At 34.5% G+C, this 72,089-nt stretch overlaps 1 protein-coding gene across 1 annotated transcript; it reads right to left on the bottom strand.

Moving 5' to 3' along the window:
- Window positions 1–28,784: 28,784 nt before the first annotated feature.
- LOC126755862 (uncharacterized) lies at window positions 28,785–48,917 on the bottom strand. Its single transcript, XM_050468578.1, has 3 exons — window positions 48,855–48,917; window positions 48,695–48,802; window positions 28,785–29,192 (listed from the first exon to the last, which is right to left on the bottom strand). The coding sequence occupies exons 1-3, from the start codon at window positions 48,915–48,917 to the stop codon at window positions 28,785–28,787; spliced, it is 579 nt and encodes a 192-aa protein (XP_050324535.1).
- Between the last annotated feature and the right edge of the window lie 23,172 nt (window positions 48,918–72,089).

The raw sequence follows: 72,089 nt of genomic DNA, 5'->3' as shown, positions 1-72,089 counted from the left end.
CACTCCAACTATTCTAAAATAGCCTAGGGAAAAATTCAAATATGTACTCCGAAAATGAAAAAAGATACTATAAAGTATATTTAAAGTGGTTTTTCTATAAAATTCATCTTTTAACTCTTCTAATCCTTAGTATGAAAAACTCCGTATATTTACTCCGAAAAAAGAAAAGCAATACAATCAGAAAAGATATTTTAAGCAGCTTTTCGATAAAAACATGCTAAAATTTATCTGATATGACATGAAAATCTCCGAATATTCAGTCCGAAAAAGAAATGAAAAACAATACAACTAGAAAAGATATTTAAAAGAGTTTTTCCGAACAAATCATGTTTAAGTTTCTTCAGTATGGTATACGAAAAACTCCGAATATTTACTCCGAAAAAAAATGGAAGGCAATATATCTAGAAAAGTTATCTTAAGCAGCTTTTCGATAAAAAGCATGTTAAAATTTATCTGATATGACATATGAAAAACTCCGAAAAAAGTAAACACTACTAGAAAATATATTTTAATAAGCTTTTCCAAAAAACCCATGCAAGTATTTTAACTTGAATTATATACTCCGAAAAAGAATTATAGACTTTCCATATAAAAGAAGTTTTCATTTTAAATTTATTATTTTCCTTTTCTAAAATTTTACCTTAAAATTTCGAAAACTAATGTTCAAAATAATATTAAAAAAATTGATGAATAAAGTGAGTTTTCATAATTTGTTCCTAATCTCAAAATATCGATTGAAGAAATATAGTAAAATTATATATTTACATATAGTATGCATTAAAGTGCAATGCCCGTCTTCATGAAAGCACACATTTAAAGCATAATATTTATTTAATAGCAGTTTAATAGTAAAACAGTTCAGGTGTGCACTTCTCAAGAAACAAATGTTCCATATGAAATTATTAGAAATGAATTATATTCACATACATTTGTACATACTTGTATGTGGGCGCAAAAGATATCTGTCCACTTGTAAATTACAAACACGAAACAGCAGGTAAATGTATTTGCATTTTTCCCTGGATTTTCAATCAAATAAAATAGAAATTTGCAAAACATTTTTTCTACTTTGCAGCTGTTGTCAAACTATTCCAAGCTCTGTGCTAATATTCTGTAGTTAACATACTCACAAACAATAGCTGTATATATTAACTCTAGAGCTCCCACACGCACCCTTGAAAGTGCAGCTAACTTGAACACCATTAGTCCTCGGATGTTACGTGTGTTACGTGTTCACAGTAACTTTTTGAAAGTGAGTGAGCAGAAACCAAAAAAATTATGAAACACATAAATCATAGAAAAAGTGTGCTTACAATAATAGCAAGCTAGTGCTGCAACAATAGCAAAACATAGTGGGAAAAGTTGGGAGAGTAAAAGTAAACTATATTTGAAGTCCACAAAGTGCAGCCTGGCAATTATTATGTAGCTCGGTTTGAGAGGGTAGAGATTTGTATGCAAGGTATTAGAGTATCATTGTATATACATAACATATATACTATATGCATATTTTTATATATTTATCTAAAGGTGAGCAGATAGTAAAAACGTTTTAGGTAACCCAATTTTGAAGATGTTTGAAATTACAAAGTTTCAATACTTGAAAAATGAGGAGACGCCACTAAAGAAGGGCAGCAATTCTAACTGACAATGAAAGCCGAAAAAGTAATGATTACTTCTGTGAATTTTGAAGGAACCTGTGCTTTAAATGAGAACCGAGCATAGCTAATGCATGAATACTGGAAGGCTGCGTACTCTCTTCTGAGGTTCGTTCATTTAGATTGCTCATTAAACTTGATATCTTTACTTATCTATTGAAAAGCACAGCATTTTTATCTCTCTGCTGTTGAATTAAATAGAAAATTGAAGTTAGAACTACCAAATTGTTAAATAATAATATATATCGCCGATTATAACAAAATTTCAGTGTCCGTAATTTAAATTGAAGCTTCGTAAGTTGTGTTCCACTTGTTCAATTGGGTAATAAAGATGAATCATAAGACACTAGTGCGCTTTTTTTCTCGGGTATGGATGCCAGAACTAGGTAAGATGTGTTCCACTTGTTCATTTGGGTAATAGAGATAAATCAGAACACTTCAATGCACTTTCTTACTCAGGTATGGATGCCTGAACTAGGTATGATGTGTTCCACTTGTCCATTTAGATAATATAGATGAACCACAAGACTTTTATTGCACTTTCTTTCTCGGATATGGATGCCAGAACTAGGTAAGATGTGTTCCATTTGTTCATTTAGATAATATAGATTAATCACAAGACTTTTATTGCACTTTCTTTCTCGGATATGGATGCCTGAACCATGTAAGTTGTGTTCCACTTGTTCATTTGGATAATAAAGATGAATCACAAGACTTTATTGTACTTTCTTCCTCGGATATGGCTGCCAGAACTAAGTATTTATTATATTTAGTAGTTTGGGAGCGTGACAAAACTAACAAAACTAACAAAATCATGAACTCCGCCCCAATTGAGAATCAACAGTCGTGTGAAAGATATTTCATACAAAAAGAAGCTATAAAAATGGTTTAATTCTTACAAAAGTAGCTGTCAAAAGTACTCAGTCTCAGCTGGGGTGCCACGTTATAGAGCAAATAATCAACAAAAATACATTTATAGAAAATAGTATACAAATCTAGTGGTTTATAAATTTAATCTCAATATTATTTATAAATTTTTAGAGACTTTTTAAACTATAATGGAATTTTGAGCATAAAAATACCTTTCAATCATAAGCCAACAACATGGCAAGTTGCGGCTAAACTTGCCAACCCAATTGTGACAGCGGCATATTATATAAACAAATAAGGCTATTATATGAATACAGTAATGAAAGAATAAGGCCACACCAAATATACCCACGGGTAATCAACAATTTTACTAAATAAATTGATGAGTTGTATTGAGTTGAGCTGATTTGATCAACGCAATTGCTTATAGGCCCCAAGTGTAATACATAAAAATGTAGTGATATATTAAAACGAGGTTGGTTAGATATGATCTGACAGTCACTTTATTATTTTATGTATTGTTGACGTGACCTCATTGTGATGTCACAAGCAAGAGTGAGTACAAACGCTTGGTCATTTTAAGGATAGTGGAGTTGAAGTGTCAAAAAAGTTTATGGGATATTGAGCTAAAATTTTGTACACAGCCTTTTGTTCGCAAGAAGCTGCTTATTTGTTGGAAACACCGATATCGGAAGACTATTGCTATGTGGCTTCCATACAATCTGGACGATCAAAGTCACATTCTTGTATGGAAACCTTTTTTAATTTGACGAGATATCTTCATAAAATTTCAAACACTTCATCACCTAAAACCCTGCTATGATATATAGCCTATAGTTGCCATACAAACTGAGTTAATAAAAATTAACACCTTGAGGAATTTTAATTCTTTAAACAACTGTTTCTAATTAACTGTCGCACTTAATTCACCTTCTATATCGTAACGCATTTACTATTTGGGGAAAAAATAAAAGAATTTTAACTTCAGAACTACAAAACAGAGTGAATTTAGTAGTTAATAAAGTAATACGAACAATGCAATACTTTTAGGAATATAAATAACGGTATATTAAAATTTTTATCATTATACTCATCAGCCACCAACAAAAAAAGGGAGCGTTTCTAATTAGCTGTCAACGGCTTTATATGCAAAAAAATTGGATGTGATCTGTTTTTATTTTTCCATAACAAAAGTGGAAAAAATTATCCTTTTTGACAGTACTAAGGGTACACCCCCCTTAAAAGTGATTATTTCATAATAATTGCAATACATATAATTTAAGTTACTCATACGCCATGACTTATGAACGTTAATCGTTGAAGGTTACTCATACGCCAAGTATAGTTATATATTCTTAAGATTACTCATACGCCATGACTTATGTACGTTAATCGTTGAAGGTTACTCATACGCCAAGTATAGTTATATATTCTTAAGATTACGCATACGCCATGCAGACTTTACTGCAATACATAAAACTAGAAGTTACTCATACGCACTGTTATTTTTTTTTAAATTAATGTTTTTTAAAGTTGCTCATACGCCACGTATGTTTTCATATTTTTAAGGTTACTGATAAGCCACGTATGTTTATATAAGACATCTTATTGAGACTTTTGGCTCATCTAAAGTTCATCACCACGATAAGCTATTTGCTTAAGTGAGTGTTGCCAACATTAAGACGTCTTTTCCAAGATCTTCCTCTCCAATAAAGCGACTATAAGGAAAATAATGTATAAAGGACCTCCGAAAATTAGACCGGTATGCGAAAAACAAAATACTACAGCCTCCATACATCATATATTTCAACATAAGCAGACTATGCAAAGCAATAAGGGTTCCTTTTTTGTAAAAAAATTTCTTCTCCGAAAAAATCCACGGACTTATCAAACATTACTCGTAATATTAAAATAAATATTTGTATTTATACAAGTTTTTGCGGCCTACTGTGGCATACTTATTTATTAAATATGACATTGCGGCTGATTTTACCGGTTTGTACGACAACGCTGCCCGCGGCGTTTACATATATTTAACGGCTGTTTTTCACTTTATTGGCAATTTTTTTCAATTTCCACATTGTCGTTTTATTTTTGGAATGTTTTATATTATTTTTAAATATCTTATATACACTTTTTTGCATCATTTTGCTTTCCGCCACAGCTGGCGCACTGCATTGTTGTCATTGGTTGCGGTTGCCCACTGCAAATTGGTGTCGCAAAAATATTTTTATTAACCATCATTGTTGATAGCTGGCTTCCGGATAGCAAAATAGTAAAAATGGCAGAAAAATCCCAACAACAAAATCGTATATATTTTTATTTGGCGCATGCAAAAAAGCGCACGTTTGTGTGTGTTGTGGATAGTGTGGGGGAAAACTGCAAACTGCAAGACAAAGCTCACTTTGTTGACAGTTTTTCTGCTCGTTTGCACAACGCTGATGCTGCTGCTGCGCTTTCTTTTTGCCATTCTTTTGTGTGTGGCGTAAAGGCTGCGCGGCAAAGCGGAAGTGTGTTTTGCGTAGTTCCCACGAGTATAATATATACACAAATATATTCACTGGCAACTTTTTTCTTATTTTTTTTGGCACTTGTTTGCAAGTTTAGTTTTCTATTAGCGCTTGTTTTTCACTTTCATCCCTCCCTCCTGGTCCATGCACAGCCCTTTCAGCTGTTTGCCAAATTGAAAAATCAAATCAATTTCTCCCTCACTTAGCGCTCTGTTTGCTGTTTGCTGCCAGCAACGTTTTTTTTTTGTTTTTGTTTTTGGTTTATCTTTTCATTTTGACACGCCGATACTGTTGCTTTAGTCCCTGCACATCTTCATTTTGCCGCTTTTAGCTGGGGGTTCATCTTCGCTTCGACTGCTGTAGTTGTTGTTGTGATTTTTGATTGAGCAGTTTACAAGCTGTTGATTGGTTTTGCTATAGTTGTTGCAATTTTTTGATATATGTAATTTTTTTCGTATTTGTTGTGGTTTTTCTTTCTTTGTGTTTGTTGTAATATTTTTATTTTATTTTTTGCTTTTGTTGTTATATTTTAACCTCTTTTTGATTGTTGTATTTTTTTGTTTTTATTTGTAGTATACGGTTCATTGTTTGTGCTGTTGACCCTATCACGAACTGCTGCTAGAGTTGCTATCGTTTGCAGTGAAATGAAGCTCTCCTAAATAAGCACTTGATTTCTTGTTTGTATACTGCAACCCTTTCTGCCTTGTTTGTTTTCTTTTCACTTACTGCTTTGCGCTGTAAATTATCTGCTCTACTCATATTTTCTATTACCTTGACATATCGCATTGTCAACATTTCATGTGGGACAACAGATTCATTTTAGAATGTATTTGTCTGTTTGTGTTTATCAAAAATGTCAGAAATTGCTATGGAATAGAAATTTCAAAATAGTTTGTTAGATGAGTATATTTGTGTTTATAGCAAAGTTTTTGCCTACAAGGTTCGAGATATATGTACATAGATATACCTGCATTTACTGCGATAAATATGCGAGCGATAGGGTATAAGAAAACAATGAAATTTGTTTTTCTACCGGAAAACCGTTTGATATTTGCTTAAAATTGCGGCAAAAATATTAAAAGCAGCTTCTTCAAGGCTGTTGCCCCAAATACATATCATTCTACAAAAAATTATTTATTTACTTTACTTGCAACGTTTCTTTTTGCAATAAAAATCAACGAACATATTGTGCTCGGAAAATTATTTTTCTATATATTAAAGTAAAATGTGGAGCAGCTTATGGCATTATTTTAGAGAAAAACTTATGTTAGCTTCTCTAATATGAAGATATTTTTAAATTGGGCCATCAAAACTGCATGAACTGAAACACATGTACATTTTTGGCCCCTATTGGGTGCACCCTCAGCTCGAATGCAGCCAGTTTAGCAAAAAAATATAGTTTTTTACTCAAAGTGTGTTAAATGACTTTTAAGCTTAGCACAATAGAACTTTCAATTGAAAGTGAATTCCACATGGCGTGCATAGATTGCTGAAAATTAAAATTAAATGATGTTGTTTTGCATTCGCGTTTTAGTAACGTGTATTCCCATCGGAATTGCGCTAAAAAAATAAAAATTTAAACGTTCCTACCACAAATATTACGAATAATTAGGATATATAATTAAACTAAAAACTTTGGTTGAAAAAATTTATACATTTTTTGGTTCAAGAAATTCTAATTTCGCTCAGCTTTGCAAAAAATATTATTTATTTTTTTTATAGATTTGTGCATTTATGTATATTTATTTAAAATATTTACAAATATCAATATATTAATCTAAAATAATAATAAAAGTTTTTTTCCTATTCCTATGATATGTAGGGACTACTCATACGCCATGTCCGACGCAACGTACTTTTGAGAATTACTCATACTCCGCGTAGTGCAAAACATCAACAATTTCGCAGGTTACTCATACGCCAAGGCATTTAGCAAAGCATATAAAAATATAAAACCGTACAGAGTTACTTATACGCCATGTCCGACTCAACGGAGTATTGAGAATTACTCATACGCAGCGTAGTGCAAAACACACCGACACTTTCGCAGGTTACTCATACGCCACGACACATAGCAGAAAATTAAAAATTTACAAATAGCAGTATAGAGTTACTCATACGCCGCGTTGAGTGCAACACTCACATATCAAAAGAACACTCATACTACAATTGAATAAACATTTCGGTATAGTTCTCTTAAAAAAACAAAAAAAAAACAACAAAAAAAGCAAAAATAAACGTTAACTGCGGACACACTAACACTATTATACCCTTCTCAGGTGCTATTCGAAAATAGAAGATTGTTTTTCGACAGGGCAACCAGAGCTACACTATCTCGAGTGGAGTACCGCAAGGCGCGGTTTTAGGTCTATTACTATGAAACTTGATGTACGAAGGGGTGTTAAGAATACATCAACCAAAAAATGTGAAAACAATCGCAAATGCGGATGACCTCATAGTGGTAGCAGTGGCTAAATATTTGGAAGATCTCGGGCTTAAATGCAACGGTTTGCTACCATGAGTTTAGAGTTGGCTGATCAGAAAATTGAATACACCTGGTTTGTACCTCGGGTAGAGCCGTCTATAGGCGTAAAAAAGAGGAGAGAACCAAAAGCATCACATTTGAGTAAACATCGACCAAAGTACGCTGGTTTCGCAGACCAATCCCGGACTTCCATTAATGGATAGATAGACAACATGGGGACCTATGGACATAGGTGCTTTAGAAGCTATTATTATTTATTATTATTATTAATATTATTATTATTATTTTGTTATATATTTGACATATAAGCCAACGAAAGATTTACAATGAAAGCGTTGCCTACATTTGAGAGCAATATAGCAAAGTCACACACCTAATTGGATTTACATTTGGTTAGGTTATTAAAATTATATACTATACAAGTATTGAAATCTTTAGAAAAGATTGCAAAGTATTTCAGCTCGTATCTAAATCTCATTGAAATGAACTAAATTTTCTGTAACTTTTATAAAAATCTTCTTCTGTAGTTTTGACATATTTTCTCTTCTTTTTCAATTAAGAAGTTGAGTTTGGTTTCTGAAATAAATTTTGTTTGATTTTCGTATATTCAGCTTATTATTTATGTTTACTCATATAATTCTTATTATTATATACGATATATATTATTCTTATAATTAAAACGTTGCCTACATTCAGGCAAATTTTAGCAAAGTCGCATACCTAATTCATTTGAGCCGTGAAAATGGTTTTAACTAAATGAAACTTTAAGTTGATAGCTCTTTCCACCTTTATTAGAAGTTTTTAATATGATTTATCAACTTACATCTACTATATATAATATCTACAAAAATATAAAAGTATCGCTACCTAAGTCCAGACATATTTTATATAAGTCACACGTGGTTTAAAAAAATATTTCAGCAGTTTAAATTTATAATATTTTCAGAAAATCTTCAGTTCAAGATCACTGCATATTTTAAACTGTTTTACTTTGCTTGCGCTAATGCAAAGTGTCACAAATCCAATTTAGTAGACGAAGACAACTTTAACCGCACTCTTTTTGTCAGCATCGTTTCGGTCTGACGCTCTATCAAGATTCCGCTTGATTGCACATTTAAATGTGATTCTCTGAGCAATCAAATTCGCTGATATTTAATTTTTGGCAAAAATCTTAAATCATAGTTTGAAACGTTTGTGCGTGCGCTCTCGCTAGCAAGAATAGAAAGGATTTAGTACTTCTTTGGTATATAGATATGAGTTTAAATGTATTTGTAGCTTCCACATAAAAAAATCAAAGGCTGTGATTTTGATTAAGTGAATTTTTTATTTAAATTCCTTTCATCTACGATTTTAAGTTTATGGTGGAGACTAGGTTTTGAAAAATGAAACTTGTTTCATCCTGGTATCCTGCAACGGGTTCCTGTTCATACTACTTATATTTGTGGTAACTGGGAAGCAAATGAACTAACCAGAACAGGTACTGAGCACAGAGGGAATTTATATGCCTTTGGGTACCTGTAGATATTTAATCGACAAACACAGTCGAGTTGGTATGAACACCTGACTGGCTCAACAAGAGGGCAAACGTATCATGAATGGAATATTGACCGCATTTGGTATAAAAGCTCTTTCAAAATCGATCAGGAGTTAGAAGAAAAGAAGACTACAAACTATCTTCTATTCAAATACAAGGCTTTCTATTGAAAAGAAATCGCAATTATCGGCACAGATAAAACTTTTTGTACTAATGAACTTCATCGGAAGCGCGGGATGGTTCAGAGAGGAGCCAGTAAAGACCATCCGTCGAATTTTTTTCATTTACAATAAACCCCGGTGTCTCATTCACAGATAATACGAGTATTTAAAAGCTTTTTTACCCTTACCACTAAAGAAAAAAACAAATATCTTTACAGAAACCGGACTGAGTCCGACCGATCAGTGCCACAGACATATTAAACAGGCGATAGCAGATAATTCAGACAAGTTTTAAAAAATTGCATTGAACTAAATCTTAGTATATAGGTATGTTACTACTATCCTTTCGACTGCAGCCCTTCATACCGACTTGGGTTGTCCAAACGCGTTGTTGAGCCTCCATTTATATAGAGATAGTTAGATTTAGACATCCTCTGTTTAAATTAAATTAATGAAATGAAATTAAGTCCTTTCTCATATCAATTCCAAACTGCCAATCTAACGTCGATAATCCATGGTCTATGGTGATACGATTGGAATTGAGTCCGTTCTGCTTGAGGTCTGTCGTTTTAGCTTTGGACCTCCAACCCGTTTCCCAACTTGATCCGATTGGTATCGAGTCGGTTCTCTGAGGTCTGCTTGAGTTCTGATGTTATACCTATGCACCATCAGTGAGCTCAGCAGACGCTGGTCAGCAACCTGAGCTTGTGTAGTTGCGAGATCCATTTGGCCAAGAGTGAACCGTAAAAGATCAACAGAACTACTGGCTCTTAGTGAAGTCAATCTGGCTACAATTATAGATGCTCTGACTGAACAGAATCAAATAGGTTTATACGCGGTGCAGCTAAATATTCTATCGGACGCTCTTTGTCAAAGCTGAATGGAGGAAGGCGATAGAAATACCTCTGTAGACACACCTTTGGCGAACCTAGCGATATGCTCAAAACGCTTTGTCGTTCGATGAGGATTCATTATTAAGAGAACACTTTGTAGTCGCATCTCTCTAAGGACTTGCTGAAAATCTGCAAAAATCCTCGAAATTAAAATGCATATCGTAGCTTTTAATTCACTCTCCTCTCCTTTCAAATCCATATGCAAACAGTTAGTTTTGCTGACGACCCAACCTCATCATCATCCGCTGCAAATTGTCCATCAATGCATTGCTAAATATGCCCATTCTAGCAAATTTCCGGCTATGCCGCAAAAAATTTGGCGCTGCAACTCGCTTTGAACTACATTTTCAGGCGCTTCGGCCGCCACCACCCCGCGCTTTCCCTTTCAAGCAGCGCATTCGATTGTCTGGCACTGGTTTGGCTCGTAACTCACTTAGTTGATGTGCAAAGCGCTGAAATATTCAAATTGATGTTGGCCAATATCCGACGCGCTGCCGTGCTGCAGTTCACAGCCGCGTTTGCATAGCGCATTCGCCACAGAGTTGCCACTTCGCTAAAGTGATCAACGCGCTGTGACAAAGTTGCCACATGCCAAGCACAACAGCCTCACGCTTGACTGCGGCGCAGCCGTCCGCCATTGCTGCAGCTCTAATGCAAATACAATTGGCAATTCACAGCCGCGCGCTGTGTCGCAGCTACTGACCCCCGCACGCGCGACCGACTATCGACTGGCCATTGCATTTGCGCGCTTGTGTGTGTGTTTGTCTGCGTATAATAAATGGCAAATGAAAAATGGAAACTGGGAAAATGCGCCAATGATTGAAAATGCAATTCGATTGGAAATTGATTTTGAATTTTTCATTATGACTAAAGCGAAAATGGTTAGTCGTCGGCTATGTCACTGCAACGCACGCTGCTCCAAATGAATCCTTACACTGTACTCTGTTCGCCAATGAGTGGAAATGAATTTATTAGCTTGAAATGGCTTAAACGCGTGGCTTTAAAATGCAACTGAAAGTTAACTGTAAATTGGTGATGGTGCAACGCGGTATATGTGCTTCCATTATTAGGCGAACCATTCACGAAGACTGCTTAATCGCTTCGCCAGCGCACTCAGCATGAGCATCTCCCACATCTTTTTTGAGTTGGCTAACCTACAGCCGATTTCCAGACCTGTTTGAGATACACAAACTTTGTAATAAATACTTAACTAAAATCTGTTCTTCTAAAATATTGACAATAGTGACTCAAGTTTTCTTCAAGCATACACTAGCTTAGTTCTACATTCTCATAATAGATCTAACCGATTTTAGTTGATTATTTTTACAAACTCTGTACGTTTTTCTTCTCATATCGCGAGTTTTATCAAATTTAAATATCTCCATTACTTATCGGATTTAGGTGTGTGTCTTTGCTGAACTTCATGTCTTTGCTTAGGTTCATGCTTGTACTACTTAGGTGCATGTCTTTGCTACGTGCTCTTTATGTGCATTTCTAATTCATACGGTTTAGGCAACAGATTTTTACCAAGCTGGGTGTGTGTTGCCTTGTGTCAGGTATTCAAAATATATCTTATGGCATTGTTATGCTTCCGTCGAAGGTCATTTGAATATAACCTTACTCCGCCGAATTCGCAGCTTAGCATTATTTGAATGTTATCTTTAAAGAAGTTTCTTCAACTCCTGTTCCTGGTGCCTGCATTTTCCGCAAAATCTCTACTTTTCGGTCTGAACTTGGTAGAATAGACCACAATCTTTCTCTCTATTCAAAAAATATACACTTTTTCAGATATAACCTAAACTTAAGAGGTGAAGCTTTCAGAAACTCTCTGTGTACTTAAAGAAGTGGTTAGTATGTGTACTAACTCGACGTCATCTTCATGGCTAAATATGTCTACATAATAAGTCCTTATGGAATTACGTAGCAAATGTGAATGTAAGATGAATGGGACTGATTTGGTATGTAGAGCAATGAATCAAACTTCTAATAAATAATAATTGTTGACCGTATTGTCTACTATTTCAGTTCCGGCTAGCAGCAGAGGTCGAACTATTTGACGACAGCTGATATAGCGTCTTGTCATCAATCGCGGCCAGATCTATTCGGATTGCTGGTTTATATAATACAGAGCATGGAGAATCAGACCCGAGAGTATGAGACGTCAATGATCAAATGATTTCAAGAACTCAGTTGGAGCACGTATCTAGTGGTACACCGACGGCTTGAAAACGTCGGCAGGAATTGCTGTAGAAGTCTCAGGACTACCCACCAAACTCTCTCACCTATGGGAAGTTTTCCGATTATATTTCAAGGAGAGGTCCTTGCTAGAAGTCGGTGGGAAGAGATAAACCTCGAACGCAGCGAACGTATAACCATATTTGGCGACAGTCAAGCGGACCTTAAAGCAATTTCTGCCTAGGAGATTTAATCGTCACTGGTGCAGGAGGTGGAGAACGGAAACGGAACGGAACGTAACCAATTGTAGCTTTTTTAGGTGCTCGGTCACAAAGATATAACTGGGAATGAACTGACTGATGAGCTCACCCGCTTCGCATCATCCGTTAACAAAGTGGGACCTGAACCCTTCATCGCGGTGGGTCCTCATACCATAAAGAAGCTGCTCCGACAAGAAGAAGGAGTAGGTAAGGAGAAGTAGTAGTAGCCAAGTTGCTAATGAGTGGTTACAACCTCAGCAGGTGGTACAGCTTTAAACATGTAAACAAAAAAATTCAGGCTACTTGTCGTAATCTACAACGACCACTGTAAGCTCAGGAAGCACTTACATAACATCGGCCTAGCTTCTAGTGCAATTGCTTATTTTGCGACAAGAAGCCTGAGCCTCTATAACACTTGCTAATTAACTGCACAGCAATCTGAAGACGCAGGATCAAAGCATTTAGCTCTATGTTTCCAAATAGTGAGCACATTGTGTCATCAGCACAGAGCAGGACATTGGAACTTATGGGGCAAAGTGAGTCTTTGTGACTTAGGAGAGGGCATAATAGACCTTAGGTCGTGGTAAAATCCTTCTCTATGTATCTTATCTTATCTTAAAGAGAATCCGACTCGTGAGCAAGACGCTTCTTATGATATCAAATGACTCCGAGATCTCAAGTGGGTTTGAGACGGTTGAAAGTGCTTCGAACTAATATGATTGGGTGATCAAAACTGATTAGGAGTTTTGTGTAAGAAAAGACTTGAGAGAGCAGGGAAATGTAACTAAAAAATACAAAATCCGGCAGATGGCACTGTAGTTAAAATTACGATAATTGCCGTTTATTTCGTCACTAAACTGATTTTGCAAAATTTTAGTAAACGAAAAAGTAGCAGACTTCATTATACTTTATATTCCAGAACTTAAGGAATAGACTTGCTCAATTAAAAAAAAAATTAAATTCAAGTATTTAAAGCAAAGAAGGCAAGCAAATAAAAATATATTTACAGCAAAGAATGAATTAATTAACAACAAATATTTACGAGCTGCTCAAAGTCCCTGCCAACAGGAGCGAGTAGAAACTGATAAATAGAGATATAAAAAATAACCAAAGCTTCTGCCATGCATACGGTACACAAAAGTACTGTTAGATGTATATGTAAAAAGAGTTATGTGCAAGTAAATATAAACAAAACAGAATTTCTTGGAATATTGCACAACATATACATAAATAGCACGTGGCAACATGCCTTGCCAGAGAATAGTATTTTATATAAGCCTTTTTTGCATATTTCAGCACACACAGTTGAAGCAGATATGTGGGGGCAAACGCCAGTCCAGTGAGAATGTGTACATAAATTGTTTGGAAAAAGAGTGGCTAAAAGAAAAATCAAGCCATGGTATGCACGACAAGTTACAGGCATATTTAGCATGGAAAACGTTGAAATGTAAAATAAAAACTGTAAAGTAAATTCTAGGAAATCGGAATTTTAAGTGGAATTGTCCACCAAATGGTTGGTGACAAGGAATTCGCATGTGTGAAGCTGTGAGAGCGATACGACGGTGTAAGGTTATACTTTACTGTGGTATATGATGGGTATGGGGTATTAGCTGAACATGTGTCAGCGTTGGCGCTAAAAGGTATGCAATAAAAAGGAACCGATGTTTTACAAAAACACAAAAAAGAAAAAAAAGATGTTAAAATTGGCTGCATTGAAACTATAATACCCTTCACAGTTGCTTTTTATAATATATATTGGTACAATAAGTTCTTGATGTTGGCTTTGACAGATCAGTTTGTATCGTAACTATACATTATAGTAGTCCGATCTGCACAGTTTTTTCGGAGCTTAAAGCGTTGCTTGTGGCAATCATCTCCGCTAAAGTGCGTGAAGATCTTTTGTCATATAAAAAATTTTTCTATATAAGCACTTGTTGCCCATCGTCAGTTTGTATGACAGTTATATGTTATACTGATCCGATTAAAACGATTTCTTCGGAGATCACATCATTGCTTTAGATAATAACGCCAGCCAAAACTCGTGAAGTTAACTCCTCAAATGAAAAACTTTTCCATACAAGCATTGACCTCCGATCGGTCAGTTTGTATGGCAGCTATATGGGATACTGTTCCAATTTTAATGATTTTTGCGGAGACTAAACCATTGCTTTAGATAATAATATCAGAAAAATTTCGTAAAGTTGTCTTTTCAAATAAAAATTTTTTCCATACAAGCACTGGATTCCGATCGTTCAATTTGTATGGGAGCTATATGCTATAGTGATCCAATACCGACGGTTCAGACAAATAAGCAGCTTCTAGGCAAGTAACGGACGTGTGCAAAGTTTAAGTTGAATGTCTTAAAAACTGAGGATCTGGTTCAAGTATATAGAGACGAATAGTAATCGGTAGCAAAGCGACTGGGACTTTGAGATTCCAACCTAAAAATAATTGATCTTTTAACCGTGGTAAGACCCAAAACGCTATCCTCAAAAATTTTCAATCAAAACAGTCGTCAAAAAGACCAGGAAACCAGTGATTTCTCCTTCGGGTTCAAGCTTGATAAAGCTATTTTATCCATTTCGAGGTTCTCTACTTTTTTTTTAAGAAAAAACACAGAAACTTTAAGTTTAATAGAAAATGTTTACTATCATTCGAAAGAACATTCCTTGGCATTTATTTTTTGAAGAATTTCTCATTCAAATGTTAGCCGAGGCTACGTCTCTGATCGTCCATCCGTTAAGTCCAATTTTCGATAACTCGTTCGAGCATTTCGACTGGTAATTGGCGAATCACACGCGTGATGTTTCGGTCCAAGGCCTGAATCGAAAAAGGGTATTGTTCGTAATATCACACTTTTTGATGGACCGCCCGTAAAATAACGTAAAATTATGTGCTCACCGAAGTATTCTCTCAATAAATCTAATAATTGATGCGATGTATGGGAAATGGTTCCCTTTTATTGAAACCAAATGTCGCCGAGATCACGAGCTTCAATTTCAGGAATCAAATAGTCGGTTAGTATGGCGCGATACCGATCGCCATTGATGGTTACGTTCTCATCGGTATCATTTTTAAGTAAATATGGATTCCAGCGGCCCACAAACCACACCAAACCGTTGCTTTTTCTGGCTGAAATATCAGCTCTTGAATCTCTTTAGGTTGCTCTTCGTCCCAGATGCGCAATTTTGTAATTCACGCTCATTTGAAAAGGAAGAATTAACTTGCGCTATAATAGAGTCGACCTTTGGAGTAGAAGACTACTATTTTGGCAGCACTTTCCGTTCGAACTTCTTCCTGTTATTTACGCCCACGATATTGTGTTTCTTGTATGCCTTTTGGAATAATCTCGCTATAATTTACATTTTCCTTAATTCTTTATATGTGTATGTGTAGAGAGAGAGAGAGAGAGAAAGACTTTGGTGCTTTCCACGGAAGCGGATGCAAATTTATGCGTGAAACATGTCGCATGTCAACACGGTGTCACATTCCTTAGGCAAATAGAAAATGCCAAGACTTGCATGTAAAATAATTTATTTTTTTATATGTATGTATGTGTGTGAAATTTAACATTGAAGTTTTGCAAAAATTTGCTAATCTTTTTTGTAGGCGCTCTTAGTAAAGCAATTGTGAAGACAAGTAAAAAAGAAAGAGAATTGAATGAAGCATGGTTGCATACTAACAGAAACTCATGATTATACCCACAAACACTTGCTCAGATACACGCTCGTGTGTCTTGAGGCGTGTGTAAATATGTGACTTTCAATTCTAGCAAGGTTACCACAACTTCGCTCACTTCCAGCGCAAACAGTTAAAAGCAAATACGGTAAACTATCGTGAGTGCATATTCACGCACACTTCACGATATACATACATACATACATATATGGTATATACATAGATAGGTACAGATAGAGTCTAATTTGAATAGGGTGATAGTAGTCAGACCGCGAAAAATTCAACAATTTCAAAACTTCAATTAAAAAATAAAGAGAAAAAATAATTTTTGCAGAAAAGAAAAAAATTAATTTTTTCTAATATTTTTATGAAATTGTTATAAGCTTTCTATTTTACTTCTAAATATTTAAGTTTTTTTTTAAATAAAAATAGCCTAGTTTGCTGACTCAAATTTGAATATTGACATCAAAATTAAAAAAAAAACAAATTTTGTTTTTAAATTATCAATTAAATGACTATCAAATGTAAAAAAAAAGATTAATAAAATAATTTAATGATCACCCTGTATCAAAATATTTTTTTTTGGAATTTCTTACAATATTTGGATCAAATAACAAATGTTATTCCCTTAAATATGCTCTAAAATTTCAAAAACTGCATAATATATATAAGTATCACCCTGTATTTGAAGTAGTTTTTATATTTTGTTGCTGCTTTAAGGATTTCTTGCAATATTTTCTTCAAATATCAAAAGTAGTTGCATCTAATACAAAATTATGAGCTTAGATAGGCTCTAAAGTGCATGAAACTTAAAAAAATAATAAAAGTATCACCCTGTATTTGAACTAGTTTTTATACTTCGTTGCTTTTTTAAGGATTTCGTGCAATATTTACTTCAAATATCAAATGTAATCGCTTAAATAGCCTCTACAGTGTATAGAACTTAATAATATAATATAAGTATCACCCTGTATTTGAAGTAGTTTTTATATTTCGTTGCATTTTTAAGGATTTCGTGCAATATTTACTTCAAATATCAAATTTAATTGCATCTAATACAAAACTATGAGCTTAAATAGGCACTAAAGTGCATGAAACTTAAAAAAATACTATAAGTATCACCCTGTGTTTGCATTAGTTTTAATATTTCGTCGATTTTCTCCCATATTTACTTCAAATGCGTAATGCAATTGGCTAAAATGAGCTCTAAAATATATAAATTTTAATAAAATAAACTACGAACCACCCTGTATCTAAATTATTTGTTTATATTTTAACGATTTTCTGCAATTTTTACACCAAATACCTATTTTAGTAAGCCAAAATGGATTCTAAAGCTTATAAAAGAAATCAGCAAGAGATACACCCTGTATTTAACTTAACTTTTATATTTTGTGGCTCCCCAACAATATTTATACCAAATACGTAATATAATTGGCTAAATTGAGCTCTAAGTATATATAAAATTTAACATATAAAGTGGAGACCACCCTGTATCTAAGTAATTCACAGGCTTTCTTTTGTCGAATGCACTTGACAATCATAATCATTTTATTCATTAAAAACAGATTTGGAAAAGGATTCAACTTTTCCTGCAAACAAAGTTATTTTTAGTGTGTTGCGCCTAAATGTATGCTTCTTAAATCTATTGCAAATGTAATTTTGAATTTGAAAATCGTGCCAATGCTAATTATTGTTGACGATAAACTTTCTACAATTTTTAAAATATACTATATTCTATGCTACATAAAACCATAAAATACATAATTTAGTTATAGAAGTATACATTTAGGAAGCTCATATAAGTTACTGAAGTATACATTCAGGAAAATTATATAAAATTCGAAACATAACATTGAAAGTTGTGTTTCCAATAAAATTTACTATAAACCCGATCTCTTTGTCGCCTTTTTAAGTAGTAGTCAAGAGGTAGCTTGTGGTTTTAAGTAATCTTTACTGCAGTAATTCCTATACAAGTTCGAAAACTTATATCATTTTATACCGGCACTAAATAAGCAACTCAATCGAGGGAAATTATGTAATATTTTTTAAAAATCCGAGTATTTGTTGTGGTACTAAACAAGAAGGTTTGAATAAAAGAACTTTAAATTGATTTCGGAAGCTCTTGCTTAGGTTAAACTGTCAATTACTCCAGATAAGTTAAACTAAGTACTCAGAAGGCTAACTGTCCCAAAAATGGTTGAAAGTGCATAAAAAGAAATTTTGAACCACACCAGCAGAGTTTTACACTGATTATGGGAGTTCGCACTTGAGTAAAATCGAATTTGCTCAAATTATTGTAGCATAGTTGAAACCAAAATAAAGTGTTGGTGTCTCAAATTATTGAAGCATACATTTGGGACCTTTCAAATTTATTTCCAAACTAAACTACTTAGAAGGCACAATGTCTCCAAAAACGGTGAAATTTCCTAAAAAGAAAGTTTGGCCCGCAAAAGACGAGCCTTAAACTGAATATGGGAGCTCTCATTTGAGTAAGACTGAATGTACTTTGCAAACTCAATGTCCCCAAAATTGGTAGAAATTGTCTAAAAGCATAGAGCCAAAATAAATCCTTCTTATTTACCGCGTTGAAGACCAGTTAAAACCAAAGGAAGATTTTGGTGTCTCAAATTATTGGAGTACATACATTTAGGTGCTGCTCCTTTTAAATTTATTGAAGCATACATTTAGGAGCTGCTCTTTTCAAATTTATTCCCAAACTCATTTTCTTCTCATATCTTAGTTTTAAATACCTTAAACTAACCCTTAACCTTACTACAAATTTCCAGGGCATTGAAATTTTCCATTGAGGCTAAAAGATAACAATTTTCTTAAAGACAACTTTAATGGCATAAATGTGGTGACTTCGGTTAGCGTAATATTTTAAAATTTTATAATTAAAAAAAAATATATTTTTTTAAAGTCACACTTATCTCTGTGACAAATAAGTGAGTTCGCGTTCATTTGACCTTGGATCTTGTATAATATTACTTCAGGAGATTTTTTTATATTTTTTTACCATATAAAATACATTATGTCTATATAGTACATAGCTGAAATAATCCACATATTTACTTATATATGTCAAAGTATATTCAGTTTTAGTAATGTCTTATATGATATCATGTAGAACATATGAAAAAGTTTACTTATGCCACACAAAGTAGGCGAAAAAAGTACTCGAGATAAAAACAGCAAAGAATGGCTTTGTTAATCTGCCAAAGTTAACTTTAGTTGCATAAAAGCGCAAACTAAGAATTGTCGTCCAGCATGCCACGCCACTCAGCACATTCTTACCTGCTTTGGAACTTTATTAGCGCCCAGCAAATGCTGCTAAACTTATTTTTATATATCAAGCAAATCGGCTGTTATTTTCATATGGTTATTTTGGCAGCTTGGCGACTAAAGTTATACTAAGTATACTCACATACATACATACAAGCTTGTTGATAAAGAAAACTTTCGTTTTCTAGACAATATGTTTGGGCTGGCCTGTGCTAGAGCTGTGAGTATGCCAATTTTATGGCATACATAAAAACGTCAAAAAGTTTTGGTAGCCAAAGTAGACACTCTATAAACACATATAAGCATATGTATGTATGTATATAAGTAAATGAGTGTTTTATTGTACATATATTTAATACACCTTGAACATAGCTTTTATTAAGTTGTCATGAAGTTTGCTACTCACAGCAGGTAACGTCGAGGACAGCTGTCTTACCAACTGTCGATCAAGAACAAGTCCTTGTATGAAAATTTCTTTTATCTGACTAGATATCTTCGCGAAACTTAGCATGGATTATTTTCCGAGACAACCCTACAATATCCGAAGAAATAGTTCAGATCGGATCACTATAGCATATAGCTGCCATACAAACTGGTCGGTCAAAATCAAGTCCTTATATGGATAACTTCTTTATTCGATGAGTTATTTTCATGAAATTTGACACATAATATTTCACAAAGTAGTGCGACAATATCCAAAAAATTGGTTCAGATCGGATGACTATAGCATATAGCTGCCATACAAACTAATTGATCAAAAACAAGTCCTTGTATGGAAAACTTTTTTATTCGACGAGCTACTTTCATAAAACTTGGCATCAATTAGTGCCTAAGTAAGCGCTGCAATATCCAAAGAATTGGTATAGATCGGACCTCTATAGCATATAGCTGCTATACAAAATGTTCTAAAAAAATCAAGTTAACAACACTTTCTACCACTTTGTGCGTTAAAAAATGCAACTGTGAGGGGTATTATAGCTTCGGTGTAGGCGAAGACAACGTTTGTGATTGTTATATACATTCATACAAACATACATTTGCGCAAAAAACATTTGACTAACAAAAAAGGTTGCGCCGTTTTTCCAGCCAACGTTTTACAGCAACTTTTTCGATTGTGTTTGTGTTGTTGTTTTTGTTTTTGCAGTGAGTTTGACACACGTTGGTGGTTTATTATCATCAGCGGCGACTCAATATGCCCGAAACTATAACAGTAACCACAAAGGTGGACAAAATCACAGCTGAAGAGGTATATACGTGCATTTATATATACATATAAAATCATATACATATATAAAAAAATTACATATACTTGTATATATAAAATCACATATACAGAAAAATATATATACATACATACATTCACACCAATACAAGTACACTTAAATTGTTTTTGTCAGCATTTCATTTCATTTGATTCAGTTGCATGCGCCGTAAGACCAAAATCCCGTCATGACATTTTTTGCTTTTATGACAATTTCAACATTTGGTCTGCCACGAATGCGCGCAATTGGTTGCCTGTCGGTCGTTAGGTTTTTTTTTTTGGCTCTGCTGGCAAAACTTTTTCGAAGTTTCACTTGTTCAGTCACTTTGATTTGTTCTTTGCCATCTTTTTTGCAGCAACACCTGAAATTTACTTTTTTGTTATTGCTTTTTTGGCATAGCATAACAACGTTGACATATTTTCGGTTATCAAGTTTTGGCTTATAGCCGTGTGCATATGCATGTGTGTGTAAGTGGCAGGCGTGACCCATAAAATAAACTGTCACTCAACGGTTTCGATGCCTTGAAGCATTCAACAGCATCATAAAATTCAACACGTGCACTAAAATAAACATATATACATATAATGCATATGTATGTACATCCTTAAATATGTAGATATATGTATGTGCCTATATAATAACATATGAAATTTGAGCTTATTTCGTTCAACTTTTCGTTAGCAATAACGGGTTTAGCAGTAAAAGAGCTGTATTTTTCTGAAAAATTTTATAGACAGACATATATTTTACAGTTAGTCGTTATTTCGATTTGCATTTCATTGAAATAGCTGTAAATAAATGGAAATACATATAAGTATATTTATGTACTGACAGCAACATATATATACATATATAACATACATATGTATATAAATTTTTCTTGTTTATTTAGTTAGATGGCAACTCGATTAAAAAAATTACTAAATAAATGACTTCACGAATATTTTACGGAACTTCACTTAAGCAAATAATGATTATACAGCAAGATTTTTAGTTTTTGATTTTTCGATAGTTGGCAACTCTGTTAAATTATTATAATATTTTTAATTCTAATTTAGCAAATACATATGTTCCGCAAGCCACTTAAAACAACTTCTAAATAATGTTTGCAGCTTTAAATTTATTACAAGGTGGCAACTCTATTCCAAAACATTTCGAAATGAAAACTTTTCGAATACTAATTTAAAGAACTTTGCATGTTTACATAAAAGTAACATATTAGCACATAAAACTTTCAGTTTTAAAATTATTGTAAGGTGGCAACTCTATTAAAATTAAAAAAATATATGCAAGCAACGCAAATATTTTAAGAACGCTTATTTGAAGGACTTCTATGCAGTGTTTGCAGTTTTAAATTTATTTTGAGGTGGCAACTCTATTCTAAAATGTTTCAAAATTAAAGACTTTACGAATATTTTCTTGAAGAACCTTGCATACTGACATAAAGAAGTAGATTCGTACATAAAACTTTCAGTTTTCAATTTGTTGTTAGGTGGCAACACTATTATTTTTTTTTTAAATATGCAAACAGCGCAAATACTTTAAGAACGCTTTTGCCACCTTACAATAATTTAAAATTTGAAAATTTTGCATAGTTTAACCACTTCTATGCAATAAGGTGGCAACGCTCTTCAAAAATATTGTTAAATGATAAACATTTCGAATACTAACTTAAAGAACTTACTTAAAAGAAGCATGTTCGTATATAATACTTTCACTTTTAAATTTGTTTCAGGTGGCAACTCTAATAAAAAATTAAAGAAAAATGCTAACTTCGTAAATACTTTCCATAAAGCTTACTTATACAACTTTTTTTGTAATATTGTCAGTTTTAAAGTTTTTAGGTGGCAACTCTTTTTCAAAATACGTCTTAATTAAAGACTATTATCTTGAACAAATAAAGCTTATACATACTGTTTTGAGTTGAAAAATGTTCACTAGCTGGCAACTGTTTTCCAAAATTTGTCTAAAGTAAATATATTTCGAGTACTTTATGGTAAACTTACTGAAACTATATACATATGTTTATTATATTTCCAGTCTTCGAATTAGCTAGAGGTGGCAACTATTTTCCCAACTTCAACTATACGAAGTATTTCTCGAATAATTTCCATCTGATAACAAAACTGTTTGAAATAAAATTGCTTTTCCCACGCGTTTTCCAAAAAAATTATTATTGCCCGTGTCTAAGAACCTCATTTTCAAATTTGTTCCTCCGATCTGAAGTGATCGCAATCCAAGGTATTTTTACCATATTTTATAATATAATTTGAAAAAAAAATTTTAATTTTTTGGTCAACAGAGGCTTTTTCATGGATCTTTTGTGCCATAAATATTATGGATTGAGAATATTATATAATTTAGTAGATTGTTTCACTTACCGGAAGCAAATACCTTATCTTGATACGGGATTCGGTGAAAGTTCTGTGGAATTTATTTTGTTTGATCCAGTAACACTTTCATACGTGTACAAAAAAGAGAATGTGTGACTGAAAAATAAGAATAAGAAAATTAAAAACATTTTTTGTCAAAAAATATATTTTTAAACTTTAAAAAATGTCATCCTAAATGTAGGCAACATTTATTTTAGTTTAGAAAAGCATTATAAAAATTTAAATAAGTCTATAAGAATCATAAAGCTGGGAATGTAAATTAATACTGCCGATTTTGCATTGGGTACATCTCCTAAATGCAGTAAAAGGAAGCTCAAAATTTGTGCATCCCGAAGATAAGCCGATTTTATGAAGTATGTATTTCTATATGGGTATAAAAGCAGCTCAACCGCTTCTGTAAGCGCTTCCAAAGCAATATCTTATTTTAACTTTCACCAACAGTCTTCAGCTCAGACTAGTTCTCAGTTTAACAATTGTATTATGTAGCATAATTTCGGTCTCTGGCTGTATGGGAGCTAGTTTGGAAACGAAAATGCGGTTCTGTAGAAAGCGTTTAACTATTTATACCACAATAGTTTGCTTAACGATTGGAAAGCTTCCACAACATAAAACTCAGGGCTTTGCGAGCACCAAGATGAAAGTAACAAAGCTTTACGACATTACATCTAATGAAATACCAAGATTAAGCTTGAGATTTTGTTTCTAAAACAAAAAATCGATTCATATGCTCAGTGGACCTGTATATAAACAAGTTACCGGTCTTTCCGTGAAAAACAGGCTGCGATCGTAGGCATGAGATTTTTTCAAGCGAAACAAGCTGTTTTGAAAATTGCGGAATGAGAAAAAGTAGAAGCACAGTTTCCCTCTCGTAGTTCACTACTTCAACTATTATTGGCTGTGCAGTTGCAATGTATTTCTGGCTCAGGCTAATGCGTAAGAGGTCTAGTGAACTCCGTGCTTTAAGCGAAGTACACCTTTCAATGATTGTTGGAGTTCTAACTGGCTGATCCGGAGTTAGACGATAAAATTGAATATTTTACTGTATGCCAGTTGTATCAGCTGTTTGGAAGAAGATGAGTTAGAATCATCCCAGCACTTCTTCCTCTAATTCCACGCCGTTACCAGATCAAGGCAAAAATACCACGGATCTCACAGTTTCAGATATCCAGGTGAAATAATTGAAGTAAAGCATTTAAGGAGATTTGTGATAGGTTCAGAGTGCTTTGCCAATAACTGATATTCAGTTGCAAGGATTTCTGATCTTACTCTAAAAAGGATTGTACATAACAGACTAATATCGGTATTCTGCATGTCACGATTATATATAGTATACTGTATAGTAGTATACTGTATCTGCCAGAATACCAAAATGAGACTCCTGACTAACAGAGTCACTAAATTACGATTGTGACAATTAGAGACATGAGACAATCGTGACAAGCAGAATATTGATATAAGTGTGATCCATACCGATTTGTTGACCCTAGCTGTTTTGAGAATCACGAGTTGCCCGAAGTGGAAAAGACAACGCTCTTTTATGCTCAAAAGTTGGAGTAGAGAAGTGTATGATGTTATATAGTTATGAACTTGTGGAACAAGAAAACGACAAATATGCATTTTTTATTTAAACTAATTCAGATAAGTGCTCAGCGAGCCGTTAAAGCAGATGAATATTAGCAACAAATCTACTTTTAGTGCTTCTTCTTTTTCTTAATAACTAATTTAAATCACCTGGCAGTAAATATTTGTCATTATTGACAGCAGAAACCGGTTTGTTACCCGTGAAAATGAACTGTCACAGACAAAAAATCACAGATATTTGAGCATGTATGTGTGTGTAACTAGCCTCTCATAATTCAAAAATACTAATAATACTAACTTATATTACATTATACGCTAACAACACAAAAAATGCACTAAGCGCCGAAGACACTATTAGCTATGATATAATTTTCGACCAAAACTGAAGGTTCACTTATTCCGGTTAGTAAATTAAGTTCGGCTGAGGAAGGCGAGCCGACCATGCTACAGCGTGCAGATCGCTCTTAATGCAGATCAGCACTGCGTATATGGCTCATAAATTAAAGTTAGAGGCTGTCAAGCTGACTAACACACATATGTGTATGTATCACTTAAGTTTGTCTGTGGATGTGTGTTTGTAAATGGCATACGATTTGAATAAGTGTCTGTCTACTACAAATCGTTGGCTTTTATGCTTTACTTTGACTATTTTAATAAATTGATTTTTTTTTCTCGCATATTGAATACCGTTGAATATTGTCATTGGCTTTGTTTATTTTTTTTTTTTTTGTTGTAGGAAGTGCTGCTCTAAAAGTGGTTGGTAAAAGGTTTCGAATTAAGCAAAATTAAAGTGTCTTTAGTAGAGCATATAAATGTATATACTTGCATACAAACGGGCGTACTGCTGCTCTACATATACATATATATAAGTGAATGCTAATCTTGGAGACTTGTGGTCAGTGCGTGGGTTTGCTAACTCGTTTTAGTTTAAACCTTTTAAAAATTATTTTTTTTATAATTTTTTGAACCTAAAGCAACGTTATCCGTGAGAATTTTGTTGTAGGCCCAGCAAATATGCACTGAAACTGTAAATTAGTGCTGGATATAGTCAAATTTTTTTTATTGTACCTTTTTTTTGGAACCTGATTTTTTCAACTTTGACGTGTTTTCTTGTTTTTTTTTGCCTTTAATACAAACACTGCATAAATTATGCGGTTTTTATTTGCCTATAATATTCGTTTGCATATCATATATCTGCACGTTGTTGCTGCAACAGTTTTTATGGTTTTCAGGCCTCTAGCTTAGACTAGTTTATAGAAAAACAAGTAGGAAAAAAACTTGTGGTCAATTTAACCTTGTAATTTTTGGACTGGAGTTCTAGTTGGCATTTATGGAAATAGTTTGCAATATTTTCTTAATTTTGTTTTATTTCTTCGATCGATTGAAAACGGGTTCAACGGAACGGCAATATCAGTTTGAGGAACAAGAAAAAATCACACAGATCCAAATCTGGCGAATACGGTGGTTAATCGAATTAATGTCGAGCTGCTTTCCTGCCATTTCTGACAATTTCCAAACACCATATCCTTCACTTCTTTAATTATTTCATCAGTTGAAGAGGTCGAAGGTCGTCTAGAACGAGGCATGTCTTCAACGATCTTCGACTGTCTAAGCAGGCTTTGTACCACGCGTAGGCTTGTGTTTTTGATAAACTGAAACACTGTAAGCCTTTTTCAACATTCTCAACGATTCCGCAAACGAAATTTGATTGAAAATACAAAATTAGAGAAAAATTTTTGGTTCGATATTTTTATCTATTATGGAAAGCGCAACGCACTACTTTGCAAAATACATTGCTTTGGAAATATTATTTACATTTTGGATTTAATTACAATTTCTAGGTGCTTTTCTTGACACATTGTATGTATGTATATACAAATGATCAAGAAGAGATCAGTTGAAATTCGGGTGACTGTCTATCTGTACGTTAGTCCATCCGTGCAAGCTGTAACTTGAGAAAGAAATGAGTTATCTTGATGAAACTTGGTGCTTGGGGATCGCAGTAGCAAGGGACACCATATTTCTTAAACCAATTAAGTTACAACAACCAAAGTCACTTAGTGCAAATATTATACGAATTCCTAGCGACAGCGTTGAAATGGATGAAATCGTATGATAACCACGCTTACTTTCCATATCACGGTACTTTTGAAAACTACTTAAAGCGCGAAAAATCAATAACTAATTACGTCGGAGACATTAAATTTTAACTTCGAGATGGTATAAGAGGTTTTTATGAGAGCCGGTTGTAAAATTGTACGATGGGCGTGACACCGCCCACTTTTTTGATGAAAACACATATCACGGGACCTGCTGGACCGATTTTGACAAAATTTTGTACGTGACGTGACTATATTGTGAAAATGAGCGGAATCGGACTACCACCACGCCTACTTCCCATATAACATAATTTCAAATTCCACTAGATTCGCTCAATACAGTACGCAGCTCGGCACACAAATCAAGAATTAATTGATATAATGGCATAAAACTTTGCACTTTTATTTCCTCATGACTAAAAAATTGCTCAAATCCAACAAAAGCTGTTCAACCCCCTGAGTAGTGAATATGAGGATCCTACTATCTATAGTTGACTTTTGACCGAAAATATCAGTCAATTTTGAAATATACAATTGAAATTCGAAGAAAATTATTTCCTGACAATGATAACTCTTTATATTAAAAATGAGATGAATCGGGTGAATACTTCTCACAGCCCCCATATACCTAATATAAAGATTTTCGAACATCCAGGTGACTTTATACCGCATATATCGGCCAATATGTGAGTTATCTCAATGAAAATGAGTCAAACACGCTGTCTCATAACAGTTTGGCATGTTGTGCCAAAAATAGATAAATTTGAGCAAAAACTTGACTTAGCCCCCATACAACTAATACGAGGTATGACAATTATGTAAGTAATGAGACTGTTTCCATAAAAACCGTATATTCGAAAATTATTCTACAACTCTGCCATCCCCTTCAAAGTAGTCCCCTTGGACAGCTATACAACGATTCCAGCACGTTTTCCCTGCTTCGTAACATTTCTGGAACGCTTCGACTGGGATGTCAGCGAGTACCCTCGTCACGGCCGCCTGGATGTCCGTAAACGACTCAAACAAAAGCTGAATATCTCGAGAAGTATTAATGATAGCGATTTTGACCTCGGACATTTTTTATAGCAAATAAAATTTTCTACAAATTTGTCATGTACATTTTTTCTGTAGCTCTTGTCATTTACGAGATATATACGAAAAAATGGGAATTTCGTAGAAAAATCAGGTTTAGAGCCCCGTACTACCTCGGCGGTGTGAGTTACGACTTTGTTGCACTAGGCACTTTTGTAGAGTGAACAATTCTGAGAAATATGCCCCTAAAGTCAAAGCGCTGCCATAAAATACACTTGATCTGTAGGAATTTAAAGATAAAAACTCACGATTGTAGTGTATTTTCTATGGAAAAATTTTACAGGCCTTGGTCCAGTTTTTAATGTTAATATTAAGGGCTAAAATTTTTAGGGAATTTTTTTAGGGTATTTCCAAGGAAATTTCGTGACGGGACTGAAAAAAATTAATAGTTAAAAAAAAAAACACCCTAATATGTATATATATAAAATTGTTTGGAGTTCGATCCTCAGGTTGACGTTTTGCATCTTAAGGTATTTCCCTGGCTTTGATTCGTTCAAGTTGCAAGAGTATAAAATGTTCGGTTGCAACCGAACTTAGCGCTTCCTTACTTGTTTTATTTGTTGTTTGTACGAATAAGCAATGGCCTTGCAGCCAACGACGGATTTACTTAAGTTTTTTTTAGTTTTTATATTTTTTATTATTTTAACGAGTTTTTTTTCACTCACATTTAAACTTACAAATTAATAATATTTTAAATAATTAATGAAAGTCGTGCGGTTGTGTGTGTGTAAGCGCTTCCGCACACACAACCACACATACAGTTCTATGTACAGCTATTAACTCTTCGTTTTTGTAATTAGTGTGTGTCTGCTTTTGCTGGAACTTTAACAGTCAACAGTGTGCGCAGCGCTCTAATAACGGCGACGATAGACGAAACGTCTGCGCACTTGTCTGTATTGGTAGCCGCCTTGTGGGCTGAAGACGTGTCCGCCTTGTGCGTGGCTGCTGCCGGGTGGCAGATACGCTTGGGTGGGTGCGCGTACGAAGGATGGCGCCGCAATGGGAATGGCTTGGGTGGGTGCACGTACAAAGGATGGCGCCGCAATGGGGATGGGTTGGGCAACGGGACGTGGTGCGGGAATGAAGCTGGAACGAGCTTGTACTGGGATGGGCGCGGCGGCTGGTGCGGGCAGTGGTTCGTCGATGTCAATATATTCGGGTTCGGGTGTGGCGATGTCCTGTGGGTTGGGACCTTGTGTGGCCGAGTCGAATTGGGCGGCGGCGCAACCGATTATGGCGAAAGCGAGGATGATTAGTTTCTAAACGAGGTCAAGAGAAGTGGGGAGAGTATGTAAAAATTTAATATATTTGAAAATATGAAGTTTATTAACAATAAATTGGTTTTTTTCTGCGTTTTTGAGTTGAAAAAAATCGAAGCATTTTGCGAAAAATTGAATATTTTCAAAAGAAATATACTTTTTCATATAACCACAACTTTTCTGTAAAACTAATTTAGAGAGCGTTCACTTAAAAAAGCTTTCAAAAGAAAATTCAAAATTATTGTAGGCTTCTTTTCTTACATATTATATGAGGAAGAGCAATAATCGCTTGAAAGTTTATAAATAGAAAGAGAAGACTAATTTAGAGACCTTTCACTTAAAAAAGCTTTCGTACGAAAATTAAAAAAATTTATAGACTTATTTTCACACACATTATATGAAGAAGTGCAAAAATTCGAAGAGCTTTCGCTTGAGATTAAAACTTATATATGTGTAGAAAGAGCAAACTAATTTATAGAGCTTTCACTTTGAAAAGCTTTCAATACTATGTTTTTGCAATTTTTTCAAAAGGAATGTATCTTTTCGTATACTCACATCTTGTAGGTAAAACTAAATTTGAGAGCTTTCACTTAAAAAAGCTTTCAAAAGAATTTTCAAAAATATTGAAGAATTGTTTTCATACATATTATATGAGGAAGTGCAACAATCACTTGAAAGTTAACAAGTAGTGAGAGAAAACTATTTTAGAGAGCTTTCACTTAAAAAAATTTTATTACGAAAATTCAAAAATTTTTATAGACTTATTTTGATACACATCACATGAGGAAGTGCAAAAATTCAAAGAGCTTTCGCTTGAAAATGAAGTTAATATATAGGAAGTGCAAACTAATTTATAGAGCTTTCACTCTGAAAAGCTTTCAATTCAAGATTTTGTTTCATGCGTAATTTTCAGGAAGTGCGACAATTCGAAGAGCTTCCACATGAGATCAGATGAGGAAGTGCAACAATTCGAAGAGCTTTCACTTGAGATTAATGTTTATGTATATAAAGAGCAAACTAATTTCTAACAAATTAAAGAGCTGTCACATTAAAAAGCTCCAATTCAAGATTTTTTCATGCATATTTATGAAAAAGAGCTTTCGCTTATGACTAAAGCTTTTATAGAAAGAGCAAACTATAAATAAAAATCTATAGCACTTTCTCTTTAAAAAGCTTTCAATTCAAGATTTTTTTCATGGACATTTATATAGAAGTGCAGCAATTCGATGAGCTTTCACTTAGGATTTAAGTATAGAAATAAAAAGAGCTTACAAATTAAAAAAAAAAAATTATAATAAATGTTTGCAGCTTAAACTAATTTAGCGAACATTCAACCGTAGTTTGTTACAAACGAAAATCTATCATTATAATTTGAAGAAATGCATCAGCTTGAAAAGCTTTTATGTGAAACCAAAGATTGCAAATGTAAAAAGCTTTCATAAATACGCTTTCTAATGAATATCTGTAAATGTGGAAATATCTATTTTTGTAACCATAATTTAATAACATAAACTTAAGGAAGCTTTCACAAACAAAATCTTTCCCCTATAGCTTTAGGAAAAGACATTAGTTTGTATTTTACTTTCATAATTTGAGATAATAAACTAATCTGAAAAGCTTTCATAAAAAAGCTTTGTCATAAGAGGCCAGAAGCCTGTAAAAGAGAACTTTCATATATAAACCCTTTGTTCTGTTGTTGTTTTGATCAAAACCTATTTTTTAGCTGAGATAATTTCAAACTAGTCACCGAAATTTCACAAAAAAGCTTTTTAATAAGAGACAGGAAGTATGTTAAAGAGAGATTTCATATATATAAACGCTTTGTTCTTATCAAGATTATATTTATTAGCTGAGATAATTTCAAATTAGTCACTGAAATGTCTATATATGTATATTCAGAAGCAATGACCAGATGCACGTATAAAATTTCAATTTACGGAACTAAATTATGTGCTTGGAATATCGAAAGCTTGAAAAAGCTCTAATGTAGATATTTCATAAATTTTTTTAGAGCTTTCTTTGGAAGTTATGATTCATTGAAGTGAATAATGATTAGGTTTGTTAGATATAAATCCTATTACATCGAAATCGATTTCCAAGAAATTTGGGAATGTCGTAAGCTTTAAAGGGCTCCACTTAGATATTTCTTAACAATTTTCTGTTACCCAAAGTTTTCTTTCTTTCAACAATTATTGATACTATGAAACAGAATTAAATTTTCTACTTTTTTCGAACATTGCCAAATTCATTCCCTTCAAGCAAGACCTTCAAATGGCAAAACCTGTTTGCACACTCTTCAAAATGCCTCGATCCAGCAACTGCCGCACTTTTAGAAAGTCAAAGTGGTATTATGAAACAGCGTTTATGAGAAATGTTCTAATTAAAAATTTACATAATTAAGAATGCTGCTACGAACACGACAAACTATTAATAATAAGTTATGTATTTTTTCCAGAAATAAAAAAAGGAGAGTGGAATAACAGACTGTAAGGCTGCGAGGCTAATTATAGCATTTGTCAAGCTTGCGGAAGACTCGTTTTTGATGGGCTAACTAAAGTAAAAGTTACCAAACAAGTTTAGTCTTAAATCAGCGGCGAATTGCAGACACGCTTAGCTTTGGTATGCCGATTGTTTTAGGGAGATCGATCCAGAAATTTAGCAAAATTGATTTGATCTTCAAACTGGCATTGCGGGATGAAGTTTTTCGTTGTTGCATGATTTTAAATATTCAGATTTTTTTCTACAAGAAATATTTCAACTTCACTTGAAGGATAGCTATTTTTGGGTTAAGGGTAATTATACCCTGAAGTTTGGCACAAGGCTTGAAATACTCGAAAGGAATTTTTGGAGCCTTTTAAAGAGACATATGCAAATTCGTATAGCACTTTTTAAGATATCGATCTGAAATTTTGTACACGACATTTTCTCGCCAAACAGCTACATATTCTTGGAACCGCATATAAACTGACCGATCAAAATCAGGTCCCTGTATGGAAAATATATTTATTTGTAGAGATATCTTTACGAAATTTGCAAGAATTATTGCTTAATAAAACGGTGCTATATTCGAAAAAATGGTTCAAATAGGATCACTATATCATATAGCTGCCATACAAACTGAACGATCGAAATGAGGTGCTTATATGGACAACTTTTTTATTTGAGAAAATATCTTCACGAAATTTGGTATGGATCATTATCTAAGGCAATAAAATTTGGTCAGATCGGACTATATATGCCATACAAACTGAAGATCGAAATCAGGTGCTTATATGGACAACTTTTTTATTTGAGAAGATATCTTCACGAAATTTGGTATGGATTATTATCCGAGGCAATAAGGTAATCTCCAAAGAAATAGTTCAGATCGGATTACTATATCATATAGCTGTCATACAAATTGAAAGCTGAAAATCATGATAAAGGTCTTTTTATACCCTTTTATGCTTTAAGAAATGCACCTGTAAAGGGTATTGTAGCTTTGTTGTAGCCGAAGTTGACGATTTTTCTTCATTTATTTGTCATTTTTTGGTTTCAGTTTTTTTTTTCTTCAAGAAATGTTCAATTTTCACATTAAGGATATCCATTTTGGGTTAAGGATATTTTAATTTGTTTATAAAATTCTTGAAATATATCTTTTTTTTGTTAAACTTTCTTAAAAACACTTTTTTTTAACAAAAATCACTTTGGTCAAGTCACGCTGATTTTATAGTATCATTTTAATCCATTAACTTGCTTAGCACAAAACACTTCCGTTGCATTTTTTATGCACTGATTGGCCTCAAAAACACAGAAAACAGTTTAAAAAGTAACCAAAAGCTCATCACCTACCATTTTTACGGTATTTATTTTGATCGTATTAGCTGCTTGCTCTAAAGGCCAAAAGGTGATTTGTTTTATATTTGAATTTTGACGAGCTAACACACACTCGAGGAGTTCGAAACACAAATGATGATGAGCCACAAAGTTACTTTGTTATTTATACATATGTATGTGGTGGCCAAAAGAGCGGCGCTGATGGCCGGCAGTGGCATGCGACCCCGTCAAATCGATGAAATGAAGAACACGAAGACGATGAAGAAGTAAGTGCCAAGAGCGGCTACAACAACAACAAGGTAGGGAAGCAAAAAAAATAAATTTTATGCTGAAGACAACGCACACAAGAAGCAAGCAAGAAAAAACAACACAAAAAAAGACAACAAAAACATTAAAAGCACAACAACAACTTAAGCAAACAACAGCCAAAATCAACAAACAAAATTAAAAAGTAAACTAATTCAAATATAAACTAACAACAAATCAATTAATAGCGGCGGCAACTGAAACAGCAGCGGCAGCGACTCGCTTGGTGGTGGTGTTGCTAGCCGCTGAAGAAGCAGACAGAGCAGCGGCAAGTGGTCAATGCAGCAACAACAACAATATGAGCCCACAAGCGTTGTGACCTAAGCATTTTCGGCTTGAGCGGTAATTTATACAAGAGGGGTGTTCACGATCACGTGTGTAGGAAAGAGTGACTTGCGTAAACATAAAAAAAGGATCGTTAGGTGAGAACGACGAAACACTGAAAAGCTTGCTTAAATAAGAAAAAACATAAACTTCGGTGTCAGCAAAGCTGTAATACAAAAAAATCAAATGAAAAATATGCCTTATAAAGAACTTGATTTTGAAGGCAATTTGTATGGCAGCTATATGCTATAGTGAACCGATCTGAATAAATTCTTCAGAGATTATGTTATTGCCTCAGTTAATAATCCAAGCCAAATTTCGTGGGGGATAGGAAAGTTTTCCATATAAACGCTTGATTCCGATCGTTCAGTTTGTATGGCAGCTATATTCTATAATTGTCAGATTCGAACCATTTCTTTGAAGATAGCACCTTTTGCTTAAACAAAAATCCACGTGAAGTTTCGTGAGGATATCTTCTCAAATTAAAAAGTTTTCGGTACAAGCATTGGTTTCCGATCGTTCATTTTGTATGGCAGCTGTATGCTATAGCAGTCCAATATCGGCGGTTTCGACAAATGATCAGCTTTTTGGGAAGAAAAGAATGTGTGCGAAATTTCAAATTTTTAAAAAGCTGAGGAAGTAATGCGCATATATACAGACGGACAAACGGACATGACTAAATTAGTTCAGCTTGTCATGCTGATCATTTATATACCATATAAATGTATATTTTATAGGGTCTTCGACGTTTCCTTTGGGTGTTACGAACATCGTGATAAACTTAGTATTCCCTGCCAAGTTGTAAAAATATTACCCGAGGCATATTTCAGCATATTGTAAGGCTATACCTTTTATTTCCAGAAATATCTTTTGACTGACCGTAATCGATCTTGTTGCAATAAAGGCATCTACATTATTAAAGCACTACATCAATAACTTTATTCAGCAAAAGCTAATTGGGACTTTAATACGGCTGTAGACACTTTGATCTGCCATCGAAACTGACCTCGAAGTTATAATAATATAATCACTCGATTCAACCAAACATATCTTTATTTTATTTTTCGTAATAAAATCCAAAATCAAAATGCTAAAATCCAAAAGGTAAGGATAGTTCTGAGATCTGTTAAACCTTAGTGGCTTAATTAAAAATAATAACGGCTCTGAAGAGCTTGGTAGAATACGCCGATTATGATTGAATGAATACCCATTCACTTCGGAGTGTGTGACACTTTTAAACCACAGTCGGCACAGCTTCCGTGTAGTTTCGTGATTGTCGACGCAGCATAGATCCACTATTACCCACCAGAGTTTCAGCCGAAATGTTAGACTTTATCCAGCACCTGCTCAGAAAAAGGCAAAGGCTGTTCTATCGGTCGAAAAGGACCCATGGATTACATGATTTTCGTTAGGTATCTTTGAACCTTCGAGCTAATTTCTTAATTTAATGAAAATTAGGCAAAACTTTCTTCAGTGGTATTAGCTGATCATATAAATGGTGAAGAGTCTAGGTAGCTACGTATCCAAACAGAGAGGGATCTCAATGAATACTAAAGGAAAATATCAAGTCTCTTGTATCCGTACTCCGATAGTATACATTTAATTTTGAGACATAGGTTAGATTAGTTTAGGTTCGATAACTGATCCGGAGGTCAGAATTGGACTACTGTATTCAGTCCTTTGTGAAGTCGTAAAAATTGAACTTCTGTATTCGATCTTTTAAGTCAGCAAAACGCTTTGTGGCAATATGATACTTAAGCATTTAATTTATATTCCACGGAGCTGGTGAGATCTCTGAATGTGTGAGCTTCCGAATGTTTAAGCCTTGATCTCGCAAAACAATTTGGAGACCATTCGTATAAAATTTAAGTATTTTGAGACTAAAATCCATCAAAATTTTTGGATTCCATTGGTAGGGTTGGGTGGGAATGGAGTCCATTGGTAATGCTTGCAGAAGCTGTATATGGTAAATGCTTAAAAAGTACCGTAATCGAACATAACATATTATAACACAAACTCACCAGCTGTTCACCACCAAAACTAGTGTACAAAATTTACTGTTTCGTCACATTTTAATACACTAACTCGTGAATACCCCTATGGCGCTGCAGCGCCCACTTTCAAACCAGTGACAAATGGACAGACAGAAGTTGCATTTCGGATGCTTTTCGGCTACAATTATCACCACTTGTTGTGATAACAAACAACCAGTTACGTTTTGTGCCACCGTCTTTTTTTTTTTTTACAAAATCTTAATGCATTGAGTGCGTTCACAAGAGACTCTTTGGCTTAGCGGTGGGAATTATAAGCGGAAAATTAAAATAATTTGTTTATCTTCCATCAAGTCAACGCCGTGGGTATATTGTTGTTATAATAGTATAATGCCATTGTTGGCTTCATAGGTGGGTACTCAAGCATTGTTGTAAACATGTCGGAGAATAATGGTAAGCTGTTTTACATATTATTGCGATTATTAGTAAAATGTCTTAATTTAAAAAGCGATTAAAAGCCGAGGGCGGAGTAGAAAAACTGCATATGTTTTGGATAGCTTTCATTAATCTTTAGTTGTTTAAAAGTAGGACGCAAGCAATTTTTGCAAAATTATAAACTATTGATATATCAATTTTTTCAAATATTTGATTTAGGTATTTCGTTGTTGTAGGGAGTTAATTAATTAGTTAATGGCTTACAGCTTATATTGATTGTTGAGTTTGGTAAGTGGAAACAGAAGTCATTGCAATCCTACCTCCGAAATATTTGACGGCATGTGTACAATGTAAATGCTCTACTGTTTTATAACGAATTTTCTCTGGTTTCAAAAAGGGAAAGAGAAAATTACTTCAAATTTTGGTAGTTCACTGATTCGGAGTAATGGGTCATGCATTCGAAAGAAGTCTACAGATTGTTTTCAATGTTGGTGTAAATCTACATAGATACAAAAATTCCCTGCTAAGCTTAGGAATATCTCTTTCGAAAATACCCCGTCCCTGAGGAGTTGACCACAGCAATAAATGCAAAAAATCATTTTCGGAGTAATCAGTTTAATTCGCTTTCCAAGCCAATAATGTTATACGCGGCAAATGATTTTTCATTGTAATTTAGAAAAATTTTCGAAGTAATTTGTACATTTTTTCGGAGTAATTCGTCTGCCAATTTTCGGAAAATTTCTTTCCGAAATACCCCATCTCTGAGGAGTTAAACACAGCATAAAACGCAAAAATCGTTTTCGGAGTAATTCGGAATAACTTTCGGAGTAATTTCTTTTTCGCTTATCATATTAATAATGTAAGAAACACAACAAGTTTTCTCGAAATAATTTAGAATAGTTTTTGGAGTAATTCGGAGTAACTACCTTCTTTGGCTTGCCAATTCTGCTTAATAAAACCTCCGTTTAATGCCTTCTTAATCGTTGAACTTAAAAGGGTTCCTCATATATGTATGTATGTTTTTCCATTAAACTAGCTGCAAGCAATCGCAGTTGAAGACACATAATTACAAACATATGTATGTATGTATGCAGAAGCATGCGAAACTCTCAAGTTGTCATATGTAAATTATTTTAATGACTTTTTTGTACTACTATTTGACGATTCTTCGAGTTGTTGTTGTTGTACATCATTTGCGTGCCGTGGCTCATCAACGGCTAACACCTTTTCTCACTCAATTCGGCTGCATATCTCAGTTATTGAAGTCATTGCCACACTCCAAATACATCCACATAAGTATGTATGTAAATTTTTAATGATGTACAACAACAACATAACGGTTAACGAATGTTTTTCCTCATTCGATTCGAATGTGTTTGCATTAATTTTTTGTGATTTTATTTTGTGTTAATGCGTTCAAGTGGACTTATTTGGCAGTCACGCGTTGGTTGGTTCTGTCTAGAGAACGGTATATGTTTAGATTTATGTATGTATATGCGTGTGTATGTGTTATATGTATATGTACATATATAAGTATATATTGTATTAAGTGATGTTAAGTAGTGTTCTTCAAGAATTTCGTAGTGCCACACGACAGTTATCTAGAGTATGTCTGTGTGTATATATGATAAAACACAGTCATCGGAAACTTTTTTCTGCGTCTTTTTATCATTTCTATTATTTTTTCTATACATATATGCATATATAAATATTTTTTCTGATTTTTAATTTTTTTTATTATATTTTTTAACTTTTTATTATTTTTTATTTTTTTATAATTTTGTTTCTTCGGAATAACCGCAACTCGAAGTGAATGGCAATTTTTCACGAAGTAGATTTATGTTCTCACATTCTACGCAAATTTGCGATTTGATTGATCGTATAGTTGTTTTTGTTAAGCAGATGTTCTTCTTGACGCTAACTGCGTTAACTTTTTAACACAAAATTTAATATCTTCTGATAAGAAACGAGTTAATAACAGCATATACAATTATCTAACACGAGCTTTTAATTAAAACTCATTTGGTTAATTACATACATATATAATTAAAGTAAAATAAACTTAACACCTTCTAGGTAAATGATTGCTTGAGCAAAAAAATCTAAGAGCGATGAACTGTGAGACATGGGTAAGTGTGTTTCTAGGCCGAAGTTTTGTACCAGCCGCTCGCATCAGAAATAATCCTCACAGAAAAGTGAGAGGTGCAAACAAACCGTAGTTGAGGCTCTATCCAAGAAGTATTTCAGACTTAAGTTTATCAAAAAATGCTTTCAAGTCCTTGAACACTCATGACAGATCAAAGCAGTCTCTGCGTTCATATTTTGGAGTCCACAACACTTTTGTGTAGTTAGTTCTTCTCTATAATCACAAAATAGGCCGCTAGATCTAAGCAGCAGTAAGTGCTCTAAACAGACAATACTCTACGGTTCTCTATTCGTTCGAAATGACCAAGAAACCCTTAAATCACTTTGCGTACGCTCTTGCCAAACAATTTGCGGCTGATAGTGCTCTGAGGTGCAGAAACCCATAAATTACTCGAAGAAACATCAGTTCGCAGATGGATTCTGTATTTGTTGATCAATTCGAGAATAGCTTTGTGAACTCTTTCCGTCATATAATTAGTGAAGAGCGCAATTGATTCCAAACAGCAGTGAGTTAAAAGTGTCGAAAAAAAACACAACTCTTTTTCTATATATTTTCCTGGAAGGACACAGGAATGACAATAATTATGTGCGGTTTCATAAAAAACTACTTTCTCTGATGAGCCGAATCAACGACCTGGATGGAGATGAGAGCACTTAATTGTGCTTAATTTCTTTGTTTTCAGAAATTGTGATGAAAAGTATTGGACTCAAACTAAAGACTAACCAAAAATTATGGTGCAGTACTTTTGGCTGTACGAATATGTCCCATTTATGTTAAATAATTGTCATTTGCGGAAAGTCTTGATTTTCTTCTTTTAGTCCAAGAAATTGGTGGCTAAAACACATTGTGAACTCCATAAAGTTTACTGAGCCCCAAGTGAAACAACGTGACGTGAATGATTTCGTCACAAAGACGGCAATTTCCATATTAACGACGGTCCGCGTGAAGAATAGCCAAAAATATTCGAAGACGGTGAATCGGAGATGTTTCTCGAAGACGATTCGTGTTGAATGCAGGAAAGCATGCTCCTGCATTTAGAGTTAGCCGTGAAGTCATTTTAAAGCCACTAAATGCGCTGAGAATGATTCAGAAACAAGGAACTTGGGTTTGGGTTAAATGGAAAATCGTACGCCACCCATAACATTGCCCAGATATTCTACCATCCGATTATTATTTGTTTCGTTCGATGATACTTGGTCTGGCTTAGAAGCGGTTCCAATCACAAGAAGTCAACGAAGAATGGTTCGATTCTTGGATAACATTACAAGATGAATAGTTTTACCATTGTGACCAGAAAGATGGAAAAAACTTGTGACTAGCGATGGGCAATAATTCATTTGTAACCATTTCCTTACAATAAAATTGCATTAAAAAGCAATGAAAACTTAGTTGCATACCTGATAAAATGCACAAAATGCCAGTAGGTCTTCATTTAATGAGTGAACTAAACATTGCTTGAATATTTATATATGAAGAACTCATCCTGAAAATATTGGAAATTTGTATTCGATAGAGACTAAGCTCAACCCTGTGAGTTTTTCAATTGAGTTCTTGGTGACATAAGGGAAAATATGAGAAGTTGTGTGCCGTTTAATAACCATATCTCTGAGATAATTCGAATTCAGTAAAACATAATTGGAATTCGTCAAACTTATGAAAAAACCCTTGGTATTTTACACTATGAGGACAGAATATCATATTTCTGAAAAAAAAGAAGGAAAGTCTGTCAGTCAAGGTCGTACATTTCAACAGAAGCCCAAGGTCTACCGTTGCGCCTATACCAATCATAGTATAAAGCACGATTATCAAGTTGAAAAGGATCTATGTAAGTCACTTCCACTGCGGTCGAATCTACTTAGTCAAACGCATTTTTATTCGGCCATAAACTCTGAACTCAGAGCAGGAAATTGCCTTTTGTCACTTTGATATTTTTGTGGAACTTTGAAGCCCGTCTTAACAAGAAACTTTTCGCTGAAAAAAATTACGGATTCGTACAAAAATGCTGTGCAGCTGAAGAGCTTTTGCGAGCTTTCAGCATTTCTGAAGCTCATTGTAAGAGCTCATACCACTTCTTATTACTAGTTAAGTGAATTCACTTTGCACGGTTGACAATTTAACTTTGCCTGTCGAAAATCGTCTAGATTCTGCGAAAAAGTTTCTGTGCGCTTAAATATTATCTCAACCGATTTAGAAAGAGCTTAAAAGCTTAAATCATACATCTGATTCAACATAAAGGTTTCTAAGAAAAAATTGGTGTTATATTTTTAATCTAATCATTAGTATGGTCACATAAGAAACAGGGTTCACATCAAAGCATTAGTATGGGTGCTAAGCCTACTTCTAAGTATGAGGTATAGTATTTCCATAAAATTTTAATACGATTAGTGCGTCATTCACGATTATGTTGAGCAAAAATTCCTTGCCTATTAAAAATTCTCATGCCTAACATAAATCATCTCGCTAAGGCAAAAATTACACCATAAGCTCACGAAATTCCTCCACACACTCTACGTCATCCACTAACTTGGAACCAGTTGCGAAAGGCGGTTTGCTATCGGGTGTCATAAAGGAGAGCGGAGAACCAAAAAGACACTAAAGATTAATTAATTTACAAAATTGATGCGGCGTAACGAAATCACATACATAATAAATGAATCAAATACTAATAATAAAAATGGATTTTAGAAAATGAATAAAGATTATCAAAAAAACGAATGTCTATTGCCAATTTCTGAAACTAGTTATACTCACTTCATTTATTCTAAATATGGCAACTGAAGTGGCAACCCACAGCCGGCTTCAAAAACACTTTCAATCAAGGTCAACGCTCAACTAGAGCTCGACACTTCATGCCGCATTCCTACGTTGCCCACTCAGACGCCATGCGAAGTACTAAATGCTAGTATCATCATCACCTGGAAGAAGCTTTATACGCGTCCAGTGTGGGTTTTTTTCAGCTTCTTTGTTTATTTAGAATTGGCTAGTCAAATTTAAAGAGGCGTCTTGTGCGGGTATTTCTCTACACAATTTAACTGAACCATTTTTATGATAACTGCCAGTTCAATTGCTATTGTTCTTCCGCGAAATAAAAGACTCATCGATGCCATTAATTGAAGTCAGCTAACGTAATTACCGCTGACGTAATCTTAATTGCAGTATCAAGCAACGGAGAGAATGAATTTAGAGGTAACAGTTTGTGTAGGTACGTAAAAATGCGGTCATGAATAGTCAAAAAAATCAAAAAAGGTAATGATGAATGGCCAAAAAAATTTTCTTAATTAGAACGGAGTTGTATTGTAAACGGAATACCGAGAATTCCCTAAAGCATATACGTATGGAGACCTAAATTTACCGTTTTCAATTACTCAGTTCTCGGTTAACCGATTTTCGGTCTACTTTTACCGTTTTCAATCACCGATCTTCATATTAATCGATCAGATTTAAATCAAATCAGTTGAGACAGTCCAAAAAAACATAATTACTGAGGTTCGTAAACTTCTGCAGGCCTCATTTTATGGAATTTAGCGAATACGAAACAGCAAGAAAGTTTCTCTCCCCTCAGTACATTCTTACCTAACCTAACAGGCAATCCTTCTCTTTATACCATATTCCCATTAACAAAAGTAAATCTATACTCAGATATGAGATTAGCTTCTATTCTTGTCGCATGCTCTTTTCTGTTTCTGTTTACAAATTCAGTTTCTGTGTTCAGCACGTTTTCTGTTTTAACTGAACATTGTTTGGGCTAAGAATGATTTCTGTTTCTGTTCATATTTGCTGGCTATTTATTATTATTTTATATCTAATAGGTCTCCACTTAGCCTAATGCACAATTATTTTTACTGTTTCAGAATTACATTGCCTAATAGAAAAATAATTTTTTTATTTCGTTTCCGAATCTTTTTTTGTTTCAAGATCCGATTCTGTTTCAGAATCTATACAAATACCTTTTCTAAAGAAATTTCTGTTTCTGATACAAATCTATTATTTTATTATTTAGCTAATCTATTCATTACAGCATTTATTCTGTTTCTGACGTAGTTTTCTGGAGAAATTTACTAGCCATTTTCGATTCGCTTCTAAGTGCCTTTGCTTTCTCCTTTTTGTTCAAAAAATTTATAAAATCATCAACTAAGTCATCCTGCTTAATGCTCATGTTAATTTTCTCATATTTCATAATACCAGTTGCTTCAATATGTGTCAATTGTTTGTGCAATTGGTTACTCTCACAGGCCCGGTGCATAGTTGAAAACTTTTATTTGCTTATGGCTGCATATGACATTTAGATTGTTTTTCGATTCCACTCTCTTCAAAGTCTGGTAAGCCCAGAATATCTATTTGATTTATAGCAATTTCACTTATTGCACTGGTATAAATTAAACTGGTATAAATTAAACTGGTATAAATTAAACTGGTATAAATTAAACTGGTATAAATTAAACTGGTATAAATTAAACTGGTATAAATTTAACTGGTATGAATTAGACTGGCATAAATTTTAGTGGTATGCATTTAACTGGTATAAATATAACTGGTATAAATTTAAACGATTAATGTAACTGGTATTTATACTAGCTGAGTTTATACCAGTTGCATTTATACCAGTTATTTGCTCCGTTCAAAATTAAACATAAGTCTTGTAAATCGAAAAATCTTTCTTATTTTTTAATTCGCTTTTCTGTTATGTTTATATCAGTTCTTTTCTCATTTCACCTCTCTCAAAGATCTGCCAAAAAATAAAAACTTCCCATAATTTATGCCAGTTTATTGTATTCACATTGATTATTTGTTCGATTGGGCACACTCCAAGACTTAGTGAAGCAGTAACTACTTTTATTCAATTTATACCAATTGCACTTATGTGATTAATTTATTTAATTCATGATTTCTAAGTTCTACTTAGTTAATCGAAGCCAGTTTATGGTTGTTAAGCCAGTATATGCGTAGTTTATACCAGTTTCTTGTTCTATTCACCGTTCTTTGTCTTTTGGTGAATCCAGATGCAAACTTTTATTACATTAAATCAGTTTATTTGATTTTTATTGGTTATTTTTTCGATTCGTCACTCGCCAAAGTCTGTTAAATCAAAATTAACTCTTGATTAGTTATTACTTCCTTAAAATTTAACTTGTAATGACAAGAGAATTAAATTTAAGAAGCTCACATAGCAGCATAATGAATCAAAGTGAGTTATATAATTACTTTGCGGTTTCTCAAAACGATGCTGTAAATAATGGGTGGTAATCTGTTCAATAATTACAACTATTCAAAATATTAATACAAAACGTCAGACATTGTTAAAGTTACATCAAATTGGTAATGAACATGATATACTATATAATATGTAATAATTGTGTATGGGATCAACCCAATCGACATCAACACTTAATTTATAAAACTACAAGCACTTAATCTTCTAAATGCCAATCAATATTCAAACATAAGCAGCTAAACCGGAAGGGCCAGCGTTCGCTTGACAGCCTAAAGAGCTTAGGGTTTTTGTGATTACAACTAATAAATTGCCTTTTGGCTTTGTGACTATCACAAAGTTGGTTACTAGGGCAGAGTTCAAGAAACTACACACATCGATACTTGTCAAATTTAAGCCCTTAGCAGCTATTAATACACATCTACATGTGTATTTAATAAAGATTGTAAAGAATATTAAATTTTAGTAGTAATAGTCAATCGATCTATGTATGGACATAGTACATATACATAAGTATGTATGCATAGTCTTGCTTGTTTTACGTTCTCTTCGCTTATGATTAATAGCCGACTTGTTAACGATTTTTTAATCTATCTACGTTACGATTTTTTCCATGCTTGTCACTACTTATATTTCATTGTCGTTGGCTTTGTTCGTGCCCGTCACGCATAATGGAAACACGATTCTAGAGGAAAAAAACTGACAAAAGAAGACCAATCACCAATTTCGGTGTGAGTTATCGGACTTCTGTTAAAGTTGTTGTTGTTTTTAAACGATTTTCTTTAATTTGGCAAACCAGAAGTCTTCACTTTGGATATTATTTAGCATTTTTATTGATTTCCTTTCAAAAGCGGCCGCGTATTTTTTGCACGAGATTTATGTAGCAGTTTATGACGCATCGGTAAATCGAATACGATTAATATTAGTAAAGATATTTAAATGTAAAAATACATATTACGAGACATAGAAGAATCGATTTGGTGGTCTTTCAATGCCTCTTTAGTGTTTAATTGTTTGTCTTTCTGTTGTTATTTATATGCTAAAATTCATATAATAATAATTTGTCGATAACATGAATCGATAAAATTTTGATAACTCTTATAAAAAGTGAGTGTATGAAAATAAAAGAATTTTCGCTATATAGTTGTTGTTGTTTTTATATGCTTAAAAAATGTATCACTAATTTATCGATAACATAAATCGATAAAATTCGATTACTTTAATAAAAATAGTGTTGAAAATAAGCGAATTTTTGCATATACATATATGCTTAAGTTAATATAATAAAAAAATATCGATAACATAAATCGATAAAAATTCGATAGTTCTTATAAAAAGAGTGTGTATAAAATAATAGAATTTTCGCTATATATGTGTTTAAATTAATATATTACTAATTTATCGATAACATAAATCGATAAAATTTCGATAACTTTTATAAAAAGTGAGTTTATGCAATTAATAAATTTTTTTTTATAGATTTGAAAAATAATGAAGATTTTTTTTTCGTTAAATTTCACTAATGAACCGATAAATTTTGTGTATAAATCAAATGTGACTAGTTTCTTAATATTTCAATCGAGAAATTTCTGATTTTTGTTTTCCATTAATTTTTCATTAGTAATCGGTTATCGATAAATATTATATATCGGTACAATTTAATCGATATACTTCCGGTAAGTTTTATTGAACTCAATTATCAAATTAATCGATATTTATACTGTAGTTTTTTTTATAGAAAGTGTATATGAATAGTTTTTCGTACAAAGGTATCGATAACTTTCTTGGAAATTGTAGGTGTGACTAGTATCTACCGAGCTAGAGTTAAGAATTAGTCTAGAGAAGTGCGCGAAAGTCATATCAGAGAACTTAGACAAATTAATCATTATTTTTACATTAGGTTTTGTAAGAAATAAGGATCTGAATTGCTTTTCGGACAAAATCATCGATAAATTTGTTGGAGATTGTAGTAGGGACTAGTGTCTTCAGAACTCGAGCTCAACATTTTTTGAAAAATTACGCCAAAATCTTATCAGAGAATCAAACAAATGAAACGATAAGATTTTTCATGGTTGGATAGACAATATTTAAATTGCTTTTCCAATAAAATCATCGATAAATGTCATCTCGAAGTATAGGGACAATATCAAAAACTTCATAATCGACAGAGATTAGCAAGAAACATAACCCAGAATAGATACGAATTTTTAATCGACCATGGACTGTCAACACGCCAGCATTCTTCAAATTTATTTCGATTATGTGATATCCGAGTATCGTAAGCAATATCAAAGGCTTCTGAACCGCAAGAGAACAGCATGAATGTCAACGACAAGGAAGTTATCGATACCGTTCCACCAACAGTCGGATCTACATAACCCGAAATGGACCCGAATTTTTATTCGGCCAAGCACTGTCAAGTATCATTCTACAAAATTATTTCAGAAATGTTTCCTGCTGCTACAACAACAATAATATATCAATAAATTGGACACGTGTATGGGGTTGAAGAAGCTTCAGAACTTTTAGAAGGCAGCCTTATGGGTCAATACACACTACAGACATGAACTCTTATATCATAAAACAGATATCTTCTGCTAACCCGAGAAAGCCAAATTGGGTAAACTGCAGCGCTGCTTTCGGACTTGTGGATGCCTCTAAAGGGTTTTGCGAATTACTGCTCTTTAACTGCTTTTTTTTTCAAAATTCGCAGTAAAAATATTATGTCTGCCTCAGATATTTTTTTTACGGTATTCTATTGCCTCTGCTTTCAACAATGGTTTCGCTTGTCCATTATATATTTTTCAATAATTATCACCTAATATCATTAATTCTTAATCATACACGCGGTTCATCAACATTTAGTTCACAATTAATGTGCCCGGAAGGCAGCGTGGTTTATGACATTAAATATTCCTTTGTTCTCTCAGCACGATCATTTGCTTGCGATCAGTGAATAATGTAATTTTTAAGCAAATTTTTATGACATCAAGACACCATGATCCATTAGAACTGCCGCCGTGTCGCTTTTGCCAATACGAATGATTAATTACTTTTCATTTGAGGCGAACTAATGCGCACGAGTGTAATTTATATAATAAATATGCAATTAACAACTATTCCACAGCTTCTGCAATTGCTCGATTGCTCGCAGGTAATACGTTCCGAGTCTCTGCGTAATTTGGTCTGAGGCAGCGCGTAATTATTTCCCAATAAAAAGCTGTCAGTGAAATCATTTTCTCGTAATTTGAAACAAACAACGATTAATGAAAATTAATAGTAGTAAATAATGGTACTACTGCAGGATGGGTTAATTGCTCATTAAATATTCAAATTAAGTAGATACGTATTCTGAGCTTATTTATTAAATGAATTTCATAGGTTTACTTATTTGCAGAATTTATTTTTTCAGCATTGCGAACAGTCACTAAATTTAAATGCAAAGCTTCTAAATACAGTCAACTGAAATATGAGGCTTGATCAAAACTCAGAGTTGGGTATCGTAGATCTTCTGGAAAAAATGTATTAAACTAGTTTAAGTACTCAACGAAGTCAACTTTTAGACTGACATGACCCCATCCTTCAACCTACAACTAGACTTCGAAAAATAAATATCTAAATACCTGTGATTACTTGTAGCTAATCGACAGACATGTTATAAATTTGGCTGAGTCTCAGTGGAGTCAAGCACGAACTATTATCCAAAGAGATGACATAGGAACTCTAGTAGGAGTGCAAAACCTGTTGCAACTAGGTCACTGTCCAATTGGCAAAAATGCAACCAGACTGGGAGCACCATTTGATGACTATTGTAGAAGCTGTCGAAAGTTAGAAGCAGAAGCAACTATGGAACATCTTCTATCCGAATGCAAGGCTTTGTATAGGAAAAGAATGACAACTATCGATCAAGCGCTTCTTGACGATGTAATCGATAAACTTCCTCCAGAGCATAGAGTTGTTCAGAGCGGATATAATATAGATTTTGGTTGATTTTAGTACCGATGGTTTCACAATGGGCCTCCTAAATAAGTCATCAGACATCTACTCAATCTACTCAACCTGCCTATCTTGGCTTGAGTTAGTTTAGAAAAGATAAGTTTCACTAGATTTTATTGCGTTAAATTAGTTAAGGGTAATAAGGTTATGCTAGGTTTCGTTAAGTTAAAATGAAATATTCGAGTTGGGGCACATAGTTAGTGAAGTTTTTAGAGCTTCAAAGAGCTTTATGAATATACAAACAATAACAAATTTTCAAAAATTACGGAAAGTGGAAAAGAAAATCAAAAGATCACAAATTGACGTTTTTCTTAACTATTCATTTAGCGGCATCAGATGGAGATCTAAGCTGTGTCTAAGATTATATTTTTGCCGACGAAAGCCTACTGCTACAAATAGAGGTAAGGCGGCCTATACAATCATCTAGTGATGAAAATTAGGTTAGATCCAGATATAGTCCCCACATGATTGGATCAAGCTCACTTAAAGGCTGCACATATAACCTGCAAACAACTCCACCAACCTTAGAAAAAATTAAATCATTGAAGAAACTACTCTCACATTCCAAATAACGGAACTTTATTTAATATTTCAACATTTCTTTCCTTCCTTGAATCCTGAAAACATGATAATTAGATAACCGAAATTGAAAGAAAAAGTCTGAACGTCGCCTTCCTTACTTTCCAAACTGCCTAAAGACTACAAATCGAAGAGCTCGGGAAGCAATAAGCTCATTATACATACTATAAGTTCACGTGAGCCAGGTGGGAATTTTAATATCCTGATCAGGGAAGCAAAAATTTGGGGCCACTCTACATAAAAATGATCAGCTTAATGAGTTACAGCCATTATTTTCGCACTCAGAAACTGCTAATTTATCGAAACCGATAACTACTATAGCATATATAGGGTGATTCATTTCGAGGTTGCCTACTTTTTTTAAAGAAAAAACACAGAAACTATAAAATTTAATCGTGAGTGTTTATTATATTTCCAAATAGCATTCTTTGTCAGTAATTTTTTGAAGATTAAAATATTGGCTGCGGCTACCTCTCAGATGGTCCATCCGTCGAGTACAATTTTTGATGATTTCTTCAAGCATTACAACTGATAACTGGCAAATGACTCGCGTGATGTTTTGCTCCAAGCTCCGTATCGAAGCGGGTTTGTCCACATAGACTTTAGACTTTACAAACATATCTCGACAGATAAAAGTCTATGATCTCACACGATCTTGGTGGCCAATCGACCCGCCCAAAACGTGAAATTATCTGCTCACCGAATTTTCTCGCAATAAACGCATTGGCTGATGGGATGTGTGGAAAGTGGTGCCGTCTTGTTGAAACCAAATGTCGCCGGGAACACGAGCGTATGCTAGAAAAAACACCTGTGAAGAGTATTATAACTTAGCTGCAACCGAAGTTAACGTTCTTTCTTACTTTAAGTTTAATGGCCAATTGATCACCAGCAAAAACTACTAGAGTTGTACCAGGGGGGTCCATTACTCCATACTGACATCTGAATCTTCATCCACTTGGCAATGTTAAGCAAATTGAATAAAATAAAAAATTTAGGAAACTAATTAGAAAATTTGGAGAACAACTTTTTCTCCGCCTTTTCAATGTTGACCCAATGGACAGTTAATCAAAGAAGGTTGCATTTCTGGCATTCAAAAAAATTGAAAAAATTAAGAAATAATATATCCAAAAATAAAAAAAAATGCTGCTTTTTTTTAATTTTTATTTTTTTGATTTTTGTTTTTAAAAATAATTATTAAATTATACACATAAATGCCAATAAGTGCAAATCAATTAAAAAAATATTATAAAACAAAAATTTGCTGTTTTTTTTTTGTTTTAATTTTTGTTAATTTTAATTTCCTAGCATATGCAAGCACACCTGTGCATTTTTAATATTTCTTAATAGTAAATATGCATACTCATTAGGGTGATTCAAAAATTTTTTTTTTTTTCAATTGGTACTCGCAAAAATAGCCTAGACACCTCTAAGAAAGCCTCTCCAAAAATCTATTCATAAAATTTTTTTTTCATTGAGTTATAAAATTCATAAGAAAAAAAAATTTTCCCAAAAATAATCAAATTTCAACCGTTAATATCTTTTAAATGTTTGGGTTTACGAAAAAATCATAAAAGACCGTATTTTAGATCATTCAATTTCCTACAAAACCTAATTAACAAGATATTTTTTCAAGTAGTTGGAAGCGAGATATAAATTTTTCTATATGATAATAAGAAAAAATAGAGAACCGTTAGGCGGAGGACCTTCCCGTTAAAATTAAAAACTCATATTTGGAGAGGCTTTCTTAGAGGTGTCTAGGAACCTATTTTTGCGAGTACCAATTGAAAAAAAAAAAAAAATTTTTGAATCACCCTAATACTCATATATTTATAAACATTGCTCCACTGCGCAGTCTCGCTGTCTAACCTGCTTCTGCTTAACCTCAAACATAATATTATTAGAATGTCGCTTAGCTATTGCTGCTGCTGCTGCTGTTGCTGTTGTTGTCATGCATAAATATAAAATTAATTATGCAATCAAATTGAGGCGCGGTCGCTGCAATGCCGTTATGATAAAAGCCAACAGATGTGCGCTACGAAACTTCAACGATATCATTCATTTGTTTTCGACAACAAGAGCGGCAGCAATAACAGGCAAGCTAACAACAGGTTTCTTTTGGCCAATAAGTGCAAATCAATGTTGACTGATTTGGTGCGTTTGTTGCTGATATACTTGTAGATATGTATATATTTTTTAAATCTATTTCATAGTTCGATTCACTCGCTCGCTTCTGCTGAGGCTCAGCTGATCGCTTAACTCTATGGGTGTATATTTGTTGACAGAAGTCTTTGTTTGATTGTTTATTTAATTGAAAATGCCCATAAGAAGCATAGTGAATGAAGCGCTTCGAACACAAAGGCATATACACATATACTTATGTACAATATATAATATTTGTATGAATATATGTATATTCACAAGTATTGTGTTTAAATGATTGACGTTACCAAGTCGTTGTTTATTTAGCTGATTATTTGCATACTTGACTGACAACCACTTTCAAAAACTTGCAGAAAAGCATATCGTAAATACACGGCTTATATGAATCGAAATTATATTTTATTGGCATTTCAATTAATACAGCGTTTATTTGCCTCAAATACTTTAATTGTGCAAGCAATTATTTAAATTGCGCTACTAAAATCGGCTATAAAATCTACTTAGCAGCATTGCTTCATTAACTTCATTCAAAAATTGCCTCATTTTTTGTCCATTTTTCTTTTTACTTTTTTTTTCAAAATTAGATAACAAAATAATTTTGATTAAAAATCGAATTCGCACAACTTTGCCGCACGCCACTTCAGTTTAGTGCGGTTCAAATGTTGTTAAGCGTGCAGATCAAAGATATGTAAATGCAACTTCCGCTGCGGAACTTTTGTGATGAACTAGGCGCTGCCGTTCACTGAGCTACAAGCTAATTTTGCTAGAGTTTTTTTTTTGGCAAGCAATAAAGACAATCAGAAACGTGTGGGTCAAAACGTGCGCTTGATTACTCTTGCTGGTCTAGCCGACCTGACATTAATATATGTATGTACATTAGGTTGATTCAAAAAAAAATTTTTTTTTTTTCAATTGGTACTCGCAAAAATAGGTTCCTAGACACCTCTAATTATTATGAATGATGAAACACATAGTGATATTTCGATTAAGTTAAGCGTTTACGAGATATTCATCGTCAAACATCAATGCATATTAGGGTGGATCAAAAAAAAATTTTTTTCCGTTTGGTACTCGAAAAATAGGTTCCTAGACACCTCTAAGAAAGCCTCTCCAAAAATCTATTCATAAAAATTTTTTTTCATTGAGTTATAAAATTCATAAGAAAAAAAAATTTTCCCAAAAATAATCAAACTTCAACCGTTAATATCTTAACGGTTGGGTTTACGAAAAAATCATAAGAGACCATATTTTAGAGCATTCAATTTCCTACAAAACCTAATTAACAAGATATTTTCAAGTAGTCGGAAGCGAGATATAAATTTTTAGATCTGATAATAAGAAAAAATAGAAAACCGTTAGGCGGAGAACCTTCCCGTTACAATTAAAAACTCATATTTGGAGAGGCTTTCTTAGAGGTGTCTAGGAACCTATTTTTGCAAGTACCAATTGAAAAAAAAAAAAAAAAAAAATTTTTTTTTGAATCACCCTAATGTACATATGTATATACATATATAAATATTTATAAACATTTATAAATATGTATATTCACCAAACAACTAAAACATTTCAAAAATTGAAAAACATCAAAAATAAAATTGAAGGTGGCAACGCCAATAACTGTAGCGCACGCAAATTTATCGATATACCCTTCGATTTGTTAATGAAAAATATACAAATTTTCGAAATGTCAGATTTTTTGCACATTTTCGAATAGTCACGTTGTATTTTGAATAAAAAAGGAAAAACGTTAATCTTTTTTGACCTGAAGCTTTAATACACTTCACGGGTACATTTATTAAAACATAAAGCGTGTATAAAGGTATTTATCTCGATTTTGATCAGTCAGCTTGTAGTGATCCGATATAAACAATATTTCCGAATATTATGTATTATTTATTATTATATTATTTATGTCAAATTTCGTGAAAATATCCAGTAAAAAAAAAAGTTTATCTTACAAGCTAGACCATAAGACCATAAGAAGAGCTTTGAGCCTCCCACAAATTTTGGTATTGTCGCTTTGCAGTCTGATGATAGTTCTCAGCAGATATTCCTTTAAATGCTCACTTTGAAATAAGTTGCATTTTGTAACATTACATCTAGCGCTACCTTCATAGCAGGCTGTTCTCCAGCGACTTCTCCCCATCCTTATATTCTTAGCCGGTACGTGAGCAAAGAAAAAGCTGCCACAAGTGACCTCTGCGATGCAGTGGTCCAAGTTTCCAGGCTCGCAGTTGTTCGAATCCCCTCATGTACCCAGCTTCCCTAAATCTTAGAGCACGCTTCGCAGCCATACACCTGCCGACAATGTTCATGTGGGCTATCTTTAAAACGGCATTAAGTACTATTGTTGATGTAGTCCTTAGTACACCGGAGATGTCAATGACGGCCGCTCTTTAGACACACTCAAGCAAGTGTAGCCTTTTAGAACGCCTTCCACCAGACGGACGGTTTTGTAGATCCAGAATACCACCTCTGATGATAGTCCCCATCTTTTCCTTATAGCTGCTCTACAGCAAGATAAGGCAACTGATGCATTCGTAACTCTCTCAATATTTGGCCTCCGTGAAAGCTTTCTCTCAATGATAAGTCCCCAGGTTTGCTCTTTATCAACAGGATGAAGACGTGAACATCCGCGAGTGTGGAAAGGCACGTTTGAAATATTATACCTTCTAGTAAATAAAACCATTTTAGTTTTACATAAGTTGAGAGCTAAGCCCTCTCTATTCGCAAAGTTAGATACCATGCTGAGTTACCCTTCGGTTAGATCGTGGACGGTACTTAGGAATTTTCCTTTTCCGCCAGCGTAGGCTATCACCCAACAGCCTCGTTTCGCGAATTCTTTAAGGGGGTATTCTTGTCTAGGATTTTGAAAAAATCGATTTTTTTTTTGCATATCTTGAAAGTTTAGACTTTCAAAAATATGACCTTGGAAGGATTTTTCAAAATTCGACTTATTTTCGGAGATACAGCCGATTTTGTGACGTGGCGTCCGCGTTCACTAGAATTGTCTCCTAAACTTTAAACGCGTTTTTCTCAAAACTGACTTTTTCGGAACGATACCCACGATTTCTCAGGTTCTACTGGACCGATTTACTTGAAATTTTTATAGAGTCTTTTTTATAGGCTTGGCTATGGTTGAAACTAGCCCCATCCCCAAATTTTTATTTTTATTATTTTTAAAAAATACGAAATATTCAGGAAAAGTGATCCAAAAAAACTTTTTTTTTCAGGCAGTCGCCATTTTGTGAAAAAAATTTTTTTCCACTTTTCCGTAGTTCCGGCCATTGCGACATTATTCTAGATTAATAATCTTTTTTTTTTTTGGTTTCAGATAACTAGTTGAAATCATGAGTATGGTCACGTGGAAATTTTTAGAGACCCCCCACTTCGTCAGCTCATAATTTTTGAAATTTTTTACTTTTTTAGTTTTTAATTTTTTTCTGTACTCTTCTAAAATTAACAAATAACTAATAAAAAAAATGGATACTAAAAATATTAATTGCCTTTTTTTACGACACTTTAAAAGTTACCTGAAATTCATGCTTCTAGACCAGAATACCCCCTTAAGTAGGTCATTAACCACTAAGATCCAAAGCAGTGGGAAAAGCACTCCACCTTTCGGAGTTCCCCTATTAAACTTTCATTTCTCTTTGCACTTTCTTACCCCGCTACAACTGTTCTGTCACAAAAAAGACTATTTATGAGACGCTTGAGGTTCGATTTTACCTCAAAATATTCGAGGGCCATAGGCGGGCGCATTGTTGAAGGCTTCTATATGGAAAAAGGTGCATACAGCAAATTTCTTATGACATACGTAGTCTTAGCTCTCATAACATTTAGATGTGGCTTCATGTAGAACCGTTTTGATCACCTAACAGAGAATTTAACTACATCTACTTACATAGATGACCACCACATGGAATACTAAAATATACAGTGTTCGTATTCAATTCTAATGGTTAATAATACAAAAGTTAAAATAACAAATTCGGTTGACGGTTACTTTCTCACCGCCATCATTTTTGAAGAAATATAGGCCGATAATTCCACCAAGATTTGAAGATAAAATGACAAAACGTCGTTACCTTTCAAATGTGGCAGTTTTGCTTTTTACAAGAGCCAATTGATCTAGAAATGGGCCTTAACTGAACAAAATTTTGGTTGAAAATGCTTAGTTTTGAACGCTTTAAAATTTAAGATATCGACGTTTAATGCATCGTTCAATCACCAGTCCGAGTTGTTGCGAACGGCGCCGAATCGACTCTCCATGGTCCCAGCGACGGCTGCTATATTTTCTTTGCTGCATGCTGGACGTGGTCTATTCGGTCGAATATTTTCCAATAATGAATACTGGGTCTCAAGATGAATGATGGTGTTGCAAGTAGTATGTTCAGTAGGACCATAAGTTGAGCGAAGCGCGCGAACACATTCTTAACAGAACGTGAATTTTCGTAATAAAATTAAAAGATTTGTAAGGGTTGTTCAGGCGTAAGTTTTCCATGATGAAATGACAAACAATACTAAAAAAAATAGCCCGACAGCTTGACACAACACCTGCGTGATCTGTCAAAAAAAGGGCTATTGAAAAACTACTTGATCACCCTTTGTTTTAATAAAATAATCTACTTCCGATTTTAACTGCTTAATCTTACTCAATAAATTACGTAATATCTTCCAAATTATTTATTTTTATTTTTTTGCGGATTTCTCACAAAACATAAATTTCCTGCTAAACTACTTTTGATTGATATTATAAATAAATTAGGTAAACAAATGAAGAATTCTTCCGATTTCTGACAATCAACGCATGTCAATAAATTTAGAATAATCATAAATATCGCAACGCAAAAAGTACTAAATTGGCTTTTTGTAGTAACTGGATTGAAAACAATAGAAACAAATCGCCATACTGTCTGCTGTGAAGTGATCATCAGCGACCGTAGCCAATACACAGCTGCCAAACAAACCAAAACTGTTTCCTGCTGAGAACTAACCGATAATCGAATGTTTTGACTACTGTGAGTGGATATGATTACTTTTTATTTTGATTCAGTGTATAAATTGTGGTTTGATTATAAGAGCTTCTAAGACGATTACAACGTTAGTTCAAGAAAGTGAAAGTAATTTCGGTATACATATGGTTAATCAACCAATCTATTTCCCACATAACGATATTTCCAATGCTATGTTTTGTAGCCACAAAACCAATTCTTTAAATAACTCTTCGAGCATTTCATTCGCTGACAGTTGAATTTATGAAAATTCCAGCCTTCTTCAGTGCTCCATTATCCGCTTTAGTGAGTCTTCTCTCTATTTGTTCATTCGGGAAACCAACTACATTGTATCGTTTTCTTTTAGACACAACAGTGTTCTTTAACTGACTAGAAATTTGACGGAACGACACTTTTTTTTATCAAAGAAACCATGTTGGATGAAACTTTTCGCATTTCGTAAGAAAATACTGATGACTTAATATCGTATGTTTATGAAACTGATTATCAACTAAAATTGAAAGCTCACCCTCGTAGATTTTTTACATAACTTTTGAGGTTATGTGTGTAGGGAGATGCTCGGCATAACCTAGGGGCTCTCTCACACTCTCATGCCCTGGCGCTAGACAGCTATTGTAAGACCAATTCTGTTCTACTGTTGAGTAGTATGGTGGACGGGCGTAGGGAAATCAATCTAGTAGAAGGCAATGGAAAGGGTTCAGCGGCTCAGGACGCTGTGCATAACGTGAGCTTTATGGAACAACTTCAACGGCGGCTCTTGAACTGGTAGTAAGCCTGTCACCTACGGACCTCTTCACTGAAAACTGCGCAGCGAAATCGGCTGCACGACTACTGGCTGCAGGGAAATTTACATATAGATCCGTCGGGCATTGCTCGGTGGGTAATGGCAGTTGTGAAACCACCGACTACATGATCCCACTTTTCAACGGAGTAAGAAGGTTCAATGTAAACATAGAAAAATATGGTTGGAGTAAAGGTATGTTAGCTACGTGCAACACTCTAAAGATTTATACAGATGGCTCGAAAATAGACGATGGAGTTGGTGCGGGAATATACAGTCCAGAGTTAGGCATAAGGTAATCTTTTAAGTTGGAAATCCACTGCAGTATATTTCAAACTGAGATCTTTGCTATTGCGAAAGCCGCGGAGTTAGCCTCTAATGTACCATTAGGCAATTCCAGAGTCAACATCAACGTAGACAGCCAAGCATCAATCAAGGCAGTGACCTCGTATCGCATTTCGGCCAGAAGTGTCTTGAAAAGCAGGGCACCGGTGGAAAGTGTTGCCAGAAGCAAGCAACTTCACTTCTATTCCAGGCCACAAAAGCATCGAGGGCAATAAAATAATCGACGACATTGCCAGGAAGGATGTACGGCTCACCCGAAAACGTGATCAACATTGGAAAACCCATGCATTGTTTATACGACGATCTGAACAGAAGCATGGCAAATAAAATCAAAACCCAATGGAACGAGCTAACTGGATGCAAAACTGCAAAAGTCATGTGTAATACGGTTCTGAAGTACACAAAATTCCTAGTGGCACTCGGTAGAAGAGACCGTAGGAACACGATCGGAATACTAACTGGCCACTGTCTGGTGGTGACACACGCCCGCAGGATGGCGGCGAAGACTACAGAAATGTCTAGAGCAGGACGCCAGCGAAACAATGGATCATCTCTTGTGCATTTGTCACGCATTGGCGAGACTACGTTGTAAGCATCTGAGGACCACACGTTGTGATACACTATCCTAAAGGATGACTACTCTTCATGGACCTAGATACTGAACTCCATCTGATATCGCAAAGAACCAAAACTGGTCTATGCGTGGATTATTGACCTACTAGTATAACCTAACCTAACATCTGAGGTTATGTGACAAGCAAGCCACCAATGAAATGTTTGAAGTTTACGAAGACAATGCTGTATCAGTTCGTGTAGCACAACAATTGTTCACTCGCTTCAGTTCTAGAAATTTCGATGTGAAAGATGCACCTCACTCTTGTTGACCTATCGTTGAAAAAGTCGATGAAATAATGGAAAATATTGACCAGGACCGTCACATAAGCAACCATGACATCGCTAAGGAACTTAACACTCATTATCGAATCGAATTTTGAACCATTAAAAAAAAGCTGGCTACAAAAACAAGCTCGATGTTTGGTTACCACATGAATTGTCTGTGAAAAATTTAATTGACCGAATTAACATCTGCGATTCTTTGCTGAAACGAACTCAAATCGAACCATTTCTGAAGCGAATGGTAACAAGAGATGAAAAGTAGATCAAATACGACAATAATGTGGGAAAAAGATCATGGTCCAAGCGTGGTGAAGCTCAACAAATGGTCGCAAAGCCATGATTGACGCCTCGAAAGGTTCTGCTAAGTGTTTGGTGGAATTGGAAAGGAATCATCCACTAAGAGCTGCTCTAGCCTGATCGAACGATTGATTCTACATTTTACTGTCAACAACTGATGAGATTAAAGCAAGCAATCAAAAAAACCGACCAGTACTGATCAACAGAAAGGGCTTCGTCCTCCATCAGGACAACGCTAGACCACACACATCTTTGATGTCTTGGCAAAAACTGGTAGAGCTTGGCTGGGCAGTTTTGTTGCATCCAGCATATAGCCCTGACCTTGAGCCATTGGACTGTCATTTGTTTCGGTCAATACAGTACTCCCTTAACGGAATAAAGTTGGCTTCAAGAGAAGCCTGTGAAAATTACTTGACGCAGTTTTTCGCCGACAAACCAGAAAAGTTTTACACTGATGGAATAATATTTCCAGCGAAAACTGATACATATTTGGTTTATTAAAGTTCATTATAAATGTATAAAAATAAGTTGAAGTTTGACTAGAAATACGAAAATCCTTTTCCACTACCCAATATTTTAAAATAGTTTGAAAATTAGCAAACATAAACTCATTATGTTTTTTATTCACATGTCAGAGTATCTCAAAGTTTTTAGCCACAAAAATATCAAAATTTGAACCCATATTATATTTCATTCACTGTCAGAAATCTCAAAAATTTTGACATACTTAATTTTTTAAAATATATCGCAATAAATTAGTAACAAATATCATAAAATAATGGTCACTTATTCATATAACCCTACATAGGCATTTCATATCATAATTTTGTAAAAAGTAGGTATAAAAAGTCACATGGAATCGTCCCAGCGAAAATCATACTGTTATAAATAACGACAATATGACTGTTAACTGACAGACATAACCTCATAAATTACAAAAATTGCTTGCCTACCATTGGAGAAGGTGTTTGACCTTGAAATGTTTTGCGTTTGAATAGACTATGTTCATGTGAAATCATGTCATTAAAGTTGAAAAAAACAATTTTTAAAAAAATTTTGAAATTTTTTTCAAATGTTTTATAATTTTATTATGAATCATGTACATAAATTAGACCACTGAGCGACATTTTGCTGCAAATTTATATGCTTTGAAAGTGCGAAATTATAACAAAATGCAATAAATTTTGTTTTTCTCAACACAGTCGGCTGAAATAGCCAACAAAACGCTGACAACTTCAATAAAAACCAAAATAAATGTTGTACGGATTACAACAACATCAAAATAATACAAATTATTGCAAATAATAAAACTGTTAAAGATAACTTAAGAAGCCGCTCACTTGCGTAGCAGGCAAAGAGTAGAATGCAGAGTCACAGCAAAGCGAAAACAACAACAACAATAACAAATACGAAAATTGCATAAATCAAAGTAACTGACACTCATAGTAAACAAAGCCAGAGCCAAAGCGGAAATAGATGAAAACAAACTCATACATATGTATAACTGTATTTACGATTGTAGGTGCGCACGTCTGTTTGTTTGCTTATCAACGCATGGATAGTAGTTAGCAGTTTAATGAATAATAATTAGCTGCGTGTGCGTAAGAGAACGTTAGCGCGTGGCTGATTGCGAACAGCGGTAATAATATAAAACAAATCCAATAGCAACAACAACAACAAGAGAATTAGCAAAAATCGCGTTATAAGATAGGCAAACGCTGAAGGTCACTTGCGCATTTAATTACGAGTTTTAATAAGCAAGCAAATTTATATATTTATTTGTGAACATTGGTATGTATGTATGTTGGTAAGCATGAATGAATGCGTGTAGCACAGCTCGTAGTTATTAAATTATTGCTGTAATGCTGTATTGCGGCCATTCTAATACGTGAGAAAGGAAGTTACAATTTGGCAAACTGCCACAATGCAAGATGTTGAGTAAACACATACAAAAGCACTTGCGTGTAGGCATGTGTGTCTAGTAAGGTGTGAAAATAATTATAATAAATTATTGCATTTATTTTTAATTTATTTTTTCATATTTGATTCGGCATTTTGGTGTAAAGAAAACCAAAAAAATATATATATATTATAGAAATCTTCACTAATAATTAAAGAAGTAAAATATAAATATGAAATTCTTCGACGAAATAGTCTCAAAAAAAGTATTCAAATTAAAAAAAAATTTAATTAATTAATTAAATTGTAATAATTCACAAAAAAGTGTAATAATTCAGCATTATATTCGAAAAAAAAATAATTAAAAAATCCAAATATTAAATTGAATTCAATTTTTCAAAAATATATTACACGTATATAAAGTAACAGTAAATTAAATAAAATAACGAAATCATTGAATTAAGAAAATTCGAAAAATTATAAAAACTATACACAAAAAAAATACAAAAAAAATTAATTAATTTTAAAAAATTTAATTAAAAAAATTAAAAACTACAAAAGAAATATTATTTTTTTCACAAAAAAAAAAATAAAAACAGAATTTTATAAAAAAACTTAAATTAAATTATATAACTTAGCAATAGAATTAAGATAATTCCAAAAATTAAAAAAAAGAAGAATTAAAAGCCCATCCAAAAAAAATTGGAACTTAATAAATTTCAAAAATCACAAAAAAAATTTTATTTTTTTTTGCACAAACAAATCTAAAAAACTAAATTAAGAAAAAAAATTAATTTAAATTTAAAACCCAAATATCTTAATTTAGAAAATTGTAGTCATGAAAAAATTAAATTAAATTAAATAACAAATTAAATTAACTTAAGTTATTAAAATGAATTAATTAAATTTTCTCAAAGAATTTAATTTAGTTTTAAATGAGTTTTACAATTCCAAATATTAAAATTAAAAAAAAAAAAAAATTTTTATTGAAAATTAAAAAAATCAATTTGTGGCAAAAAAAATAAACAGAATTACGATAAGATAAAATAAATTAATAAAATTTTTTCAAGTTATTAAAATAATTAGTTTTAAATAAATCTTACAATTCCAAATATTAAAATTAAAAAAAAAAATAAAATTTTTAATTTAAAATTAAAAAAAAATCAATTTGTGGCAAAAAAGATTAAACAGAATTACGAAAAACAAATTAAATTTAAGGCACAACTATATACATATGTATATATATATACATATTAATTTCCAATAAACTTTTTTCACAAATAACATCCAAAAGAGTATATTTAATTTATATACATTTTACAAACCCCAAAATATATTTTTTTTATCAAATCTAATATATCAAAAAATTAATTCCAAAACTAATCAGACAACCAATTCTGTTCACAAATTAAATTAACTAAATTTTTTTACAAATAACATTCAAAAATTTAACTTAATTAATTTCACAATTCCAATATTTAATTTTTTTACAAAATAAAAAACCAAAAAAATATTAAAATATCTAATTATTAAAAAAAGTCAATTTGTTGCAAAAAAATTAAATTAAATAATTTTTTTTTTAATTTATACGAATTTTTCAATTTACAAAAATCAAATAATTTATCAAATTTTATGTATCAAATAATTACATTAAAAGTTATTCAAGCAATCACAAAAAAAAGGTTATTAGAAAAAAAAATTTATTTAGAAAAAAAAACGTATTAAAATTATAAAACATTTTAAGTGTTTAAATTATTATAAAAAAAATCGTATTATGAAAAATCAATTGTTTTCACAAATAACATCCAAAAAATTTAATAAAATTTTAAATAATTTTTATAAGTCCAGAAATTAAATTTTTTTCCATAAAGAATAAAAAAAAAATTAATAAACGTAAATAAAAATTAAAATAAAATCAATTTATTGGCAAAAAACAATTAAATTGAATTCAGAAAATAAAATTAGTTTAATTTTTAAACTCAACTATTATACACTTGCGTATTAAATTAAAATATTTTTTTTCCAATTGAAATGTAAAAAAATTTATTCAATTTATATAAATTTACAATTCCGAAAATTGAAACTTTTATCAAAATAAAAATATGAAAAAAATAAATCAGATTTTTAACAAATAATCAATTTTGTTTCAAAAGAGTTTAGTTTAATAAACTAAAAAAGTTTAGTTAAAAAAAATTAATATAAAATAAAATCCCATTTCTGTAGGTATGTATATTATTTAAAAAAAAAAAATTCATTATGAAAAAAAATAAAAATTTTTCACAAAACACATCCAAAAAATTTTATTTAATTAGAATAAACTTTATAATTCTAAAAATTTATATTTTTACAAAAAAACTCAAAATGAAAATTTAAAAATTTACTTAAAAATAAATTTATCTTTTCACAAAAATATCTTAACATTGAATTAAGAAAAAAAAAATAAAGTAATCAAAATTACAACAAATATATTCATTAAAAAAAAATTCTAAATAGGAAAACATAAAATTATTGAATGAAAAGCACCAAAAAAAATATTGATTTTAAATTAATTTTACAATCCTAAAATTAAAAAATCACGAAACAAAAATCAAGAATGACAATATACAAGCATTGTACACATATACATATACATACATGTATGTAAACATATGCATATACATACATACATACATATTTTCATATATTGAAACAGTGCAATTTATGCACACACACAAACACAAATAGAACACAATTTCAACAGTGTTGCACACTAACGCCACGCAGCAAAGCAGAAAGAGAAAAGCGAAAAAAAAAATTTGAAAAAAAAAATTAAAACAAAGAATATAATGGACCAGAGGTGACGAGCGTCACTTTTCCAACAAAATGAAACCCAAAACACACAACTCACACGCATACGTGCACACGTGACCACAGCGGGCGGAGTGTCATAAAACAAACCAAATATGCATATGTTTGCTTTAGCTCGCCAGTTACACGCACGCACTCACACATACACACAAACGCGGTTGTGTATGTGTTTGCGCACACAAAACGCTCCGACGCGAAACGCTTTGTTTGCTTATTTGCATTTCACGTGCTAGTGTGTATGTGTGTGTGCCATAATCGCAATGCGTTCTCATGTTTGCACATTTGTTATTGCTTTTCACTTTTTCCATTTTCCATTTTTTCTGTTTTTACTTTAGATTCCAACAGGCTGAACCTCAGGGCAAATATTGTGTCAGCGCAGGCGGCGCATTTCTAAATGGAATATGCAAAATTCTCTGCAAGTGTGTGTGTTTGTATGTGTTTGACCACATTCCGCGACAAGATTTTATTTGACAAATGTTTGTTTGACCATTTTGGGCTACTACAACAAGAAAGGTGGACCATGTGGGTGCACATATCGGTAGTTTCTTTGATGTTCGTGAGGAGAAGAGTAACTAAGTCAACTAAGAGAGGCTTTTTGTTTTTAATATTTTATAGCAAATGAAACTTTTTCACAGCAGAGCCTTAGTAGTATTAATTTAGCTACGGCCTCCAGCCTCGATACATAATTATTTTGTTGCTTTATTGTGGAAATATAATTCAATATGTTTCAATGTAGTTTTAGAAAATGATACTTTGATCGAACTGCCTTCTGAGATTTCGATCTCGTAACCTAGGCAGTATCTCTATAACATTTTTCTATTAAAGTTAATTTTAGTAGGTTTGGTACTGACCCGACTCCAAAGGTAGGTAGGTAAGTAGAGTGACTGTCTGATGACGCACCTAAGTATACCTTTAGGAGGCCCATGATGAACTCCGAAACTTCAGTCATCAATGGTAACTGATATACCAATCTGAATCTCAGTGACATATTCAGACATTAAATAATAGAATTCAACCAACGTGTACATGAGATTTAAAAAAAGTCTGTTACACAAAAGGGTCTTGGCAACAAATATGAACACCCAAATTTACTTCGCTTAATTTGACATAGTTGGAATTATCAGATTTAGGTCTAATATGCACCGTTTTTTTATTGTTGTCATTTTGAAGTTAGTTTCCTAATGCCACCACCATAAAAGCTTTCTCTCGAATTGATATAAAACTGGGGCAGCCGATTTTCACAAGCTTTTTTTCAGGCGAGTTGTTCACCAGCAAAGGCAATCAGCTATAGGCAGGATCTCTCAGTGTCTGGTCTTGACTATAAGATGGAGGCATAAAAACCAAGCTTTCAGTTCTAACGATGTAAATGGCCTGTCGTGTTCCTTTTGGAACACAGTTTCTCTCCTATTCTCTAAAGCAAGTTACTTTGCTTCCTTCAGAGGGTCCAATTGTTGACAGTACAGGTCTGAAGGTTAAGAATTTGGGCGTAGCTCTCCTACCTCAGCTCATAGTAGATGATTCACCGCCAATACCAACAAACTTTTAACTAAACCTTCCTAACGGTCATTCTTAGCTCGACCAACGTGCGCACCAGTTTACTACGATTCGACTACGAGAGTAACCCACTTTTCATCACTAGTAACCAGCCCATTGGTTTTCGGAAAGTGCAAAAGAACAGCTGGTACGACGAGGAGTGCCGTGTCGCAGCGGAGATAAAACAGGCTGCCTACCTCGCAACGTTACGATCGACCACTACACGTGCGGGATGGGATAGATACCGAGAGTTGAAGAGGGAAGCGAGACGCATTTGTAGACAGAAGAAGAAAGAGGCCGAAATGCGTGAGCTGGCCGACATAAAGAAAAAATGCGGCGGCTTACAGAAGGTTTCAAGACCGGAGCTTCTAGAACCCCCAAAGGTGATCTAGTGACCGATGCCCAGAGCATACTTAAATTATTAAGGGAACACTTCACCAGCCTGCTGAATGGCAGTGAACGCACAACACCAGGATTAGGAGAACCCGATTCCCCAATCGATGACGATGGAGCAGACGTTCCATTACCCGACCATGAAGAAGTTCGAATAGCAATTGCCCGCCTGAAGAACAACAAAGCGGCAGGGGCCGAATGGATTGCCGGCCGAGCTATTCTAACACGGCGGCGAAGAACTGATAGGGAGCATGCATCAGCTTCTTTGTAAAATATGGTCGGACGAAAGCATGCCCAACGATTGGAATTTAAGTGTGCTATACCCAATCCATAAAAAAGGAGACCCCACAATCTGCGCCAATTACCGTGGGATTAGCCTCCTCAACATCGCATATAAGGTTCTATCGAGCGTATTGTGTGAAAGATTAAAGCCCACCGTCAACAAACTGATTGGACCTTATCAGTGTGGCTTTAGACCTGGAAAATCAACAACCGACCAGATATTCACCATGCGCCAAATTTTGGAAAAGACCCGTGAAAGAAGAATCGACACACACCACCTCTTCGTCAATTTCAAAGCTGCTTTCGACAGCACGAAAAGGAGCTGCCTTTATGCCGCGATGTCTGAATTTGGTATCCCGCAAAACTAATACGGCTGTGTAAACTGACGTTGAGTAACACCAAAAGCTCCGTCAGGATCGGGAAGGACCTCTCCGAGCCGTTCGATACCAAACGAGGTTTCAGACAAGGCGACTCTCTATCGTGCGACTTCTTCAACCTGCTTTTGGAGAAAATAGTTCGAGCTGCAGAACTAAATAGAGAAGGTACCATCTTCTATAAGAGTGTACAACTGCTGGCGTATGCCGATGATATTGATATCATCGGCCTTAACACCCGCGCCGTTAGTTCTGCTTTCTCCAGGCTGGACAAGGAAGCACAGAAAATGGGTCTGGCAGTGAACGAGGGAAAGACGAAATATCTCCTGTCATCAAACAAACAGTCGTCGCACTCGCGACTTGGCTCTCACGTCACTGTTGACAGTCATAACTTTGAACTTGTAGATAATTTCGTCTATCTTGGAACCAGCGTAAACACCACCAACAATGTCAGCCTGGAAATCCAACGCAGGATTGCTCTTGCCAACAGGTGCTACTACGGACTGAGTAGGCAATTGAAAAGTAAAGTCCTCTCTCGACGAACAAAAGCCAAACTCTATAAGTCGCTCATAATTCCCGTCCTGCTATATGGTGCAGAGGCTTGGACGATGACAGCAACCGATGAGTCGACGTTACGAGTTTTCGAGAGAAAAGTTCTGCGAAAGATTTATGGTCCTTTACGTATTGGCCACGGCGAATATCGCATTCGATGGAACGATCAGCTGTACGAGATATACGACGACATTGACATAGTTCAGCGAATTAAAAGACAGCGGCTACGCTGGCTAGGTCATGTTGTCCAGATGGACGAAAACACTCCAGCTCTGAAAGTATTCGACGCAATACCCGCCGGGGGAAACAGAGGAAGAGGAAGACCTCCACTCCGTTGGAAGGGCCAGGTGGGGAAGGACCTGGCTTCGCTTGGAATATCCAATTGGCGCCACGTAGCGAAAAGAAGAAACGACTGCCGTGCTGTTGTTAACTCGGCTATAATCGCGTAAGCGGTGTCTACGCCAATTAAGAAGAAGAAGAACCAGCCGTTTCAGAAGTAGATTCAATTTGTTGCAATTCAGCAGCTCTTCGCAGATAGAAAGTCGATCTGTTAGGTTTTTTTATGTTAACTTATGTGACACTCACTCGTCGAGCCACTTTTTTATTTAAATGTTTCAAATTTTTTTTTCGCTATTTAGTTTTTGGGCAGTCGAAGCCTTAATGATCGAACTCATCGGTTTACCTTTTTTAATCTTCGATATCACACTTACCACCTCGGAAAAGGTACAAGCTCTCACTAAAGGTGGTGTTTTAGCTCTACAAAACCGTTGTCAAGCAAATAATCCTCTGTGACGTATTCGCCCCGGTGAAGGTGCACTCGAAAAGGTTGCAACTTGCTAAAAAGCCAAAACGTGTCCAAAGAGTGGCTGTCATAGGCATCTCCGGTGCACTAAAGTCTACAACAAAAATAACCCCTAATGCCATTTTACACGTAGCACCGGTGGGCATTGTCGGCAGGTGCATTGCTGACAAATGCGCTGTAAAGCTCAGAGAAACTGGGCATATGAAGAGGTCCGAACATGAACACGTCGAAATTCGCTTTTCCTTCAACTGCATTCTTGAAAAACAGTATCACTGCACTGCAGAGGCTACTTGTGACAGGTTCCTCTCTGCTTACATACTGACGAGTGATATGTGGCTGCTACGAAGTGCAACCTCATTCAGCGATGTCAACATTCACCCCGGCAGTAGGCCAGCAATACCAGCGCTGAGGTCACTAACTGTGTGCTCTCAGCTAGTCAAGGAGTGTCTGTCTGAACTATAAATAGATAGAGCTTTGTAAAATCTTATAATCTATTATATAAGAGTTTTAGATAACACAAGGGACCGGAGATCTTAGCTGTTTAAATGAGATCCCTGTCAGAATCAACCTTATAATGATATCTATAGGACGACAGAGACGACAAAACTAAAATTTTTCGTTATTGACAGTTATTATATCAGTTCGAATCCACTATTTTATACCAAGCTTTCCAAAAGCTTCAAAAGACTGCGAAAATCTAATCCAGTTCGTCGCTTTTAACGAAGTCAATGAAAACTAGTAAATTCTGTACCATTTCATAGATTCACTTAATTACAAACACACACACATCTACAATTAATAGAGGCACAGCACTACCATCTGCTTGACACCTGCAATCACTGTGCGCCACCTTGGCGTATGAGTAATGCTGGCATAAATTCGAGTGATTGACTACCTGCCTTCCCGCTTAACTGTAGCAAATGAAATATACAAACGAACAAATTGGTATTGCTGCCAACGTACTCGTCCGTAGTCAGTTGAGCAGTGGAACGCCTGCGAGTGTCCTTTTACAGCGAAGTTCGACTTGCAGTCGATATTAGTGCTTGCAACGCCACTTCGCCGGTGATGAGAGCAACGCCAATATTCCAACAGGAACAAGAAAAAGTACTCAGCTGTCAGTCGAAGCTACAAATCGTTATGCAATAACAGCAAAAACAAGGGGCACACTTTACAGTAAGTGACAGTTGTACGCCATGCAACGCAAACAGAAATTAGTAACGGCATGCAGCAGTCACACCACTCGCTGCAGCCTCTAAGGCCACCAGTCAAAATACTTCGCAGAATCTGTGTCTATTTGCTTTCCAGCTGTCAACTTGGACACACTACCTTCAGTTCGGCCGCTCTACATTCTTCCGTTTGTTTATTCATTTGTTTGTTTGTCTAGTCGTCCGTGCGGCTGCACGCCTTTTCGTGCCCACGTCCATTTGCGCCACGTGCAACACAGTGATGAATGTGGCAGCATGTCCAACGGTGTACTTCATCAATCACGCTACGCTGTAGTGCTTGAAGTTAGCTAAATTGAGCTCTGAAATGCCATGTGTAGCGGAGAGTGGCAGCAAACATAACGGTGCATAACTGCAGTTGTACAGGTTTGAGATGATATAAGTAAAAGCAGAAATAATAATTCACGTGGACATTGTGCGGTCTAAGGAATCCACAGCCACTTTCATTAGATGCATTCTTGATGAGAGTAAAGGAGTGCAAGGAATCGGGGCCATTTCACGATGACGACGTGAAGATCTCGAAAAAGTGCGAGTTCAAGAAACTGTTAGGCAGGTAGGTAGAGTGGAATATAATAGAATTGAGAGAGAGAGAGAGAGAATTAAGAGAATTGTGAAATCCCTGAAAGTAAAATCGTATCAACCCTGAATTTGTTATGCTCTCTCCGAACCACTCTTTGCTTCCGCTGAAGTCCATCAATACAAATAGTTATATTTGAGTAACCTCGGAGACATCCGTCCAGAAAGCCTCCACCAATAAATGTGATTATTTTTCTATACAAAGCCTTGCATTTGTGTAGAAGATGTTCTTTAATTTCTCCTTCTTCTACCTCTTGACAGCCTTTCTTTAATTGCAGTGATCTCTTGCGTTGGTCTGGTAGTCGGTAGGTGATTCTGCTAAATTTAAAGACTGTTTAAAGACACAACCTCCTAATCCACTACCTCGTTTGGACCCGTCCGTATATATGCTTAAGCCGGCGTTGCTGTCTATGTCACCCCTTTCCCACTCTTCCTTGGAAGGGAAGGCCGTCTTGGTGGCCGAATTTAAATTCAGTTCTATAGAATTTAGAAAACCAGTGATATTGGAAACTTCAAAGTAACTCTTTTTATGTTACTACGAATCCAGCAACCGAAAAAGTGGATGTTATCAGGATGCTCGAGCTGTGTGATCTTAGTGTATGATGTATAGATCTAAAGTTTTCACTAAGACAATAACAGACAGATAAAGCCCTTTCAACTCATCAATCATTAAGGTAGCAATAGATCTGCTACTCAGGAGTGCAGCCTCCTATAGAGAAGTCACCATTCACTCAGAGAGCACAGCGGCGATACTAGTCTTGAACTCATTTACAGTACGTGCACGGCTGGTGGAGGAATGCCTAACCTCGCTATCAATATCATCGAGTGTCTTTGGAATTAGACTGGTATGGGTGCCGGGCCATAGCGGAATCGCAGGAAATTGTAAAGCTGATGAGCTAGCAAGGAAAGGCACCATAAAACCGCTATCGGTAGAATGGAAGCGGGTCGGTGCTCCCGCATCCTCTTGTGTTCTACTACTAGTTAGCTTCGCTTCGCGGTAGCTTGGCCAGCGCTCGGCCACCATCGATACTTGCGCTGTCGCAAAAGCCTTTTGGCCCAAGATTGATCGCAGAAGATCTAATGATGTCTTTGCCCTCAGTAACGATAACCTCTCCCTAGTTGTGGGGCTTTTAACAGGACATTTCCCTACTGACGTTCATGCTGTTAGGATAGGAATCTTACCAGGCGCCGTTTGCAGAAGCTGTTTGGAAGCAGATGAAGGGGAAACAAGTCAACACTTCTTTCTTGACTATCCCGCGTTAGGGAGGTCAGGACTTAAACACTTGGGAATGCATACCTTCAGACATCTCACCGAACTGGCGGGGATTGAAATTAAGCGCCTATGCAAATTTGTATTGGCTACTAAGCGTTTTGCAATCTATAAGTTCGAACACAGGAGTTCTTATTTTCTATGGCTTCACAAATGTCTACATATATAAGTCCATGTGCTATCATCGATGAACCTAGCCTAGTAAGATTCCACTATCACTGATCGATACACTGAGCTCTTTCAAAGCTAAAAGCAGTACGTCTTCTGCTGGGTCTGCATAGTTATATATTTTCATATTTGGTAGGACTCTTTGGACCAATTTCACGAATGATGATTTTTTTAACGGTACCTATTTCTTTGGGAAGTGCTTTCGAATGAGGAAGAAGTCAAATATATTGATGAACTCAAGTCACAGCAAAATCTTGAAGTTTTTCCTCTGTTCGCCAATGAAAGCTCCGGCCTTTTGGATCGTCAGAACAACTTCATTATTCTTCACTTAGTTTTGATAGCATAACTCGAAGAATCTTCATAACTTCTTAGTCACAAAAAGATCACATAAGGCATAAAGGAAATCGGAAGCAGAAATATGTAAACACTGAAGATTGGAGCAAGTGCTTAGAGTCTGCTTCAACTTCTATAATAATAATCCCGAAGGTCAGATAATGAATTTTTTCGACCTTTCATTGAGAGAGTCTATACTTTGACTTATTACCTTCAAGTAGCTGTCAGTATTGACAGCATTTCAAAAACTTAAAGACTAAAAGTATTCCGTTATTTTAGACTGCTTACTTTAAGGATAAAGAAACCGATTCCTGATTCCATGTAATCATCGAAGATTAGAGACAAGCTTTTAGGGTATGCTCCAACTTTAATAATAATAATTGAAGGTCGGATAATGAATCTTAAACCTCTTTTGAGCTTCAAGACAAACAGCCGATATTGATAGAAATTTAAGAACGAAAAGACCAAAAGTTTTACATTGTTATGGACTAAGAGTATCGATTCCTCATCCGATGTAATCATCGAATATTAGACAAGCTCTGCTTCAACAGCTTTACTAGTAGTCGCTAAGGTCGGATAATGAAGTTTTTAGATCAGAGCAGTCAATATTGATAAGAATTTGAAAGCGAAAAGACCAAAGTTTTCGGTTTTTAAAGAATAATTAGTTTAAGGGTGAGCGGTTAAATCTTCTTGACAATATTGCATAGCTTCTAAGTAGAATCAGAGCCACATTGGTAGAAGACCTCATTACTTATAGACCTCAGTAGCTTAATCGATTAAGTGTTTTTCTGCCTTTGGTGTGTCGGGAGGGTAAGTCCATCTATAAATTCATGGTTAGAACAGATACAACTTAAGACACGCACAATCGCTTTCGTGAAAAGAAAACTATTTTTAATATAAAAAAAAATATTAAAAATTTAAACAATCTCTTCATAAATATATGTGATCCACTTTGTGACCCTCAGACTTCATATAAGCAAACAAATATTTAAGTGACATACCTAAAGTGATGTTGCCGTCTATAAGCACACTTAAATTTATTACACACCCCGTAATCTCCACCAACCATAGCCAAACCAATTCATGCACACATATAAATATGTTTGTCTATCCAAATGTTCTCCGTGAGCTCTATTATAGCGGTGATTTGTTGGCATTTGGGGCACAAGAACAGCGACGATACAGTTACAGTAACAAACTTGCAACCATTCCCACCTCGTGCAGCCGCCCAGTGCAGTGAGTGCCGTTGGCAAAAAGTAGCATGCTTGAAGCCTTTCACAGAACTGTAGCTTCACCATTTCAGCCCCTCACACCCTGCCTCTCACTTGCCGCCGAATCGGATGTGTGCGCGCGCTAAAATGTCGGTGTCGTGCAACACAAAGCAGCTGCTGGTCTGTTGCATGTGTAGAATCTAGGTTTCACGCAGCTTTGCACCGACTAGCCGAATATTCGATTGCTGTGTTGGCGGTTGTGTGTCTGCGCGGTGTTGCGGGCCGGTTCGCTGCAGCTGCAACTCAATTTTTGGCCAAAGGCATTTCCTTGCATGTGATATGCTTCATTCTAAGCAACACCAGATTCCATCACAGATAGCAATATCGGTTTTCAAAGTTACCATAAAACAATTTTTCTTTCTGCTACACAAAACTTCGTTACATTAGCGTTGGCGCTGGCAGGCCGTCGTCTGTAGCAGCAGCAACCCTACGCGGCGTTGTCATGCTGCTGCAAGCGAATTCTGTCGCCACACTTTACATAGGCAGATTTTCAACCGTGCGTTGGAGCGAGCTTTCAAAAATCTTTTGCTGGAAGCTTCAATGAAGCAGACATGCTGCAGGCAGGCATGTTTCTGGCCACAGTATGTGTAAAAAGTTCGATACTTATGTCCAAGTTTGAGAACATTTTTAGGAATTCAGGAAGAATGACGTATTCTGGACGTTACTTCATTGCAATATGCTCTACTACTCTTTGTTTATTTAACTGTTCCCACCCATATTTTACAAAAGTTGCTTTCAAAAATAAATTTATTAGTAAAGCTCGTTTTTTAAGCGAAATAAAAGCGATTATTTATAAATTTCAACTGTTCCTACTTTTGACAAGAACTGTTCTCAGCCAAAATTATTGTTTTTCAAATATGTTTTGCTTTAAATACCTGATAAAAATTAATAACATAAATATTCCATATTCCAAAGTCGTTACATACAAAAAGTGTTCCCACTCAACAAAAAATTATAACTTTTTTCATAACTGTAATAGTTTTTATAAAGAATTACTTCAAGTCGTTATATAAAAAAGTCAACTGTTCCCACTCGAAAAAATCTATTCCCACTCGAAAACACTCTTCCCCTGCCGCA

The sequence above is a fragment of the Bactrocera neohumeralis genome, chromosome 4 (assembly GCF_024586455.1).
Source record: "Bactrocera neohumeralis isolate Rockhampton chromosome 4, APGP_CSIRO_Bneo_wtdbg2-racon-allhic-juicebox.fasta_v2, whole genome shotgun sequence".
NCBI lineage: Eukaryota > Metazoa > Arthropoda > Insecta > Diptera > Tephritidae > Bactrocera > Bactrocera neohumeralis.
The sequence above is the reverse complement of the archived record's forward strand: the minus strand, read 5'-3'. Positions and strand labels throughout refer to the sequence as shown.

Coding starts and splice junctions, on each gene's coding strand:
- LOC126755862 (XM_050468578.1), bottom strand. CDS start 48,917: ATGGACCCCCCTGGTACAACTCTAGTAGTTTTTGCTGGTGATCAATTG. Junction 48,803..48,854: donor AATTGGCCATTAAACTTAAA/GTAAGAAAGAAC, acceptor TACTCTTCACAG/GTGTTTTTTCTAGCATACGC. Junction 29,193..48,694: donor GTTTATTGCGAGAAAATTCG/GTGAGCAGATAA, acceptor GACCTCGTTTAG/AAACTAATCATCCTCGCTTT.